The sequence below is a fragment of the Ascaphus truei genome, chromosome 4, assembly GCF_040206685.1.
Source record: "Ascaphus truei isolate aAscTru1 chromosome 4, aAscTru1.hap1, whole genome shotgun sequence".
Lineage (NCBI taxonomy): Eukaryota > Metazoa > Chordata > Amphibia > Anura > Ascaphidae > Ascaphus > Ascaphus truei.
The window spans coordinates 383,743,601-383,815,689 of record NC_134486.1 but is presented as its reverse complement, the minus strand read 5'-3'; the positions used below and the strand labels follow the sequence as shown (position 1 = coordinate 383,815,689).

Here is a 72,089-nt window from a genome sequence, read left to right as displayed (position 1 = left end):
TGATTGAGTGAGGGAGGAGGGGGGGGGGGAGAATTGAGTGTTAGGGGGGAAGAAAAATCATGAAAAAACAAATTAAAGAGGCATTTTATTCCCGAAGGTATCCCCCCCCCCTAATTCTGATTGAAATAAGTTTGTTGTGTGTTAATGCTTATATATATATATGTTAGTGTGTGTATATACCGTATCTGTGTGTATCGTGTATGTGTTTGTGGGGGTGTATTCATACTCATGCATGTGTTCTGGTTCTCAAAATATTTTGGTCAAAGAAAAAGACAAAAAAAGGGTCTAGTATGAAAATAGCCGGAGCAAAGTGTAATTTTTCACAAAACTCCCTTGTTACTAAAGTGAATTAAACTACATACAGTATGGTACAGATATTTACAAAATGCTTAGAAAATGTTGAAATATTATATTTTCAAGTTTTTAAATGTGTCAAAAATTATATTATAATAAGCCTGTGGCCTTTTTATTCCTAAATGTTTTCTGATAACCCCTCGTTGGAGAACTGGCTGAAGAGCCCTGCGGTACAGCACGCCTGCTTGGTCAAGCATGCTTCCTGCCAAAGCCTTCTCTGGTGTGCTTTTTCTATACCTGCCTCTCTAGCATTGTCAGCACTGATCCTCTCAAACAGGGATCCTAATGCCATTCGCTGGTGAGATGTTACCCAACACCCAATGTTTCAGTCATGCAATTGCTGATCAAGGTACAGAGTTTTTGGGCATCCTACATTTCTATCTCCTAGTGTTCCCAGCAATTAAATGTCATGTTTTTTTTTACAATGACCTCCTTTAGTATGAGGGCAGTGCAGTTGATCTGGTTCCTCTGAGCTTTCCCCACAAATGCCATCTTGTACTCTCCATAAGTTGTAGGTTGTAAGAGGTAATGACCATACGGGCCTTCATACACGCAGCCCACATACACAATGATGGGTAAGATACATTACAACGCTTTCTAATCAATCAACTGTGGGGAAAAAAGGAGGTATGATTTATTTTATTGGACCGACACTAGTTTACAAGCTTACGAACCATGGTTTTTCTTCAGTCGTCACAGTGAAACAATCCACCGTCGCACAGCTCTGGTCGTTACCTACAATCCAACCTTAAAACCCCTTAAAGTACGTCAACTAAAAGTCTGAGGATGACATATTAAAGGCATTATTCCGTATACAACCGGTCATTTAAACAACCCACCACCATATCTAGTTTGATCATTACAAATCCACTCCCCTCTATTCCTATAAGGAGCAAAACCTTGCAATAAAACAAGATGCCAAGATAACCACAGAAAATACTATTTGTACATCTCAGAGCAAGCCATTCAAAATCCAAAGGACATTTATATGCCAGTGTCAAATTGTGCTGTACTACATTAGATGCAAAACACATGCTATACAATGCTTTACTATCGCTTAGGCAAACATGGGGATAAACAAGAACACCCCCACCCCTCCCCAGGGGTGTATCTCTCCTTCCCGGGGCAACAACCCACAAACAAACCTGACCTCTCATTCTAGAGTAATGGAGAATAGCCCTATTAGGCAAATGTGGCTAATATGGCTTTCGAAAAATAAAGAATCAGGACTTATGTTTAAATCAGACTGGTCACTTCATTGTAATGGTCAGTCCGGTCACCACTTAGAAAATGAGCAATTGTCCATGACTTACTTAGTACTTCATACGGGCTCCTGGTGTACCAGGATCCATGTCATAGCAGGGTTTTTGTTGACCCTCTAAGGACACCGTAGCTGGAGAAGAAGAGTCCTGTCCCTTGCGAGCCACGTACCTGCAGCACGCACAGATGCGGAAGTGCGGACGATGGCGCCATTGACCACGAGGATCGGAGGATCCAAGGCAGAGGTGCAGGGCAATTTTGCCAAGAAGGAGTCTCTATTCCGGTAGATTTCTGGTGTACCCAGAGAGGCGTGAGTGTGCCCTAATAGCACTCAATGCGTTTTAAAGATTGGGAGAATGTGAGTGTGCCCTTATAGCACTCAATGCGTTTTAAAGATTGGGAGAATGTGAGTGTGCCCTTTTCCCATCTTATTTGTATGTATGTTCATTAAACTGTATCACGCTATGTTCTCTCTATGTATTCTTTAAGAGAAGTTAAGCGTGACCAGACACTCTCCTGCTGAAAGTAATGTGAGTGATTTGTTCACCTATCACTTGAGCACAATCACCAGCTCTATTGGGTATTACTGGTTTATTTGTTGTGTTGGTTGCACTCTATTGCGCTTTCATTTTTCACCACCAATTCTTGTATACAGTTTCTAGAGACTGTTATTTTGAGCATTATTTTCACCATTTGTTGCTTTTTTTAACCCATTGCGTGCCTCGTGGCTTGAGATCTGGCACTGCAGGGGCCACCATTCTTTATCCTCTCCCTACTTACATTATATAATCTCTGACTGGCCAAACTACTCCCACACCCGAAGAAGAGCCCTGTATCCTGTAAACTATTGTTGGTCCAATTTAAATATAAATAAGGGACCAACACAGCAAAACTTATTGTAGATATAGATATGTAATCTAACATGTTGATATATTCAGGCTGACAATTACCTATACATTAACACATGTCCTAAACGAAGTCCCTCTCTTCCATCGGCACTCTGTTCACCTTAGTACGAGCTTCCATACAGTATACACAACCCTACAGAACCTATAGTGAGTAGGAAAGAGCGAGAAAGCTATGTAATCAATACACTATTCGCAAACACAGCTGCACTGTACTTGTGCAACAATTTAGTAGACTAGAACCCGAACAGAGAATTGTTCCAGAGGTTGGACAGCAGGTTACTACCACCTACAAGTAACACTGGCTATTATTAACCGATACATTCAACGCTGGTATACTGTAGAAAAGGGGAATGCATCCATCAGAAATGCACGTTTTGCAATATGGTTCAATGAGGATTTGTGTCCGAGTTCCTCTGGATCAATATAAATATAGCACAAGTATCTCAGTCGTCTATAAATTTAACATGGGTTGAACTTGATTGCCTTTTTTTCAACCTCAGTATGTACTATTTATTAATATGAGGACCTTAAAATATTTACCTTAATCCTGAAACTGACATTTGGTGGCTTTGCATTTTACATTTATTAAACAATCTCTGTGCGGTTAAAAGGCTCAGCCAGAGGAGGCAGCCGTGCGGGAGCCCTGGGACAAACACAAAGCACTTCGCAGTCGTTCACTAGATTATGGAAAGGTTATAATACTTTTTACTGGAGAATAAATTCACTATAGAAAGACAATCCCTTTGGAATCTTGTTACCGGTATGTTAGCCTTTATTTGCCATTTACATAAAAAAACATATTTATGTAATAACCACAAAGAAAATTCTGATCTTAAAACTCCAGGATAAAAAACAATGATTGACTTAGATCTTTCATTTTTGTAATATGCTTAGTTTTTTTTTGTTTATGTAGCTCTGTGTGGTTTGGGTTATAGGTCTGCCCTCCTCCTGGCAGTAATACCTGGGTAGGGGCAGGGTTGCCAGGAGTAATTATGGGTTTTCCCCACTTCATGAAGTGCAGTGAGTCAGTGAAGGTAGTGTCATCAGGCCTTGTGTCCAATTAGAGACACATGGGTGGTGCCTGCTGGAGCTTGCTCAATGTACTGCAACTTCCTATTTAGTCAGTTGGTCTCTACCTTGATAGAGACACGGTACCCGTGCCAAGCTGCCAGGGCTCTGGTAGGCTTGAGGCCCTCCCTTTGGGGAGTTTGGGGTAGACCCATACCTCCTATCCCACCAGGGGATGGGGAAGAGATAGAACCTCTCCCGGTGCCCTTGGCTGGGAGTTGTGTTCAGGGACATCCTGAAGGTGAATACCTTTGAGTGCTGTGATTGAGACTGCTGCTAAAGAAGAAGACCAATAAAGACGGCTGCATTTTACCTATACCTCCTGCCTGAGACTGAAGTATATTGGGAGGAGGGGAACAAGTTCTTTTGCAGATACTTCCTCCCACCCCACTGGGGGCTGCACAAGATGGAGGCGCTGCACCTGTAAGTAGAATTTGGGCACAACCCCAGAAGCCTGTCCTGGTATTCCCCTACAACATCATGCAGGAGACCCAGGGCCCCCTGTTACCAGAAGGTATGCAATAACCAGACCGATGTAACAAGAGCAGTATTTCCCTAGAGAGGCTCAAAATGAGATTGGGTGGGGGAAACAGGGTTACATTTAGAAGCACCATTACACTGTAGTGTGACCAAATATCATTAAATCGTATATCCCAACTATTGTTGCTCTTCCTAATTTTGTACTATTTTTCTCATGGTATGTGACCAACTGCACATATGACTGCTTTAGTAAATCCAGTGAGCTACGAGACAAGTTCAATGTTGACAATTGCTCTTGTTTTTACATGTGTCCCTGAAATATGCTTGTAAATGTAATTCTATCCAAGCAATCAGAGTCAGCTTTCCATCCTAGTCAGTCACACCTTGCAAAGACGTGACTAGCCATGTTTACTAAACAATGCTAAACAGCAAGGCACCTTACTGCCCCCTGGGAAGAACAGCTTTATGTCACTGATCTGTGATGTCTGAATAGATTTAGGCATCAGCATGAAAACGTGTAGGGGATAAGTATCAGGAGAACATTAAAAAAACAATGGAACAACATTTTTGATCTGCATCAATTTGTGAAGCTTATTAATCTTGCTTCTTACAGGTCCCTTTGGAGCAGAGGTGAAAGCCAATTCATACCTGTATGTAAAGTATGTATGTATGTATGTATGTATGTATATATTGTGACAAACGGCTTACTCCGGGGCTCCGCCGTCTGTCCGGGACTGTTAGAACACGGTCTTTTAGGGTAGGTTAAATGATGAGACGTCACGTACTGTTCCTTTAAACAGGCTATGCCTGGTTTATTCAGTCCCAGGCACTGAGACTGCCACAGTTTAAACAGAAAACAAAGCCAAACAAAAAGCTGCTCGTCTGAGCGATAACTTAAACTTAGATGTCCCTGACTCAGAGTTGGAAGTGGCTTGTCCACTTCCACCAACAAAATAAGTACCTTTGCAGTCTTTAGACAAACTAACAGAATGAATGAAGCGATTTGGGAAAGAGGCTTTCTCACCCCTCTGCAGTTCAGCAGCCTTCCAGGCTCTTGGGCGGGCCTCAGAGGAAACAGGAAACAGGTCTTATATACCTGAACTCTAATCAGCATGACAGGTGACAGAAAACAGGCAGCAGACAAACTGTGGAATGGAGTGCCTGTACCACGAGGCTGCCCTGTTCAGCTTAGACAGGACAGAAACTGTTCAGTATCCTGGGAGCCCTGTATATGGAGTTTATTACCAACCCCTGGTTTCTGTCACATATCCTCCCCCCCAGCTCAGACCTCGAGGTGTGAGCGACCATGGATATTAGGGAGTGCATCCTTGACAACCCGTCGGCATTGCCATGTTTGTGCCCCGACCTGTGTTCCACAGAAAATTTAAAGGGCTGTAGGCTTAGGAACCACCTGGTCACCCTAGCGTTCTTCTCCCTATTTTGACACATCCAGGTAAGGGGTGCATGATCTGTGACCAATCGGAACTTTCTCCCCAACAGATAATACTTGAGTGTCTCTACAGCCCACTTTATTGCGAGACACTCTTTCTCGACTATGGAGTAATTTTTCTCCTGGGGATTTAGTTTCCTACTTAAATAAAGGATGGGGTGCTCCTCCCCTTGAGACTCCTGGGAGAGTACCGCCCCCAGCCCTACCTCAGATGCGTCGGTTTGGACTACGAATTCTTTGGAGAAGTCAGGTGTGACCAACACTGGTTGGGCACAGAGAGCTTCTTTCAGGCTTCTAAAGGCCTGTTCGGCTTCGGGGGACCACTTTACCATTAGCGGTCCTCTTGCTTTTGTGAGGTCGGTTAGTGGGGTTGCCTTAGTTGCAAAATTGGGAATAAACCTCCTATAGTAGCCAATTAACCCCAAAAAGGTCCTTACTTGTTTTTTTGTGACTGGCCTTGGCCAATTTTGTATCGCCTCTACTTTGAGTGTTTGTGGTTTGAGTAACCCTCTACCAATAGAATACCCCAGATACTTGGCCTCCTCCAGACCAATAGTGCATTTAGCGGGGTTAGCAGTTAGTCCAGCAGACCGAACTGCGTCGAGCACAGCTTGGACCTTTGGAAGGTGGGACTGCCAATCTTCACTATGGATTACCACATCATCCAGGTAGGCGGCAGCGTACCGAACATGTGGTTTTAAAATTTTATCCATCATTCTTTGGAATGTGGCGGGAGCTCCATGTAAGCCAAAAGGCAGCACCTTATATTGAAAGAGGCCGTCTGGGGTTGAGAAGGCTGTTTTTTCTTTTGCCCTTTCTGTGAGGGGAACCTGCCAGTACCCTTTTGTTAGGTCTAGGGTTGTGAGATATCGGGCTTTGCCCAGTCTCTCTACAAGTTCATCCACCCTGGGCATAGGATAAGTATCAAATTTTGACACCGCGTTTAGTTTCCGGTAGTCATTACAAAACCTTGTTGTACCGTCTGGCTTTGGGACTAAAACTATAGGGCTGTTCCACCCACTTTGGGATTCCTCAATTACGCCTAGTTTTAGCATTTTTTTAACCTCTAAACTTATAGCCTCTCTCTTGGCCTCTGGGATTCGGTACGGTTTAAGGTTAACTCGGACCCCCGGTTCAGAGACTATGTCATGTTTAATTACGTTAGTTTTACCTGGCTGTGTAGAGAAGATTTCTTTGTTCCTTCTCACTAAACTCTGGACCTCTCGTTTCTGATGCACGGACAGTGTTTCAGCTATGCTAACCTCTGGGTCAGTTTCTTGATTCTCTGACGGACCTGGGGGTACTAGGGTTAACAAGACCTCTCTATCTTTCCAGGGCTTGAGTAGGTTTATATGGTAAATTTGCTCAGGTTTCCTCCTACCTGGCTGCCTTACCCTATAATTTACTTCTCCCACTCTTTCCAAGACCTCATATGGCCCATGCCATTTAGCAAGGAATTTACTCTCCACGGTGGGAACCAGAACTAGTACCCTATCACCTGGAAAAAAAATTCTGACCCTAGCACCCTTATTATACGTATTCCTTTGTGCTTCTTGAGCTTTCTCCATGTGTTCCCTCACTATGGGTAGGACTGCAGCAATGCGGTCCTGCATTTGGGCAACATGCTCTATTACACTTCTGTAAGGGGTAACCTCGTGTTCCCAAGTTTCTTTGGCTATATCCAGTAAGCCCCTTGGATGTCGGCCATACAATAGTTCAAACGGGGAGAAGCCTGTGGATGACTGGGGAACTTCCCTAATGGCAAATAACAGGTATGGTAACAAACAGTCCCAGTTTTTCCCATCCTTATCGACCGCCCGGCGTAACATGCTCTTTAAGGTTTTATTGAACCTTTCCACTAAACCATCTGTTTGTGGATGATAGACTGAGGTTCTGAGATGCTTGATTTTTAGGAGTTTACATAGCTCTTTTGTTACTTGGGACATAAATGGTGTTCCCTGGTCAGATAAGATCTCTTTAGGAATTCCGACCCGGGAAAACAGAAGTACTAACTCTTTTGCTATGTTTTTAGCAGAGGTGCTACGTAGGGGAACTGCCTCCGGATATCGGGTAGCATAATCTAATATTACCAATATATGCTGATGTCCCCTAGCAGACTTTATTAGGGGTCCTACTAGATCCATAGCAATCCGGTCAAATGGTACCTCTATTATGGGAAGGGGTACCAATGGGCTGCGGTATGCTTTGAACGGGGCGGTGATCTGACATTCTGGGCATGAGGAACAATAGTTTGTAATTTCTGCCAGAACCCCAGGCCAATAAAAGCTTCGGAGAACCTTTTCTTTTGTCTTTTCCACCCCTAGGTGTCCCCCCAATTGATGACTATGTGCGAGGTGTAATACTACGTTACGGAATGTCCGTGGTACCAACAATTGTTTAGTTGTAACTGATTTTCTTTTATCAACCCGATATACTAGGTCGTTCTCTACCTCGAAGTAGGGGTAAGCAAGTGACCTATCTGGTTGGCCATGAGTACTATTCTGGTCCCGTATATTTCCCCTTGCTACCGCTAATGTGGGGTCCTCCCACTGGGCCTTCTTAAAACTCCCAGGACTGACCTCTAGGTCAGCGAGGGTCTTATCCTGTACTGGGGTGGTAAGTGCCTGATCAACATCTTGATTTGGGGTATTCCCTACCAAAGTAGTGATGGGGAAGGGAATTTCACAGCACTCCTCCTTTTCCCCCTTCTTATTTGGGCCCTCGTCAACCTCCATTTCTGAAAAAGGGAAAGGATTTGTTTCTTCTAACACTTCGTTATGGTCTGCTATTGAACTCTGGGCGCTATTCTGAGCTGGGGACCACATTTTTAGAAAATGGGGAAAGTCGGTCCCTATTAACACATCATGTGCCAGTTTGGGTACAACACCCACCTTGAAATCTAAAGAACCAAATTCTGTTTCAAAAAAAACATCAACAGTGGAATATTCATGATTATCCCCATGTATACAACAAATTGCCACTCTTTGTGAACTGTTTACCTGTTTCTTCTTAATGGGCAATAGGTATTCGGACACTAGTGTGACCATACTCCCAGAGTCAAGAAGTGCCCGAACCCTCTTACCATTAACCTTTACAAATGCCCACAGATGGTTATTCAAGGGGTCCTCTGGGCTAGGGCCCATACATTGGGACAACAGCGAATAAGGTTCCACGCTGTTGCATTGCATGGGCTCATCATTTAGTGGGCAGATTTTTGCTGTGTGGCCCCTCTCATGACAATTTACACATTTAGGTACATAGTCTGTGTCCCACTTAGAGCCTTTTCCCGGCTCCCCATGTTGGCTATTGCCCTTAGTGTGCGAACCACTGTTGCTGGAGCGGCGTGAAGGTGGTCGCCGCTCTTCAGCGCCCCTTAACCCCGGTACCCTTTTACCGTCTCTGGAAGAGTCCTGGAACCTCGGATAGTGGGGTTGCTCCACGACTGTGGGTTGCGGGTGCTCTTCTGCTGCACTGTACCTTTCTACAAGGGCCACAAGCTCATCCGCATTGTGGGGGTCACTCCGACTGACCCAACGGCGTAAGGCAGAGGGAAGTTTCCTCAAGAACTGGTCCATGACCAACCGTTCCACGATGTGGCTTGCTGAGTTGATCTCGGGTTGTAGCCACTTCCGGGCGAGGTGGATGAGGTCATACATCTGGCTTCGGGTGGCTTTATCCATCGTGAAGGACCATGCGTGAAACCTTTGGGCACGAACAGCCGTGGTTACGCCGAGGCGGGCGAGGATCTCGAACTTCAATTTTGCATAGACGTTAGCTTCGGCGGGCTCTAGATCAAAGTAAGCCTTCTGGGGTTCGCCGCTTAGGAAGGGTGCGATTAGACCAGCCCACTCAGCTTCTGGCCATCCCTCTCTCTGTGCCGTGCGTTCAAACGTGAGAAGATAGGCTTCCACATCATCCGAGGGTCCCATCTTCTGAAGGTAGTGGCTTGCCCTGGTCATTTTCGGAACTGGGGCTGCCTCTGCCAGTGGAAGGTTACTGATAGTCCCCCTCAGGATCTCGAGTTCCTGCTGTAAGCCCTGAGCGAACCGCTTTTGCTCCTCTCTCAGCAGGCGGTTTGTCTCTTGCTGGTTTGCATTAGTCTCTTGCTGGGCTATTAACAGCTGTCGCTGGGTTTCACTCGCCTGTTGCTGGGCTTCATTCGCGTCTTTCTGGACAGCGACATTGCGTACCAGCGCACTCACCACGTCTTCCATCTTGTTTGGAGAGAGAGAAAAAAAAACCTTCTTTTTTTTTTTTTTTTTTAAAGTTCTTTAACCCCCAGACCTTTCAGTGTTCTGCCCGCATTCTCCACCATATGTGACAAACGGCTTACTCCGGGGCTCCGCCGTCTGTCCGGGACTGTTAGAACACGGTCTTTTAGGGTAGGTTAAATGATGAGACGTCACGTACTGTTCCTTTAAACAGGCTATGCCTGGTTTATTCAGTCCCAGGCACTGAGACTGCCACAGTTTAAACAGAAAACAAAGCCAAACAAAAAGCTGCTCGTCTGAGCGATAACTTAAACTTAGATGTCCCTGACTCAGAGTTGGAAGTGGCTTGTCCACTTCCACCAACAAAATAAGTACCTTTGCAGTCTTTAGACAAACTAACAGAATGAATGAAGCGATTTGGGAAAGAGGCTTTCTCACCCCTCTGCAGTTCAGCAGCCTTCCAGGCTCTTGGGCGGGCCTCAGAGGAAACAGGAAACAGGTCTTATATACCTGAACTCTAATCAGCATGACAGGTGACAGAAAACAGGCAGCAGACAAACTGTGGAATGGAGTGCCTGTACCACGAGGCTGCCCTGTTCAGCTTAGACAGGACAGAAACTGTTCAGTATCCTGGGAGCCCTGTATATGGAGTTTATTACCAACCCCTGGTTTCTGTCACAATATGTATATCTTTATTTATATAGCGCCATCTATGTACATAGCGTTTCACAGCAGTAATACACGTGAAATAATAATATAACACATAAAGGGAATAATTACTTTAGACATAAACGTAACATTAGAAAAAGGAGAGTTCCTGCCCCGAAGAGCTTACAATCTAATTGGTAAGTATGAAGAACGTACTGAGATAGTAGGAAGGTGTTCTGGTAAGTGCGTATGAGGTGTATAGTGTCAGCCACGGAGCTACTCTTATGCTTCGTTAAAGAGGTGTGTTTTTTTTTTTGTAACTTAAATTTTATTGCATTTTTCCAAACAAGTGATACAGAATACAGTATACATTACATTCATTTTTAGTGTTAATCTCCGCTATAGACAGTACCGTATGTCAGCTTGTGAGACATATCCCGGTTTTTCGGGCCCTACTCGACCGGATTGTTTTGGGTAGACTAGCAATAAAGATAATAACATAATTCACATAGTACGATTGATTCAAATTGACAAACACAAAATCAATAAAGAAAAAAAAAAAAAATAATAATAAAAAAAAAAAAGGAGGTGGGTAGGAAGGGGGTAAAGGGGTGGCGCGGCCGGAAGAGGAGCATCGACTCGTGCTAGGTCTCTTCACCGCTCCTAGTAAGGTTCTTTGTGGGTTGCGTCCTCTCCCGTTTAACACCTCTGTAGGCGTTCTGTCTATTTGTCTGTGTAGTCGTCGTGAGCTGAGTTTCCGCTCCTAAAGGAGAACGCACCTTCATCTATCACAGCCAGATTGTGTTCCTCTCAACCCCGGGGATATCCGTCTGCGCCAGCCAAGGCGTCCATACTTTGAGATAATTGGTGCCAGTGTCGTTAACTAGACTCGTCAACTTTTCCATCTGGCAGATAAACCACAATCGATTTCGAATCTTTGGGATACTTGGAATTTCGGGGCGTTTCCATAGTGCTGCTATCTCGCTCCGTGTGGCTATTGCAAAATGTGCTATTAGTTTATTGTTTGCTTTGGACAGGCCCGTTAGTGGTCTATTCAAGAGGAATAGCCATGGGTCTGGGGGAATAGTGAGGTCGAAGACTCTCTGTATCCAATGTCTAATTTCTTCCCATAGTGGGGAGATCCGCGGGCAAGACCACAGCATATGTAACAGATCGGCCGATCCTCCGCACTGCCGGGGGCATAGTGAGGAGGATCCAGGCACGAACTTGGCTAATTTCATTGGGGTGAGGTACCACCGCATTAGGACCTTATATGCGTTCTCCTTTAGTGTGGTACATATGGAGCTTTTTGCCGTGGCCATATATATAGCGTTCCACTCGTCATCTTCTAATGTCTCTCCCAGGTCTCTTTCCCATTGGGTTCTAAATGACGGTGGCTGCTGTCTAAAGCTCGCAGAATCAACTACTTCCTTGTACAATTGTGATGTGAGTCCCTTTGTGTCGGTCTCTGCCAGACAGAGCTTTTCGAATGACGTCAGGGGGGGGTATGGGGCAAATTTGTTATAAAATGCTCGAAGCTGGAGGTACCTAAAAAATTCTGAGTGGGGTATATCTTTTTCTTCTCTGACGTGATCAAACGTTTTAATCTTGCTATTGTAACCCTCCAGATCTTTAATTCGTATATAACCTTTATGTTTCCAAATTGATGCATCTCCCTCCAGAAGGCCAGGAGCGAACTTGGGATTGTTCCAAATTGGGGACATCGAAGAATTACTCGTTGTGAGAGAGTATTTAGTCTTATTAGCCTCCCAGATAGACAACGAGTTGGTCATTGAGGAAAGCGGCATGTTAGCAGATCGTCGTGCTGTTTTAGGTAGCCAAATCAAGTTGCGTATTTTTAAAGGAGCGCAGGCAGCACTCTCTAATTCCACCCACCGTTTTAAATGTGGACTGGATTGCCATTGAACAATTTGGCTTAATTGAGCCGCTTTGTAATATGAGAGCAGGCAGGGTACCGCTAGGCCCCCTGCTAGGACAGATCTTTTCATATTTAATTTGTTGACTCTCGGTTTTTTCCCTCCCCAGATAAATTTAGAGATTGCAGACTGAAGTGAGAGCAAATCCTTCAGTCTGAGTGGCACTGGTAACGTCTGGAAAAGGTATAGGATACGGGGGAGTAGGTTCATTTTGACGCTATGTATCCTACCTATCCAGGATATTCGTATAGAGGACCATTTATGGAGGTCAGCTATCAACGTCCGAATTAGGTTGGGGTAATTTGCATTGTAGATGTCTTTGGTGTTCTTGGCTATGTGGACTCCTAGATTTTTTATGAATTTCTGTTGCCAGTGGAAGTTAAAATTCAGTTGCAATAACTTCTCTACGTGTCTAGGGAGATTGATGTTGAGGGCTTCAGATTTAGCTTGATTTATTTTAAATCCCGAAATGCTCGAGAATCTGTCCAATAAATCCAATAGGTTTGGCAAGGAGGTGAGGGGCTTTGAAATAATTAGTAGGATATCATCTGCGTACAGGGCCGCTTTATGTGTTTGAGAATATACGTTTAACCCTGAGATGTCCGGGTTGCCTCTTATTTGCGCCGCCAGTGGTTCTATACATAGAGCGAACAGGAGAGGGGATAATGGGCATCCCTGTCTCGTGCCACTCTTAATTTGAAAGGGGAGAGATGGAAAGCCCTGGTGTATTACCCTGGCGGTAGGTCCTGAGTACAGCGAGAGAATCGCTCTACTCACCTGATCCCCAAAGCCAAATGCCGCAAGCGTCTCCTTCAGGTAAGGCCAGTCTATCCTATCAAAAGCTTTTTCTGCATCCAGACTTAACAGCATACTTTGTGTGTTATTTTTAGTGGCCAATTCTACCAGATCAATAAATCGCCGGGTATTGTCCGCTGCCTGTCTGCCTTTAATGAATCCGACCTGATCTGGGTGTATAAGTCTGGGTAGGATTAGACATAATCTATTGGCCAATAGTTTAGCGTATATTTTAATATCAGTATTGATTAGGGATATGGGCCTATAACTTTTGCAGTCCAGCGGATCTTTACCTGGTTTATGGATTAATGATATAGACGCCTGTAACATCTCTCTGGGGATGGGGGCTCCTGCTAATATTGCATTGAACACGTGGAGCAACCAAGGGGCTAGTACTTTGGCAAATTTCTTATAGTATAGCCCCGAGAAGCCATCTGGCCCTGGGGCTTTTGAGGGTTTGAGTTCCTTAATGGCTTGTGACACCTCCTCTATAGTGAAATCAGCGCCCATGGCCTCTCTCTCTGCCTCTGTCAATCTCCCTAGTTTTGAGCTGGCTAAGAAATCTCTCAGCTTCTCGCTCGTTTTAGCGTTATGTGCCACTTTCTCTCCATTATATAGTGTTTCATAGAACGAACCAAATTCTTCTACTATTTTCTTAGGGTTGGCCGTGGGGGTACCTGATTTTAAGCGTATAGCTTGGATATTAAACTTCACTTGTCTGTCTCTTAACGCTCGAGCCAGCATAGTATCCGGCCTGTTCGCTTTTTCGTAAAATTTCCTCTTAGACCAACTCAGCGCGTTATCTGCCCTGGAGGTCAACAACATGTTTAGTTCAATTTTGGTATCTTTCAATTCTTGTAGGGTTTGCGGGTCTGGGTTACTCTTATGGAGTGATGTAAGGGAATGTAATCTCGATTGAAGCTTCATAATTTTTGAGTCCCTTTCCCGTTTTCTCCTAGCTGTGGTGCTAATTAGTATGCCCCTCAGCGTCGCTTTGTGAGCCTCCCATAATACAAACTGGGAATCTACAGAGCCTGTGTTTGTGTGGAAGAATTGAACTATTTCTTCCTTTATTGTCTCATAAATCTCAGGAATTTTTAGGATTGATTCGTTGAGCTTCCAGTTCGCTCCTGGTCTGCCTGTTCGGATGTGCTCGCACCTTAGCTCTATCGGTGCATGGTCAGACCATGAAATATCATGGATCCCAGCTCGGGAGACCATAGGAACCAGTTGGCAAGAGACGAAAAAATAATCAATTCTGCTGTAGGAGCCGTGTGGGTGGGAATAGAACGTATAGTCCCTATCAGTCGGGTGTAGTTCTCTCCATATGTCAGTCAGTTGGTTGTCTTTGAGGCCCTTGCGTAAAGAGGTCCCCACTTTTTTATGTACTGTGCCCGTATTCCCTGATCTGTCTAGATTTGGTTGCATGACCATGTTGATATCCCCTGCGAGTATTACGCCGCCCCTTGCGACGGTGCGTAGAGTCCGAAAAAAGTCTTCAAAGAAGACTGCGTCCTGCTCGCAGGGGGCATAGATTGTGGCTATTGTGATGCATTGCTCCCGTATCGTGCCCACTAGTATAACAAAGCGTCCCTCTGTGTCTCTTTTAATAGTTTGGGCTACAAATGGGATTTTATTATGGAACAAGATTGCCACTCCACGTTTTTTAACCGGTGCGGAGGAAAGGTAGAACTGGGCATAGTCTTTGTCTAGGAATTTAGGCGCGTTGGTCTTGCTAAAATGAGTCTCCTGTAACATTAGGACATCTGCGTGTTTTCGTTTATAGTCAGTGAAAGCTATTTTTCTCTTGGTTGGGCTATTAAAGCCCTTAACGTTATGTGATATAAGGGTTAACGCCATCACTTAATGTGTGAGAAGTGTAACAAACTAACGTTTGATGACTCACCCTGTCCACTTTGTCCCTTGTTCAACTGGCGGACGTTTTTGGTGTTACCATCCGGCAAAGTTCTTGTGTTCCGTCTAGGTCGGCATCCTCCCCGGCCGGGTGGGGAAAGGATTGGGAGGGGGAGGGAGGGAGGAGACAGTACAAGGGAAAACACATAAGGGGTAAAGCAAAATTGGAAACATAAGTTAAATCGCTTTGTAATAATGAAAAAAAATAAAAGAAAAACCAGAGCTCCCCTCGGGGTCCCCCGAGTGGGAGTCTGACGCCCAATGGGCAGGTCGGTATGCCTGACCTTCCAAAATGGCCGGCTTTCCCTTCCCGGGACCGACCCCCCTGGGACTTGTTTGAGGTCCTGATTCGTCAGGGACCTATATGAGGAACACATGTACGACATCGTGGGTGAATCCCACCGGCGCAAAACTGATAACTAACTTAACCTTAAACTGTAGCGTGATTTTTAACTTTATAACGACTTACAGCAGTACCTAAGTTATAGTGAGTGCATATCCATATATATACATGCATATACCCAGCATTTGAATGAACCCAATTATTTAATGATTTAATTAACATATTTAACATATTTAACCCCATTAACCCTATATAACATATGAACCATAAATAACATATATAACCTACAACATATACAACAGAAGCAACAGATATTCTATACCATCTAACATACATATAACATAACATACAGAGCCTCATTGAAACTTTATTGGGAAGGGCTCCGCGTCAGATGGTGACAAGTGAATTGAATCTTTCTTTACCCTCTTTCGTTATCCCCAAAGAGGTGAGTTTTAAAACATAAGGTCAGAAAGCACAAATAGGGAAGGAGTTCATGTGAACTGACAAGTGGAGAAGGAAGGAGAGATGGAGATATATGAATAGAGTTAGAGGGATAATGAGGCTGGTAGAAAGAAACGTGTAGTTTGAAAAGAAGTGAGGTCAGAGCAAATATAAATAGCAGAGGAGGCAGTGCAGTGGTAGCAGTGATAGTTTAGTGCTGAGAGGTGAGTGAGGACTGGGCATATGATATGATAAGGATAGGCTGGAAGTTGAGAGAAATGCAATATATGAGTGGAGATGCTGTAAAGTGAAGAGAGTGGCGTCTTCTTGCGTCCCTGATAGAAACTCTCCTCTTTTCCAGCACAGTTCAAATTCAGAATCCAGAGTCAAAGTGATGCAAATAGCACATTTTTTTGAGCTATCCTGAAGTTGCAACAGTTAATATTCGGTAATTCACTACATATCCCCCAGTGAGGCCAAATCTGCAACAGCTTCTACTGCCTTCATCACAAGTCAGTAATTAAAGTGAAAGGCTGAGGCAGAGTAAGTGGGCGGTACGCCCACATGTTCTCCTGCTAATTCTGTTTCTTTACATGAAAGGATGTCCTATCCATATCTTGTGCATCATTAAAGATAAAAGAGGCCGCCCGTGTGCAGATTTGGCTTCAGCTGTGAACTGTTTCCCCTTTTCTGTACCATTCTCACATCATGTCAGCAAGAACACGTTAGAAGAGGAGAAAGCCAGTCTTAAGCTGTAGCCTCTATAAGGTGCCCAGGGGCCACACTTGAATCATATGTCAGCACACCTGTCATGCTGTAACACTTGTGTGGAGTAAACGCTGTGGGTCGGGTACCATTGGGTTGTGACTCGTTGCACTCGGTGACTTCTCTGAAGCCCTGCCTCCTTCACATGTAATGTCCTAGAGGAGGCAAAGACTTTGCAAAAGCTCAGCTTGTGTTCATGGAATCTTCGGAGGAGCTGCCAGTGCAGGGTTCTATGGAGGGGACCTGGAATTTGCTGGGGGGTGTCAGTTTAGAAAATGCAGTTGGTGCTTTGGGAGCAGCGCTGAAAAGACCCCTCTGAAGAGGGAAAAGAAGAGCTAAAGAAGGAGAAAGTTCTGCATTTATACAGGGCCCGGGAGCAACGACAGTGATATTACTGGGGAATAGAGAGACAGCCTAAGGGACCTATTCAGGTAGCTTCGATAAGTGACTTAACGCTTGTAAAGTGCACTTTACAAGCGATTTTGCATATGTAGCTATTCAGAAACTGGGCACATCTCCTACAACAAGAAGGAGCCGGCACTCCAGAGGTCTTCATATAAAAAAAAAGAAATTTTAATCCACACAGATCAACGTTTCGGTCAAACACACTGACCTTTGCACGACAAATGTCAGTGTGTTTGACCGAAATGTTGAGTTGTTAAACTGTGGGGATTTAAATGTCTTTTTTTTATAAGCCACTGATTAATGTATCTTGCAAGAAGCTGGCATATACAACAAATGAGACGTTGGATATTCTTGACAAATGTTCTTGTTAACCTGTGTTTCATGTAGTAGGACATTAAAATAACATTTTTCTACACATAAGTACATTGTAACATGTAGCTTAATATCTGTTCCCACTCTGTTACAGGTGATGCAAGATATGGGAACCGGCTGTGGCTCCTTACCCCACTGAGTAACACTCAAACCCCTGCAGAGAAACGTTATAATGCAGCACACATATCCACACCATAAGTTATTGAGAGGACGTTTGGACTGTTGAAAAGTCCGTTCAGATGTCTGGATACATCTGGTGGTGTCCTACAGTACTCTCCTGCGAAGGTTGCTGACATAGTAATTAGTTGCTGCATTCTGCACAACTACTGTATGCACTACGTCACAATCCTCCAGGCTATATATGTGAGGATCTGGAACAGGATCCTCGGGTGCCTGCTGCATGGGCTAGGCAGCAGAACCCAGTGGGGAGGAGACCCATCAGAACGTCTTATTTCTCATGTAAGAATGTTTCTTTATTCTATCTAAATGTATTGTCTTCCTCAGGATATTTGTCAAATATATATCTTTTTTTGTAACATAGAGACTGTTGTGTATGCAGCACAGGTTGCGTGGGTCACACTGTATACTATCTGTCCATCTGCCAATGGTATGTGGGGGTTGTGAGGGGTTAACCCCTTCATCCTCCCCATAACAATTACCCCTCACCCCCCTCACCCGACCCCTCTCTTTTATGTGTGCATGAGAGAAGGGTGAATGCTGTGCATTTGTAACGATGCGCGGAACACGCACTCTGCGGCGTGTTCCTTCCTTACCTGTTTACTTCTGATCGCCGCCCTCTAGCTGCGAGTCAAGATCCTGTGTCTTTAAGGATTCTAAAGCAAGCAACGCCATCTTGCTTCCTGGCAATTCCTGCCCTCTTCCTCCTGACTGGAAGTAAGCCTCTCTTTGACTTTCTCTTTGGATTTAGTCTTTTGCTGCCTGCCCTGGTGCCTGCTAGTACCCATCACATGCTGTTCCTGCCTGGACCTCCTTGGGACCTTTACTTCTCTCCTTTGGATTCTGGAAGACTGGGACAGTCACTCATATTCTACTGAGGTAAGTTTACCGTCGGGTAGTGTAGGCACCTGCTTAGTAGGGTTCACCTTGATGTGGTAGCAGGCTTAGAATTCCTTGGCCAATGGATTAGAGTAAGAACCCTTATGTTATGTTTAGTTTCGCTGCATCGTGCTGTTTCTGGCACTATGCCTTTAAGGAGGCTGGACGTCCTCCAAGAAGCAATTCTATTGTTACCTTTTGCTCTGGACTCTACCTTCCCTGGACTCCATGCCCATGTTCCTGTTCTATGTTCCTGGTTTCCGTTTCCAGACTCCTGTGCTGAAGCCTTGCCTTTTCCCCGCGTTGGTGTCTGAGAGCACACGCGTCCCCGCTCGGCTGCCGGGGCATGCGCACGCATGCAGCTGGGCTAGTCGTGTTTCTGAGCTTGGCTCCGCACCTCCGGACGCGTCGCACATTCTCATGCGCGCACGGCGCGCTCACGTGACTACGTGCGCCGATCCCCAGCTGCGCGGCAACTCACTCCCATTCGTCTCTCCTGCGGATTCCCCACCTCGCTACCGGGTCCCTTCCCTTTCCCTGCGCTTGTGTGGGGAGCACAAGCGTGACAGCATTTAGATAAGGGGCATTACTGTGCTTTTCTTCTTCATTAGTCAAATTGGTGTTATATTAGTTATAATAAATTAGTTCAATAGTGTCAATATAATACAAACCGTTTGCTCATGTACAGTTTCAAATTGTACACTATTTTTAATGATAATATCTTGGACTACAATTACTAATGTTAACTTGTGATTCAAGCTTTGGATATGTAGGTATATTGTTAGTGTGACAAAAAGAAAAGAGGTTGGGGCGCTCCCTATTTGTATAGGCTTGTGATGTTGCCTGTGTGGTAGTGTGTAACCAAAGAAAGGGTAGTGTATACTTGCCCTTGTTGTTTTCTGCAGCTGGACCAGTAGAGAAGATAAAGCCCGGAATCTTCTTGTTGTTGCAGTGGAGGTGGAGGGTTGGTCAGCGCACGGGATTTTGCTCAAACGTAGAGATAAGAGGATAAGAAGATATGGAACATGGTATTAGTGATTTTGTAACCGAACGGTACAATACAGCCAAAAGAACTTTGGAATAAAAATGTATGAAAAAATATATTCTAAAATAGCTTTGGAATTAAAAATTAAAAAAACCTTGGTAATTAAAAATGAAAATAAAAATAAAATTGTATGAAAAAATATATTTTAAACTAGCTTAAAAATAGCTTAAAAAATCCTTAAATAAAATTTAAATGAAATTGTGTGATATTTTCTATATGTGGATGACTAACAGGGTGTGTTTATAAAGCCTGTTGTTGGTCAGAGGTAAAAAGGGGGATAGTGGGGCTGGTTAGCAGAGTCTAATGTGCAGTCTTTCCTTTACGGAATGCTGCTGAAAACAATAACTTTCTCACCCTCCTGGTGGAGGCAGTACGTGAGTTGCTTCTCTCCCGGGGGCCCAAATAAGAATAAAAGGGCCGAACTCGGTGAGTAAGCAAAATAGAATTTATTAGGTACAGAAACAAAGTCAAAATAACACTCACGATACAGCTTTAAAACAGCCCAGCATCAGCCTGATCGTCCGGTGATCTTCCTCTCACCAGTACAGCTCCCGTGGTCGCGTCCGACGGCGGGACCGGAAGAGGAGGTCTTACCGGATGTCAGCAGGCTGGCTGGGTCCTTCAGTCAATGGGCTCCGGCAGGGAACAACTAGTTTCGCAATAATGCTTCGTCAGGTTCATATTGTTAGTGTAAAAGAGTCAATGTGCTAATGTTCATTTCCTTTACAAAACGCAGGTCTTGTTGGTGACCCTGCTGGTGCAGCAGCAGCTGGTGGCCTGCCATGTACTGATGAACAGGGGCCCAGGCACCAAGTCACAGGTATGTTTTTTGGACACCTACTTTGTACTGTTGTATACTTGTACAGGTTATGTGGGTGCTTAATAAAATATTACCAAAATCTATTAAAATGAATATATAGAGGGTGCGGGAGGTTGGAGGGGATGAGTTCTAGAAGGGTTGGGATGTGGGAGAGAGGAGTAAGAGAGAGAGGGGCAAAGAGGGAGTAACAAAAGATGTATAATATTTGCGTGTTTGATATGATAAATTGACTTGTGATGGCAGGGTGTTAATAATTGTAACAAATGTTGACTGTCGTTTGCTAACACATTTTGGCTCTTGATTTAGTATTATCCATTTGTTTGTGTAGCCATGTATCCTTTTGGCTACTAATTTGCCCTACCTAAAACATAAGCCCTGGTACCAGAGCAGGCAGTGTTAGGGTTAAATCTATGCCCTTGCTTCTGCAGCAGTAACCAACTCCCTGGAGTGGCAGGGGGGGGAGGGGGTGTGCTGCCCTATCAGGAGCTCAGACCTAGGACCCTCCCTCTGGCTACATAAGGGGCTGCAATGCAAACGTTGATATAGTTGGTGTTGGAAGTGTGGAGCTAGGGCTCTGGCCACCTTCCTTCCCCTCCCGCAAGGGAGTAAGATACTACCCCTTATTCCACCAGGGAGTAGGGGAGCAAGAGATAGACCTTTGGGGCCTCAAGCCCTGGGGGTTGAGTCCAGGGACCAGAGAGAGAAACGTGTAGAGTACATGTTGTACGCTGTGAAGAATAAAGACCTGTTGCTGCTTTTATACTCCTGCCTGTGACTGCAGTTTATAAGGGGGAGTAAAAGAGAGTTTTCCTGCAGGAACTGCACCCAGCACTGTTAGGGCCTATGGAGAATGGAGGCACTGCACCCATGTAAGAGATGAGAGCTCTATTTCCTGAAGGCCTGTCCTGTCTTCCCCACTACCATCGGCGGACACTGAGCAATCCTGTAAGCCTCACAGGTACAGCACAGCAACAGTACAGGTAACAGTGAAATCTCCCAGAGGGTGGGGAACACCTGTTACATTTGTATAGATATATTTGCTAATGAACTGTTTTCTGGTTTATGTACTGTACTCCTTTGTTTCTTTGTTAACTTGTGTTCATCGTGATGTATATATATATATATATATAATCAAAAATAAATAGACGATACCGTTCTGTGGCTAACGAAATGCTTTTATTTGTGCGAGCTTTCGAGATACACTGATCTCTTCTTCCGGCGATGTTACAATGAATGAAGCAAGCAAAGGGTTTACTTAAAAACAGTGTCTCTTGGAATGTTATCTGTGCTTGTCCCTCCCCCGTGAGTGGATGTGATTTATGACTAGAGATGTTAAATGGTTCCTGAATGTTAGTGATGTAAGAGTGTGTGTGTGTGTGTATCTATGTGAATATAAATGAATGAAGAGCCCACAGTGTATACAGTGCTATACAAAAGGTGTGTGTGTGGAGTGGGAGTGTATATTAATGGTGTGGGTAGGTGTGGAAATGTGAGAGATTGTAGCATTACTAAAAGTGTGTGTAGATACTATGTGGTCCCTATTGGTGTATAGGGAGGGAAAAACATGGAGTATTTGTATGTGTAAGAGACAGCTGTGTGTGCATACATATAACACAGTTCGTACAGACATGGCCTTTAGCACTCATGGGAAGAGAGTTCACTTGTGTCAGTAATGACTCATAAAATTTCGGTCTCTGTTTAGGCTACCGCTAAGTGTCCCGAACAGTTGCATAAATTTGTATTCATGCAACCGTCTCTCTTTCGGTGTTTTAAGATTTATTATTTATTTATTTATTTATTTTTGATTATTGAAGCTCGGCTAACATGGTACTGATACCTCTACATGAATATATATATATATATATATATATATATATATATATATATATATATATATATATATATATTCTGTGACAGCTGAGTATTATTCCCCTGCTGCCTGGTGTCATTGGTCCTCGTGGGATTTGTACTCATGTGTGTTTGAACTATTTTCTAGCATTGGCATTTTACACTTTTTGTAAAACCATTTTTTGCTTATAAACCAAAAGATAGTACCAGCACTCTCTGTCTCACAGCTATAGATATAGGCGAATACCAGTGTAGGGAATATGAATAATTTAATGACACTAATAATAAACTGAAAATATAGCAACAATAGCCAATACGCCAATGCAAGAATAAATATCACCGTAGAAAAAATTAAAAGGGGGTAGAGGGGAAAGAAGGAGAAGGGGGAAAAAACACATGAAAGAGAAGGAAAAAATCACAAAAATGGAAAAAGGAAAGCAAACTAGGGGGGCGACGTTTCGAGGGGTGACCTCTTCATCTGGCCCATTCCCCCTGGTCCCAAAGGGTCCCAGAGGTACTTCCCTAAGCCTTCCCTCCCCACTGTCAAATAATCCCGTGCACCCTGCAACCTTGCTGAGTCATTGTGTCAGAGTGCTGTCTATCAACCCCCCCCCTTTCTACCATTTTTTGCTTATGTGCTATGACCATAGACACTTTGTGCATTCATGCTGTCTGATTATTAATCATTTTTTGTATTTGCTAACCAGGGTATGAGTTTGGTTATTTCCCTTTTTTTCTCCCCTGTGTTTTTCCCTTGGTTGAAGTTATATTTTTGTCTTATATACATTTTTATATATATAGGGTTATTAATGTCATACTTTTCCATATGCCTCTAGTTACACTTCTTATTTTGTAGCGGGGTTTTTTTCTTTAAGGATTTTTTCTTTGTCCCATTTAGCTTTTTTGTGTCAGTTTATATTGTATTTATCATTTAGACACATTCTAGTTATTGGTTCATTTATCAGCATTTATTTGATGTATTTTTTTAGAGAGTCACTGCCTGTATATTCTTAGCTGCCATTAGTGTGTTTATGTTTTTAAGTTAGTGTTTCTTGCTGCTCCATTAATAAAATCTTGTTCGGTTTCTGCTTTGACAGAGCATCCGAATCTTTTTGCTAGATTCTATTTGATTATTTTTGTGGTATATTTTAGAGTGCTAATTTAGGGGATTGTCTTAGTCTTTTCTTGTGTGTTTTATATATATATATATATATATATATATATATCTACTATATATTTGTGAAAGCACTGTATGTTTGTCTGCATGGCCTGTGTCCCTAGCGGCAATGTCATTGGTCCCTTGGACCGCCCGCCCCCGCACACCTCTCATTGGCCTCACACGCTCACACCACCCCTTGGCCCGCCCCCCACACCTCTCATTGGCCTGAGGCGGAGTGACGGGCCAAAGGTCCAAAAAACACACACACACCCACACACCACACACACCACACACACCACACACCGCTCATCGTGACCTCGCGCACCTCCTCCTCTCCCCGCGTCTCCCGGTTTCCCGTGCTTTTTCCTCCCCTCCCCCTCCCCACGGCTCTCAGCACCCATAGGCCACTCCCTCACCCGGCGCTCTCACTCACCCGGCGCTCTCCCTCACCCTGCGCTCTCCCTCACCCCCCCCCCCACACACACACAGAGCACGCGGCTCTCCCTCACCCGGTGCTCTCCCTCACCCCCCCACACACAGAGCACGTGGCTCTCCCTCACCCGGCGCTCTCCCTCACCCCCCCCCACACACAGAGCACGCGGCTCTCCCCTCACACAGGCCGCTACCCGTCCCCGCGGGCACACCTCCGGCTGTCTCTGCCTCTCCTCCGGCTGTCTCCGCCTCTCCTCCGGCTGTCTCCGCCTCTCCCCGCGAGAGGCCCAGCACCTCCTCACCGGAGCGTCTCAGCCTCGCCGCGGAGGAGCCCAAGGTGGAGGAGGAGGAGGGCGGCCGGGACCCATTGGAAGAGGAGCGCGGCCGTGTGCAAGGTGAGTACATGCAGGGGAATGAGTTATTTAATGCGTCCCTGACTCACCCTGCCCATTGCCCCCCCTACCCCCCTGCCCTTTGCCCCCCTGCCCTTTGCCCCCCCTGCCTTCCCTCCCCTGCCCTTTGCCCCCCCTGCCCTCCTTCCCCCTGCCCTTTGCCTCCCCCTGCCCTCCCTCCCATGCCCTTTGCCCCCTGCCCTCCCTCCCAATGCCCTTTGCCCCCTGCCCTCCCTCCCAATGCCCTTTGCCCCCTGCCCTCCCTCCCAATGCCCTTTGCCCCCTGCCCCCCCTCCCCCTGGCCTTGCCCCCTGCCCTCCCTCCCCCTGGCCTTGCCCCCTGCCCTCCCTCCCCCTGCCCTTTTCCCCCCTTCCCCCTGCCCTTTGCCCCTCCTCCCCCTGCCCTTTGCCCCCCCTCCCCCTGACCTTTGCCCCCCTCCCCCTGCCCTTTGCCCCCCCTCCCCCTGCCCTTTGCCCCCCCTGCCCTTTGCCCCCTGCCCTCCCTCCCCCTGCCCTTTGCCCCCTGCCCTCCCTCCCCCAGCCCTTTGCTCCCTGCCCTCCCTCCCTCCCCCCCTGCCCTCCCTCCCCCCCTGCCTTCCCTCCCCCCCTGCCCCTGCCCTCCATCCCCCTGCCCTCCCTCCCCCTGCCCCCTGCCCTATCTCCCCCTGCCCTCCCTCACCCTACCCTTTGCCCCCCCACCCGCCCCTCCCTGCCCTTTCCCCCCCCCACCTGCCCCTCCATGCCCTTTGCCCCCCTACCCACCCCTCCCTGCCCTTTGTCCCCCCCACCCCTCCCTGCCCTTTGTCCCCCCCCACCCCTCCCTGCCCTTTCTCCCCCCTACACCCCTCCTTGCCCTTTGTCCCCCCCCCACCCCTCCCTGCCCTTTGTCCCCCCCACACCTCCCTGCCCTTTGTCCCCCCCACCCCTCCCTGCCCTTTGTCCCCCCCCACCCCTCCCTGCCCTTTGCCCCCCCCACCCCTCCCTGCCCTTTGCCCCCACCCCTCCCTGCCCTTTGCCCCCCCCGCCCCTCCCTGCCCTTTGCCCCCCTGCCCCTCCCTGCCCTTTGCCCCCCCCGCCCCTCCCTGCCCTTTGCCCCCCCCACCCCTCCCTGCCCTTTGCCCCCCCCACCCCTCCCTGCCCTTTGCCCCCCCGCCCCTCCCTGCCCTTTGCCCCCCCCACGCCCCTCCCTGCCCTTTGGCCCCCCCCCCCGCCCCTCCCAGCGTTTTGCCCCCCCCGCCCCTCCCAGCCTTTTGCCCCCCCCGCCCCTCCCTGCCCTTTGCCCCCTGCCCCTCCCTGCCCTTTGCCCCCCTGCCCTTTGCCCTCCCCGCCCTTCCACGCCCCTCCCCCTCCCTCCTTCCACACCCCTCCCCCCCTCCGCTCCTCCACGCCCCTCCCCCCTCCGCCCTTCCACGCCCCTACCCCCCTTACCTTCCACTCCATACCCCCTGCCCTTCCACGCCCAGGCAACGCCGGGTATACCAGCTAGCATATATACACGCGGCGCGCTAAGGCCCAGTCGATTACTTCTTGCTTTGATGGCACAGGCATGATGGAGTTCAAATGGACAATTTGATAAGGAATAGGGCACGCAAAGGGACCTGGCTACATCTATATATATATATATATTTATATCCCCATTCCTTATCAAATTGTCCATTTGAACTCCATCATGCCTGTGCCATCAAAGCAAGAAGTAATCGACTGGGCCTTAGCGCGCCGCATGACCCCAAGGCGCGTGGTTGCAGTGGCGGGAGTATCCAATGATACGGACTTCTACACAGTACGCACACAAGTAAGAAATTGTCCGGGACTGACCACTGCCCGGATGGTAGACTTTAAACTTGATGTTGACGGCCGGGGGACCACCTACCTCATGGCCACTGAATGTGACATATGCTCAGAGACTGTTCCCCATGTTTTAAACCTACCAGAACCCTCCGCATAGGACTGTCTCATGATATATCCTGACCCGCAGGCCCCCGAAGAACCGTCCACCAGTGCTGCGCCAACCACGACCTCCCGAATGACCAGTACGCCTCACTTAGTAGGTCCCTCCAAGGTCTCCTTAACCCCGAGCGGCTTCGGGGGAGTCAGCAGCTGGGCGGGGAGCCCACCCACCTCGCCTACTCCTGATAGACGGTCAGGCAGTCTCTCAACCATGCCTAGCGTAGGAATTGGAAATGGTAGTCAGCCCCTTAGTGGAGGCCTTTCCTTGAATATGACAGCCTCCCAACTAGTAGAAGCTATAACCATCTCGTCCCAAGCACAGAGCTACCGGAAACTAAAGGCCTTTTCTGGGATTCTACCGATGCCTTCAGGAGAAGAAGGGATCGAGACATGGAGGGACCATACTCTCCATGTAGAATAATAGCGGAGGGGTCGTGCTCCGAAGCCAGCAAAAGACAGAGGTTGGTTGAGTGCCTCAGAGCCCCAGCCTCCCAACTGGTACAGACGCATCGTGTAGTGGAAGGAGAAGTTACGGCACAGGAACTGGTGGAAATGCTCACTCAGTCCTATACCTGAGAAGACGACGAGGATGAGCTGATGGCCCAGTTCAAAGCTCTTCGCCAAAAAGAAGGAGAGGATTTGTCTGCCTTCATCCGCAAACTACAGCTGTCGCTGGGGACCCTCCTATCCAAAAACATAATTTCAGTTGCCGAAGTGGACCGGTACCGACTAAAACAGCTACTAAAGGGGTCGTTGCCTAATCACAACATAGCTATAATGATGCGGCCCGCCCCGATCGCTGCTGTACCACCAAGCTACATGGAATTGTTGCGTCACATCAGAGGACATGCGGTGCAGCTACATTTTTATGAATCCAAAAAGACCAAGGAAACCATAAAGGGTGACACCTCTGTACCCTCTGCCCCAAAGGGTAAGAAATCTTCCAACCAGGAGGAGGAGGTGGCTCACAAATCGCCTGCCGGGAAGGGCCGTACCTCCGAGAGATCATCTTCCATGTACAAGGGTAGTCCTGAACGCCGCAAAGTGGTTTGCTATAACTGCGGGAAGAAAGGACACTTCTCCAGCGATTGCCCGGAGAGGGAGGATCCTCCGGAGGAAAAACCTCCCGATAGAGGAAATTGAGCCCGGTCAATGGTCTGCCGCATACAAATGGCGGAGTCTGACCCAGAAACCCCTACTGAAACCGAAGATGCTCCTTCTGACTCCGGTCCCAGTGATGACGCCTTACCAAGAGAAGCTTACAGTCAAGTAGGCCCCTCGGCCATCGTGCCTGTTGTACTGGAAGGGATCTATGCATCTACCCTACTGGACACTGGATCACAAGTGACCATTATATACCGCAAGTTCTATGACCAGCACCTTAGACACTGCCCCCTGAGGTCGGCCAAACATATGAAGGTTAGGGGGTTAGTAATGAAGACTACCCCATCGATGGGATTGTGAGGGTTCAACTGGAGATACTCCAACTGAACACTGACAAGAAACACCCCATGCAGGTAGCAGCAATGGTATGCCCGGAACCCCAAGACCAGTGCAAGTATCCGATCATCTTTGAAACTAATACTGATATAGTACAAGCGGTAATCAGAACATACCTGAAAGAGACCAACGAGTTGCCGCTGGCCAATTTGCTCCTAGATCCCGTCCTACGAGAGAAGTGCAACCGGGTATATGCCTTGGAGCATCACGGGGATCTCTACAATCGTCAAAGCGGACTGACGACCATATTACCAGGGGGAGTGCAACGAATGGCCGTCTGGTGCTGTCATCCCGAGCGAGATGAGAACAATCAGCTTTTCTCTCTGGAGAGTACCCCCGAGGACGAAGTTCAGAGCGGGTATAGGGTACTACCCGAGGTGAGGGAGTGGACGACTAAAATTCCTCTACGAACCTATGTATATGTGCAGAACATCTCCCCATTCCCGATGGAACTTGATGCCGGACAGAGTCTGGGTTACATATATCTGGTCAGCCCTGTGGAAACAACTCCCCAGGTGAATGCGGCGGCAGCGAATGAGCGGTTAGTCGATCTGGACTTCAACTTCAGCGAGTCGACAGTGCCCACTGAGTGGAAGGAGCGGCTGACAACCCAGTTGAATAAACGACGGACGGTGTTCTCCACGAGTGAGATGGATGTGGGGTGCAGTCACAGCACTCAACACGCCATTAGACTGAGTGATGCCACTCCGTTCCAGGAACGCTCTCGTCGCATCGCCCCTAGGGATGTGGACGATGTGAGGAATGTCTTGCAAGAAATGGAGACCGCTGGGATTTTGACGGAGTCTCGGAGCCATTACGCCTCTCCCATAGTGGTGGTGAGGAAAAAGATCGGATCCGTACGACTGTGTGTCGACTATCGAACCCTGAACAATCGTACGATACCGGATCAGTACAACCTTCCTCGCATTGAAGAGATCCTGAATGCTCTGAACGGAAGCCAATGGTTCAGCGTGCTCGATCTACGATCCGGGTACTACCAGGTACCCATGAATGCAGAGGATCAGGAGAAAACAGCCTTCGTCTGCCCCCTGGGGTTCTACCAATTTACACGTATGTCCCAAGGTATATGTGGGGCCCCTGCTACCTTCCAACGACTGATGGAGAAGACTATCGGGGACATGAACCCTCGGGAGTGTCTCGTCTACCTGGACGACATCATTGTCTTCGGAAGGACTCTGGAAGAGCACGAAGAGAGGCTGCTTAAAGTGATAGACCGTCTTGGGAAGGAAGGGTTGAAATTGTCCCTAGACAAGTGCCGGTTTTGTCACACCTCGGTGACCTACGTGGGGCACATCATGTCTGCTCAAGGAATCGCCACCGACCCAGCCAAAGTAGAAGCGGTCGTGAACTGGCCGCGTCCCGAGAATGTCACGGAACTACGATCCTTCCTGGGGTTCTGTGGGTATTACCGTCGCTTCGTGGAAGGGTACTCTAGTAGAGCTAAACCCCTGAACAATCTGTTGAAGATATACACCTAAGATACAGGAAGGAAGGCCGTATCGGCCCGCCAACCGTTTGGTGATAAATGGATGTCTGTTTTTTTCAGGTCTTCCTGAAATTGAAGAAGTGCCTGACCGAAGCGCCGGGGCTTGCGTATGCTGATCCCGAACAACCATACGTTCTGCATGTGGATGCCAGTCTCAATGGACTGGGTGCCATCCTGCACCAGAAGCACCCCGAGGGCCTTCGGCCTGTAGCCTACATCAGCCGCAGTCTGACACCCAGTGAACAGAAATACTCCGTCCACAATTTGCAGTTCCTGGCTCTCAAGTGGGCGATCACCGAGAAGCTCCACGATTACCTTTACGGTGTTACGTTTGAGGTAAGGACGGATAACAATCTCCTCACGTACATCAATACCTCGGCCAAACTGGATGCAGCAGGACACCAATGGCTGGCAGCCCTGAACAATTACTGATTCTCCCTGAAGTATAAGCCGGGACCCTTGAATGTCGGGGCTGACGCCATCTCCCGATGGCCAGGGTTAAGTGCTACTCAAGATGATGAGGAATGGGATGAACTCCCAGGACCAGGGGTGCGAGCTATGTGTAGCACTGCGGCCATCGTCAATGATCAAGTGGCCTTCTCAGAATTACGGGTTGCGGATTCCTTGGGATGCCAGTCGCAGGCTTTCCTAGCCGCCTACTGCGATCCAAAAGGGATGAACATAACTCATGACAAAGTGCTACGGTGGAAATATCTGGTAGACTACCAAATACGAGATCCTGTCATTAGTATCATTAGACAAGCCGTTGAAAAGAACAATCCAGCCCTTATGAAGCGTGCTCCCAACGACTTGGTGGCCTCGCTCATGCAGAAGTGGACAAATTCGAAATCGATAACTGCTTACTCTATCGGGTGGTGCAATACCACAACCACCCGGATAGACGACAACTAGTCCTCCCTAAGAACTTGCAATACATGGTGTTGAAGTCCCTACAGGATGAGCATGGACATCTCGGTGTAAAGAAGACCTTTGGGTTGATCAGAGACCGCTTTTTCTGGCCCAGAATGTGAGAGGCCGTATAACGCCACTGTCACCGTTGTACTCGGTGTATACAACGCAAGACCCTGCCTACCAGAGCAGCACCCATGGGCCATCTGAAGAGTTCTGGCCCAATGGACGTTGTGTGTATGGACATTGAGCCTGATAGCCGGGGAATATGCAACGTGCTGGTCATCACGGACTATTGAACCCGGTATGCCCAGGCCTTCCCCACGAAAGAACAGAAAGCTATCACGGTGGCAAAAATATTATGGGAGAAGTACTTCGTGCACTACGGTCTTCCAAACCGCCTTCACTCAGACCAAGGTCGGGATTTTGAGAGCACTCTGATCCGAGAACTGCTCAAAATGCTGAACATTGCTAAATCACGAACAACACCGTAGTATCCCGAGGGAGATGCGTTGCCCGAACGATTTAATCAAACCTTACTGGACATGCTCGGAACTCTACAGAGTGCTCAGAAGACTGAATGGAGTCGACATGTAGAGGCCTTGGTTCACGCGTACAACTGTACCCGACATGACTCAACTGTATTCTCTCCCTACTTTCTTATGTTCGGACGAGAAGCGAGACTGCCAGTAGATGTACGCCTTCGCGTATCGACAGAGGGGATACATAACGCTACTCATTTCAAATACGTGCAAAGACTCAAAGACAGCTTGCAACAGGCTTACCAACAGGCTGAGAAGTCTACAGCTAAGCTGAATGCTGACAATAAAAGGCGATATGACCATAAGGTCAAATATCGGGAAGTTAGTCCTGGAGGCGCTGTGTTGCTTCGCAATCTGGGAGTTCAGGGAAAACATAAGTTGGCTGACCGATGGAGAGACGGTGTATATGAAATAGAATCTCAAATGCCTGGCCTCCCGGTCTACCGCATCAAAGACACCGACGGCCGGGTAAAGGTATGGCACCGTAATCATCTTCTCCCCATTCCACAAGTGGGAGATGAGGACGCAGAAATACTGGCCACACCACTGAACGGTGAGGCCGATTCCTCAGAGATTGGCCAAGAGACTGTACCTGATCATACCAATCTTGAAACTCTGGAAGATCCCATTGAAGGGCCCTCTCAAAGGGATTCTCCCAATGGAGGGGCATCTCCCGGAGGAGCTACGGGTAAAGGGCCCTGTAGGCCAATGCCTACTAAGGTGGCTCCAGCGGGCCAGCCTTTGGATCCACAGAGCCCGTGCTTTGTGCCGAACAGAGACTGTTCAGAGACATTTGTCCCCTCAAGGTAAGAGGCTGAGCCTCAGGACTGTATTTATAACTCCCCGAGGGAGTTGCTGAAGAACAGCTCCGCAGGAGCCAAAGAGTAAGGTATCCTCCAAACCGGGTAACCTATGATCAAATTGGGGCACCCCATTATGAGGCTCAGCAGTGGGCTCGCAGCAGAGTGCAGTCCGTTATTGTGATGTTCAATGAACTGTACAATCTAATGTAGAGCTGATAAGTTAAGATCGCATTTGGTTGTTGCATTTTTATTATATAACGATGTTGTGCCATTTTCATTATATTACTTCTGTACATAGTTATATTCAGTTGTGTCCCAAGCGAGGACGTTGGTTTTTTTTTACCAGGGGGAGGATGTAGCCAGGTCCCCTTTGCGTGCCTGCTGCCCCGCGACCCCCCCCCCTCGTTTCCTCCACTGCCACGGGTCACTCGATGGACCCGCCGGCACTTCTGGAGGGTTGGGGCCAGGGCAGGGAGCGTTCGGGCGTCCCGGCGGTTCTCGGTGGGTCCCGAGCAGGGCGTCGCCATCTTGCGCTATGTCGCACATGCGCAGAAGCCCCCGGCGGCCCGGCAGAGTTGCGCATGCGCAGAAAGGAGCGCGCAAACTCTAGCCTACCAGGGAAGGCTCTTAAACGGGACTACAAATCCCATGAGCCTCGTGATCGGCCCCATGACGCCAGGGAGCCAATAGGGCTGCAGGAGCTCCCTGCTTGCCAGGAAAGGATACATTTCGTACTCGCGGGAGAGTACCAGTCAGGACCAGGAAGAGCTAGGGGAAGGTGAGTGCAGGGGTCAGTGACCCACTGCATTAGGCCAGTAACCCCCTAGGCCCCAGATAGGTCCTGAACTCCTCAGCTTGTGGTGCTACAGGGACAGGCCCTAGGCTATGGACCCTGTCACAGTAGTACTAGTGTTAGATAGGGACACAGCGGACACTGCGCTCCTCGAGAAGAGACTTGGGCTCAAGTCTCTGCTACAGGGACAGAGACTATCTCCAGGGTGGGATCGCCCCTGGCGGATCCTCGTGCGAGGAAGCATTGGATGACAGACGGGATCACCAAGCGGCAGATCCTTTTTGATGTTGATTGCTGGTCCGAGTGCAGGAGCGCTCGGCAGGTACCTTCCTAAGTGCACCAACGTATCATATATACTGTATATTATAATTACACATAGTGGCAGAGCTGACCACGGGACAAAGGGGTTAGGCTGTGGACACGTGTGGGGATACACGGTGGTGGGTAGGTACACTCCTAGTGGAGTGAAAACACTTTGGACTGAGTTATATTTGTGGCGTTACCCTCTAGGGGAAGTATTACTATTATCAAGGTGTGTGATTATTCTGCATTACAGTAAAGTGGTATATACATTCCTGTGTATGTGTTTATTGTATATGTGGGTCCTGTGTAGGCAACCTTCTACATTCCTAGAACCCTACACAGGTGGAGGCACTGTGAACCAGATCGAACTGAAGGTCTCACCCCAGGTTCCCAACAAGTGGAGGCTTAGGTCTCTTGTGAACCTACAGGTATATGCACCACACCTGGTAACACATAGGTTCCCACACACTCACACTATATCTGTGATTGGGGTAGAGGGAATACCCGTTACATACATATATATATATATATATATATATATATATATATATATATATATTTATTTAACAAATGTTATATTGGTAGAAATCAGAAGTATAGCTCCTCTATGTTATCGTCTCCAGTATTATTTTGAGTTAATAAATTGCTTCACCATCCAAAAATGTGTGAATTATTGACTCCTGTCTCTCTTCAGATTGTGGGTGGGATGTACTCCTTACTCCAGCAGTAAGTAAGGGGGGACAGCTGGGTCATTCAGCCACCATCCAGGTCACGTCATTGAGTTTACTACTATTGTACACGTCACTGAGTCTAGCCTCTCCCATTCTGGACTAAGTCTCGGAGCCTCACTAAACCTGCCTATCATGATCCCCATCAGCAACAGAACACATCCTCTTCTCAGATTAGCTCCCACACACTGTCTGTTCTGTAGGGCAATATGTACCTGAAGACTTTTATAGACTGCTTCTTCTGCAGAATACTGGTATGAAGCTAGGGGCATTTACAGATGTAGTGAACTTGATTGCTCCCACTGATAACAATATATTGCATTATAACGTAGAATGTCCAAGTTTTCATAGGCGCTAATTGCAGTTATTGTGCAGAATATCTCAGAATATCGCAGAATATCCTTCCGTAATGCACCAGCTAGAGCAATAACCTTTGCTACATCTGTATATACCCTCAGGTAAGTTCCAGGACAGGGGGTTTGGTTTTGGTCTGTGAGAAGTGGCCGGCTTCCAGTGTGAGGTCGTCCCGGAAGGAGGAGGCCTGTGCGCTGCAGTCAGGGCAGTTCCTGATCTCAGTCTCTCAGGAGTTGCACGTACTCAGTCCATGCATCAAAACATACTGCTCAAGCTACACAGGGTGGTGCAGGCTCAACTCTGGGATATCCAAAAGAGATGGGGCTTTAGGAAAGCTCACGAGAGCAAGAATTACACGGTGAGAGAGAGAGAGAGCAGCAGCAGCAGCAGTTAAGACGAGCTCCTAACTCTTATCAACGTTATGCCTTCCAAATGAGCTAATTTGCAACAAAAAAACAGTCTTTCGATAAAAACTGAACAATAAAAACAAGCAAGCAAGAAACCTGCAAGAAACAAAGATTAATAAAGAAGAAATAGCAGAAAACAACAAGGAAATCAAAAACAATCCCTGATACACCAGGAGAAACCTAAAGAAAAGACCCAACGGTAAGAATCTTTCTATATTACTGCACATACAATATCACCAATACAGGAAAACACCGATTAATATAGAAACTACAGACACACAAATAGGGATTTTGCACCAAAAGAACAGAAATGGAAAATATATCTTTAAAAGATCAAACAGGCAACAAAGCTGTAAGTGAACAGACACTGTTGATAACCCCCATCCTTTACGACTCTAACACCTCTGAAATCACATATCCTGAGGAATGCCTGAGCAGACCGGCCAGGAAAGACTTCAAACACAAGATGCTAAGAGAACAGCCACAAACCCTGTTTGCTGATTTTGCATACACAGAGGGGAAAAAAAATAAAAACAGACTTACTTTTCTTTGCTGAATCCCCTACAGCTTGGCATGTTACAATATGCAAACACTACACATACATCAAAAAGGGAGGACTTAGCAAGGGAAGACAAATAAAAATCCATGATGGGGAAGAGTCACAGAACACTATATTAACTGTAAATGTGTATCACAATGGCACCATTATGATTCAAGGCAGTGAGAGCAGTTTGCATGAATTTGAGAGGATTTTCCAGGTACCAGGCAATAATTGAAGAAAAAGAGCTTCCCCCAATTAAAGAAAACTGTGAGTCAGAGAACATAGAAACACAGATAACAAATCAAGTCAGAAACACAGCCAGCAAAGACATCACACCAAGTTATCCATCCCCCAGCACAGCATATCCACCCCCCAACACGATTGCAGACAGCCTGTCCCAGCTGGAGAGAGATTTCACACTATTCAAAGAACACATGTTAAGTAAACAATCTCAAGAGATGAGTACTGACCAACTAAAAGAAGAAATTATTAAAATAAAAAACGAAAACGTGGCTAATATACAAGATCTGCTAAGGGAAGAAATTAATACAATAAAAATGACTACACGACAAAGATGCAAGACCAACTAAGAGAAGAAATTAGTATCATAAAAAATGAAGCCATGGCAATTATGCAAGAACAAAAAACTACTATTATTACCCTGCAACAAGACAATAAGCAGATCAGAGACAAACTGAGGAAACTCGAAGAGAAACATAAAATGATAGTATCAACCAATAAGACAGAAAACCCAGAGACTCGTATTGTAACACAACAAAAAACCTCATTAACAAAAGCTCCCCAAGATAATGACAACCAGCCCATAATCACTGAAAACCAGCAAAGACAGGAATCAGTAACACACAGCACAGAGCAAACCCCCAGCTCAGACATAGAAACAGCAAGAACAAAGACAGGAGACAGTAACACACAGCACAGAGCAAACCCCCAGCTCAGACATAGAAACAGCAAGAACAAAGACAGGAGTCAGTAACACACAGCACAGAGCAAACCCCCAGCTCAGACAGACACAGCAAGAACAAAGACAGGAGACAGTAACACACAGCACAGAGCAAACCCCCAGCTTAAATAGAAACAGCAAGAACAAAGACAGACTCAACGCCAACCACTGGCTCAACAATAAAACCTAATGTCCCCAAAACAACCCACAACAATGCACACCTGGAAAGCAACAGGGAGTACAGCACAACAACTGGAACAGACACCAGGCACAACAACACTGACATAATAATACTCATCGACTCAAATGGAAGATACCTAAACAGTGAGCGACTCTTCCCAGGCAAACACGTAACCACGATCCACTGCCCCACAACACAGAAAGCTCTGGATATCCTAAACAAACCAGACTTCAGAAACCCTGGATACATCATCATCCACACTGGTACCAACGATCTCCCGACCCAGCAGGGGAATCTTGCTGAGAATCTGACACAAGTAGCGCAGAGAGCAGCACAAAGATTCCCCACCACAAAGATAAGTATGTCTACCCTACTACCAAGAAGAGATATCCCAACTGATACCATCCAGAACATCAACACAGAGTTGGCAAAAACATGCACATCTCTCCCCCATGTACACCTGGCTAAACATGACTCCATCATACCACAACACCTGTATGACCACGTGCACCTCAACCAGCAAGGGATGCGCTACTTTGCAAAGACCCTGAAAGATGTCACCTTGGAGAGAACAGCCAAATACCCACTGCAGGACAGGACACTGCATCAGGGACCTAGACTACACAGATCTCACGAGACACAGGGATACCCATATAGACAGCAGCATCGGGACAACCACACAGCATCACAGAAAAGCATCACAACAACAACCTCCAGAACCAGACTAATGGCTAGCAACGAACTAAAGGAAATCCGGGAACTGCTCACTACCATCTGCACCAGACTGATCTAAAAATGCATAATCCTACCAAAATCACTACCACAAACAAGCATACACCACTACATGCAGAGAAAGAGAAGTACAGAAATGACAAGAATGAACGTACCCACATTTATTGTATCAACAAAGACTAGTTAAAAAAAAACCACTTGCAAATTAGCTCACTGGAAGTCATAAGACAAGATATATAACCTATACAATATCCAAGATGGGATCTTTTAAAATTAGCAGCTGGAACATTCAGGGCCTGAATGCGTTAGCATTTGGTTCTAAACCACAAGATCCAGACTTTATTAACAAGTTGACGAGCGTAGACATTTTTATTCTCTACGAAACATGGATTCAATCGAAGGAGATGTCTCTCATACCTATGGGTTATACTGTAGGCAGCTCCTAGTCCCAGCCCAAAAACACAAAGGTGTGAAATGAGGCCGTTATTCGGGAGGAATCATAATATGGTACAAATAGGAGCTTAACAGCCAAATAAACCCAATGAAGAGAGGAGATACCAACTTGTGGCTACAAATAAAAGGCTCCATCTTCACCCATCTATATGACACAGCATATGTGCAGCATATGTGCAGCATATGTGCAGCATACATCCCCCCCTCCACTCCCCATACTACAATCCAGACATCTTCGAGACCCTGCAGACATAGGCAATCCACTTTCAGACCCTGGGTAAAGTGCTGATATGTGGAGACCTGAACGCCAGATCAGGCAGAGAACAGGACTACATATCTTCAGATGGAAATAACTACATCTTTGGAAATGACACTTGTCATAGCTCTGTGACACGTCAAAGAACCAGCTACGACAGTGCAACAAACAAAAATGGTAAAGAGCTCCTAAACCTGTGTCGTGGTCTGGGACTGTACATTATCAATGGACGGACAAGAGGAGACTCATTGGGTAGATACACATATAGCTCTGTGCTGGGCAGCAGCGTAGTGGACTACGCAATAACCGACATAGACCCACAAGCCATCAGTGCTTTCATAGTTAGACCACCATCACCCCTATCAGACCATAATCAAACCCTGCTCTTTATTAAGAGACCAGACCAACCAAGCACACCACAAAAACCCCTCTCCAACCTTCATAGTCTGAAAGCCACCTACAAATGGACAAAACAGAGCCTCGCGACATACACAGAAATAATCTCAGCTCAGAAGTTGGAAACCTACTCCAAAGCTTCCAGGACACAAACTACAAGCAGAACAAACACAGTGTAAACCTGGCAGTAAGAAATCTCAGCAAAATATTCCATCTAATAGCAAGGAAATCAAACCTGAAAAAAACTAGCCCTAACAGCCCCACAACAAATGACAAAATCAAAGAAAAATGGTTTGATATGAATGCAACACCCTTAGAAAAAGCCTGCGAACAATATCAAACCAAAAACACAGAGACCCAAACAATACAGAACTACGAATGAGGTACCACCAACACCTAAAGCACTACAGGCACACCCTAAGGAAGAAAAAACAAAACCACATTGCCAAAAAATTTGAAAGAATTGAAGAAGCATTAGATGAAAATACTTTCTGGCAAACCTGGAAACATCTGGATACAAAGCAGAATAACAGACACCTGGCCATTCAGAATGGCAACATCTGGAAAAACTACTTCGAGGACCTTTACCAAGAAATCCCAGAAGAAAACCTGACGCAAGAACAAAAAACAATCCTCACCACACAAACATCACTGGAGAACACTATAAAAGATAACCAAAACCCCCTGGACATACCAATCACAATCCAGGAAATAAAAGAAAAAATAAAACTAATAAAAACCAAGAAAGCCAGCGACCAGATGGCATTCTACAAGAGATGCTGAAGTATAGCAATCCATCTATACAAGAAGCAATACTGAAAATGTTCAACCTGGTCCTCACTACTGGCTACTTCCCTGAACTGTGGAACGAAGGACTGATAACCCTTATCCACAAGAAAGGAGACAGGCTGGGCCCATCCAATTACAGAGGAATCTGTGTCAGCAGCACCCTGGGGAAACTGTTCAACAGCATCTTGAACAGCAGAATCCTCACCTTCCTGACAGAGCGGAGTGTACTGAGTAAGAGCCAGACAGGCTTCCTGCCAAACCAGCGCACCACGGATCACATCTATACCTTACACAGCCTGATTAATAAGCACGTCCACAACACCAACAAGGGCAAAATCTTTGCTTGCTTTGTGGACTTCAAAAAAGCCTTTGACTCCATCTGGCATCCAGGCCTATTGCTGAAAATACTAGAGAGCGGAATCGGGGGGAGAACATACGACACGATCAAAAGTATGTACTCTGAAAACAAATGGTGTGTGAAAGTTAATAACAAAAGGACAGACTTCTTCCATCAAGGCCGTGGAGTTAGACAGAGCTGCAGCCTGAGTCCCACACTTTTTAACATCTACATCAATGAGCTCGCAGCAGCCCTAGAATCCTCCTCAGCACCTGGGCTCAACTTGGCTGGAACTGAGATTAAGTCTCTACTATACGCAGACGACCTGCTCCTGCTGTCTCCAACAGAACAAGGCCTCCAACAGAAACTGGCAATACTAGAAAAATTCAGCCAGACCTGAGCACTCTCTGTGAACCTAGAAAAAAACCATAATAATGGTATTCCAGAAAAAATCTAAAAAACATCCAACCATATCTCAATTCACACTGGACGACAATGCACTGGAACAGACAACAAGCTACACATACCTTGGTCTAACAACCAGCTCATCAGGGAAATTCAACCTGGCCATAAATACACTGAAGGAGAAGGCCCGCAGAGCATTTTATGCAATAAAGAAACAGATGTACCACCTCAAACCACCAATAAGAATCTGGATGAAAATATTCAACAGCATCATCACACCCATCCTTCTGTATGGCAGCGAGGTGTGGGGCCCTGTAACATACCCAGACTCCACAAAATGGGATACCAGCCCAACAGAAATACTGCATCTGGAATTCTGCAAACACCTTCTCCAAGTACACAGAAGTACATCAAACAATGCATGCCGGGCTGAGCTGGGCCGCTTTCCTCTACTACTCACGGTACAGAAGAGAGCACTGACATTCTGGGCCCACCTAAACAACAGCCACCCACAGTCTTACTGCTACAGAGCAATGCGATCCAGGACCTCCTCACTAAACCCTGTGCCATCAAACAACTTGTCCTCTCACTCCAAGGACAAAACCCCACACAGATTAACAACCTGCCGCAAAAAGAAATCAACTTAATCTCCAACGAAATGAAGAAGCAGTATGTGACAAGGTGGGAAAATGATATCCAACGCTCAAAGAAGCTGGAGACCTACCACAGCCTACAGAGAGAATACACTCTGGCACCCTACCTACTGAAGGTAAAAGACCCAAAACAGAGACAGACCCTGGGCCAGTACAGAATTAGTGCCCAGAGCCTAGAAATAGAAACAGGCAGACACAGACAGAACTGGAAGCCCCGGGAGATGAGACTGTGCCAAAGATGTGAGCTAGGAGAGGTACAAGATGAAACACACTTCCTGTTGCGATGCACAAAATACTCTGAAGTGAAGAGTACCCACCTAGAGAAACTATATGCTGTTATCCAGAACTTTAATAATATAGAGGAGAACCAAAAAATAGCGATCCTCCTGGGAGAAGATGAAACCCCAGCAGAACTGGCTGCACACTATATCAGCACCTGCCACAGGCTGAGGGACGTCCACTAACCCCCACACCTCTGCGCGAATCTGTTACCCATATACCCTGCAACCATTATACCCTACCCCCTAGTATTCGTGTAATTATTGTCCCCTACCCCTTACTATTCACGCTTTGGCAATACTGAAATATTCTTTCGTCATGCCAATAAAACTGATTTGATTTGATTTTGAATTCACCACCGGATGGTACTTGATCTACAGCATGAACTCACACAAGCCAGCGGGCCACATGCAGCCTAAGCAACCCACTCATGCGACCCGGAGATGGTTTGGCCGGGCGGGAGAGTGAGTGTGGGTGGGGCCTTGACTGTTCATTCAGGAGGGAGGCAGGTTCTTTGGGTAAGAGAGAGGGGCGATAGGGATTGGGAGAGAAGAGAGAGAAGGGATGGTGAAGATAAAAAAGAGAGGAAGGATGGGGGGGGAGAAAGAGCAAGAGGATGGGGTAGAAAGAAAGGGGTAGAAACGAAGGGGTTGGGGGAGACAGAGTGGGGATGGGGAGTAATAGAGAGGGGATGAAGGAGAAAGAAAGGTGGCAGGGGGAGAGAGGGTATGGGTGAGAGTGAGCAGGGACAGAGGAGGAGAAAGAGAGGGGAGGGATTAGGTATGGGGGAGACAGCAAAGGGGGAATGGGGAAAGAGAGGGGGGATGGAGAGAGAGAGAGAGGGAGGATGGGGGGAATGAGAGGGGATGGGGAGAGAGAAAGAGAGGGGGAATGGGGGGAGAAAGAGCAGATTGAGTGAGAGAGGGGGGGAGAGACAGGATGGGGAAGAGATAGAAATATGTTTACATATTTATAATAAGTATATCTCAAGAACAAATGCATAGGTCATATTTACTATTTATTTTATTTTTTCCTTCCGAGGGATCTCTGATGATACGACCTGTGTCTCACAATCGAATGTCAGAATTGGCCCCCAAGATATTCTGAGTTTGACGGGGCCTGTGCTACCTCTTGGCAGAGATAAATTGGACTACAGTAGGTTAGCTTCTATACCTTAGTCTTTGGTGAGTGCATTGGCACGTAATATTTTATCTGAATATTTAATACTCTACACCAGGCCTGCACAACATACGGCCCACGGGCCGCATGCGGCCCGCCTGGCCTCTCTGTGCGGCCCGCGATGACTCCGGCCGGGCACCAGTTAATTAAATAAATGTAAAAAAAAAAAGTTTAAAAAAATGGCGGCGATTCATCCCCCCCCCCTCCTTCCCTCCCCGCCCGATTTGCGGTGCGCGGGGGCAGCAGCAGCATGAGGAGGATGCGGCAGCCGTGAGTATTTTTTTTTTCAATAGCAGGATGCCGGGGAGGTCAGAACATTCCGGGTTGGGGCTTAGTACCGGGGAGAGGATGTGCTGAGCTACTAAGAGGTGTGTGTGTGTGTGTGTATGTGTAAAACGGGCTGGTGGGGGGGGGGGTGAAAAACGGGCTGGTGGGGGGGGGGCTGCTGACATGTGAGGGGGGGTGGCCTGCTGACATGTGAGGGGTGGGTGGGCTGCTGACATGTGAGGGGGGGTGGGCTGCTGACATGAGGGGGGGGGTGGGCTGCTGACATGTGAGGGGGTGGGTGGACTGCTGACATGTGAGGGGGGGGTGGGCTGCTGACATGTGAGGGGAGGGTGGGCTGCTGACATGTGAGAGGGTGGGCTGCTGACATGTGAGGGGCAGGGGGGGAAGTGATGTGAGGTGCAGGGGGAGGAGAGTTATGTGAGTTTCAGGGGGAGGGTGTGATGTGAGTTGCAGGGGGGGACAGAGTGTCATATTGGGGGGAGAGGGAAAGAGTGTCATATTGAGGGGAGGGGGAGAGCATGTCATTTAGGGGAGGGGGAGAATGTCGTATTGAGTGGAGGGAGAGAGAGTGTCATATTGAGGGGAGGGAGAGAGTGTCATACTGAGGGGAGGGGGAGAGAGTGTCATATTGAGGGGAGGGGGAGAGTGTGTCATATTGAGCGGAGGGGAAGTGTGTCATATTGAGGGCAGGGGGAGAGAGTCATATTGAGAGGAGGGGGAGAGAGTGTCATATTGAGGGAAGAGAGACATGGGGGGATGCTGACATGGAATGGGCTGGGGGGATGTGGAGGGGGTATTGTGTGTTTGATGTGGAGGGGGGTATTGTGTGTTTGATGTGGAGGGGGGTATTGTGTGTTTGATGTGGAGGGGGGTATTGTGTGTTTGATGTGGAGGGGGGTATTGTGTGTTTGATGTGGAGGGGGGTATTGTGTGTTTGATGTGGAGGGGGGTATTGTGTGGGTGAGGGGGAGAGAAGGGGGTATGAGAGATAGATGGGGAGTATTGTAAAGGTTCATAGTGAGGGGTTCTGGGGGAGATATGAGGATGATGATAATTTAACGCGTGCAGCCCAAATTTTTTTCCTTGGAGCAGTTCGGCCCTTCTCACTTTACGAGTTGGGCAGGCCTGATCTACACTATATCTACCATTTCCTTTCTCAGTGTCTGTGCCCATTGTCCCTCCACATTTCTCTATTTCTCAAATAATAGTTAAAATGTCTAAGATCATTCGTTCGGGGAACAGAAAATTAACCCTGTCACAATAAACAAAATACTAGGGACTTTAAACTATTCACTGCAACTACTGTATTGAAGGCTTAACAAGAAAATAAAAAGTGGGATACTTAAATTCCTGTGATAAATAAGCATTCGATAATTAAGCATTAAAAGGAAGTACAGTACACACAAATTTACTTTGTAATCCTCATTCTTTTTTTAGAAAACCTGAAAAAGACAGGGATCATGATGTTATGTCATGACATTCATTAATCTCTTATCTTGTAAATACTCTTCCAGCAAAGGGTGAAAGTATTAGTATGTTATATTTAGGCACAGGGTACTGTCAGCACTTAATCTCTCCGGACAGATTTTCTAGGTAATGTCAACAAAAAGCAATTAGCTAAACCTTGCTCAGAGTCCTGAGGGGATTTTAACTCCTCCAAAGACATATATAAGCATAGGAAAATTAGCTTTTAAATGGATTTAAGTTAGTTGTAGCAGCTCATTACATTGTGAAGCAGTGAATAGTTATCCAGTCTACAGTATAGAGAATAGAGAAGCATAACTCTGTTGGAGCTGCTATGAATATTTCTGTAGCTTAATCTCACAATGAGGATTCTGCCTTCAGGGAGAAGCTGTGGATAATCATTTAAACAGCAGGTCCATTTTCTTTTTGTGATCTTGCAGAATCCAAAAACAATGGAGTTGGGAAAGGCAAAACTTCTGAGAACAGGTCTGAACGCCTTGTACCAAGCAATGCATCCTGTGCATGGCTTAGCCTGGACAGACGGCAGACAAGTTGTGCTAACAGCCTTACACCTTGATAATGAAGAACCGAAGTTTGGCAACTCTGTTGTTATCGGACAGTTTGATCATGTTCAAGGTCTTTACTGGGGACCAGTTTTTGCAAACGACATCCCAGCTCTGCTGGCTGTTCAGCATAAGAAGCACATAACTATTTGGCAGCTGTACTACAACCCTCTGGAAAAGAACAAGCTTGTTGTTTCTCAGACTTGTGAGGTTGGAGAGCCCTTCCCTGTGCTCCCCCAGGGCTGTGTATGGCATCCAAGCAAAGAAATCTTGGTCATATTAACTAAGCGGGACGCCTCTGTCTTGTATTCTGTCCGTTCTGACAACGCCAATGTAAAAGCGGATATTAAAAGCAGTGGTATTATTCACTGTGCCTGTTGGACTAAGGATGGCAGTCGTATGGTACTAGCTATTGGCAGTGCCCTTCATTCATACATTTGGGATGATGATCAGAAAACCCTAAGTGCTTGTTCCTTCTGTCCAGTATTTGACATTGATGCTATTATCTACACAGTTGAACCAATTGTGGATTACCAAGTTGCTGTTACTACTAAGATTCCACCAGAGAAAATTTATGGCCATAACATGGACACTGATTTATATCTGCAGTCCTCTCTCATGATATTTGATGCAGAGCTACCCAAAAACAACAGGAGAAAGTCTACAGATTCAGAAAAATCAGAGCCAGTTGATGTAGTTAAGTCTTCATCTTTAGTTCCTGCGAATCTCACTCATCTCCTTGCAAAACACCGTAAGTCTGATCCCAGCCCTCTGCTACACTTAAGACACAGGGACTTTGCATCTGAAATGAAGCTAAATTCATCAAACCTCATAATTGTATCTTTTGAGAGGTATTCAACAACCACCAGGAAAGTAACCATACCAGGGATTTCAGTGCCGGATATATTAGCTCTCGATCCTCATGCTCAAAAGGTTGCAGTAGCCTCCAATACTTGCAAACTTATTTTGGTTTATCCAATAACTCTGTCTAGTATACCCAACATTCAACAAATCAAACTTGAGGATAATGAGAGACCTAAAGGAATATGCTTTCTGACAGATAAGTTATTACTAATCTTGGTTGGAAAGCAGAAATCAAGTGACTTGGTGTTTCTGCCGCTATGTGGCTCTGACAAGTATATGATCCATTTAATCACCAAAGAATTAATGCCCATAGAGAATTCTTTACCTACTTGTAATGGCAGACAGCACTTTTCACCTGGGAAAAAAACTTTCTGTGAGGATCATACTGTAAGCAGAGAGCTTCTGCTGCCAGGCAATATTGGCATTCAGTCACCATGTGTAAGGAACAGATTTGCAGAAGTGGTTAGAAGGACAAGCTGGGGCCAAAGTCCAACATCAAGTCTAAGGGACTTTGATGAAAATAAGATAGTGACTTGTGTCCCTGTAGAAAACTTTGATGCTGAATCAACAAATCGAGGAGCAGCGTTAATGAACCAATGGACACTTGCAAGAAAATTGTACAGCTCATCTTCAAGGAAATTATGCCTGAATGATACTCAGGAAATATGCCATTCATTGGGAAATAATACTGCAGCGCCTGACAAAGAAGAGGTTTGTACAGATAAAAACCTTAGAAATCATAGATGTATCTTGGCAGATTCACAGTGTCGTCTGTCTGAAGTGAACGAGTTCTTGAAGAATTGTATGAAAACGCTGCCCTACCCATCTTTTGATGACCTCCAGTATGTGACCATTTCTTGCCAGGTACATTTAGCCACACTTGGGGCTTACTTTTTATATTCTTGCTGTAAAAATATAAGAGTAGAATGATCTGCTTTGAGCCTACAACTCTGCAATGCATTGTAGACTTATTTAGAACTTATCCATTAAATGTTGGCTATTATAAAGTTTATAATATTTAATATTGTAGTAACAAAGGAGCGAGAAGAAGTAGGTGGTATTATATTTGTTATTAGACAAACAAATAGTTGATATGTTGCAAGGTTTTCTTGAGATCCTTTATTGTGTCTCTCATACCAGATGAAGGACCTTGAGAGGTTTGAAAGCTTGTAACATTCTGTATCAACTACTTGTTGGTCCAATAAAAAGTATTATACCACCTGCTCCCTCTCGCTCTTTTGTTACTACAGGGAAGAAAGGACCAACACAGCCACCCACCCTTCTTTGCAATATATGACATTGAAAAGACAAAAAAAAACATACTTTTCATGAAAGCGAATGCAGAAAGTTCACTGTGTATGTAGTTTTTTTCAGAAAGGGGGGTGATAGACAGCACTCCGATTCAATAACTCAGCAAGGATGCAGGGTGCACAGAACAGGAAGGTACCCTAATTCCCTTCAAAAGTACTAACAAACCAAAAGATAGTACCAGCACTCTCTGTCTCACAGCTACAGATATAAATGAATACCAGTGTAAGGAATATGCATAATTTAATGACACTAATAATAAACTGAAATTGTAGCAACAATAGCCAATACGCCAAAGCAAGAATAAATATCACCATGGAAAAAGTCAAATGAGGGGAAAGAAGGAGAAGGGGGAAAAAACACATGAAACAAAAAGAAAAAAACACAAAATGGAACAAGGAAAGCAAACTAGGGGGGCGACGTTTCGAGGGGTAACCTCTTCATCTTGCCCATTCCCCCTGGTCCCAAAAGGGTCCCAGAGGTACTTCCCTAAGCCTTCCCTCCCCACTGTCAAACAATCCCACACTCAACTAAAGATCTAAAACAAGAATCATGGAGAGGGCAAATTACATGTACAGACACCAGATATCAGACAATGAATGTATGTTCATTAATAGTGTAAGAGACAAAGTACATATGTAGATATCAGACGTCAAACAGTTATTGAGTATAAGCAAACCCTCTGTTAACAGCTCCTCGTGCCTTGTGGAGTGCTGGGGCATGGTCTGATATCTGGTGTCTGTACATGTAATTTGCCCTCTCCATGATTCTTGTTTTAGATCTTTAGTTGAGTGTGGGATTGTTTGACAGTGGGGAGGGAAGGCTTAGGGAAGTACCTCTGGGACCCTTTTGGGACCAGGGGGAATGGGCCAGATGAAGTGGTTACCCCTCGAAACGTCGCCCCCCCTAGTTTGCTTTCCTTGTTCCATTTTGTGTTTTTTTCCTTTTGTTTCATGTGTTTTTTCCCCCTTCTCCTTTCCCCTCCACCCACCCCTTATTTTGACTTTTTCCATGGTGATATTTATTCTTGCTTTGGCGTATTGGCTATTGTTGCTACAATTTCAGTTTATTATTAGTGTCATTAAATTATGCATATTCCCTACACTGGTATTCTGGTATCTGTAACTGTGAGACAGAGAGTGCTGGTACTATCTTTTGGTTTGTTAGTAATTTTTTGCAAGTGAAATTCATCCATCATAGGAAATTCAGCCGTGGTTGTTCCCTACCAATGACGTAAATTCAATTTTGCAGTTAATGTGGATGAATACAAGGAAGAAAAATCAGATACAAAAATAAGACTGGTCAAGATAACAATACAGCTTTAATTTAACCCTTATAAGTATTAACACTACAGATTTTAAGATTCTGTCCAAAGATTGGAGAAGGAGTGTGCTGGAAGAGTGTCACGTTTTGCTTCTCTTCACAAGGATTTCCCCAAAGGTTTAGCTGACTGCATTAAGCGTCTGATGCCGCCACACTTAGGATAACACTGTACTGTCCTTCCTTATCCCATGTGAGAAAGGTGGATGTACTGCACTGTTGCCATTTTCAACTGTACTCTGAAGGGTGGAGATTTTGGTCAATGTTATCTTATTCAGTGACGGAATCCAGTCCTCAAGGCCACCAACAGGTCAGGTTTTAAGGATATCCCTGCTTCAGCATAGGTGGCTTAATCAGGTATATCCATAAAACCTGACCTGTTGGTAGCCCTTGAGGACCGGAGTTAGTCACCCCTGTCTTATTGCATCTAGTAATATTGACAGTCAAAGTTAATTGCGTTGAACTTGCCGTAGGATATTTTGATATGAATATTCCACGTTTTTTTGTCAAACATTTTTATTGGGTTTACTACATAATACAAATAATACTGTTACTCTAGAAAAGTTATAATAATAGTGGTGAAAAGTAATACTAGAGTATACAGACAAATATTGACCAGATTCTACATACGTACAGTAGATCTAAATAAAATAGTTTGATAGGGCTGACTTTGGAATGACAATTTCTTGTATTTCACCTGGATGCGTTAAGGCAAAGTAAAAATAGTAGCAGGGGGGAGAGGGGAAGAGGGGGAGGGGGAGGAGGGGCTGATACCAAATACACACACCCAGTCCACGAATGGTCACATGGTCACACTTTGATACAATGTTGACTGATTCCCCGTGAAGTATTGGACAGGCCATGGGCTTCCAGCTTGTTTTCTAGAGTGAGATTGCATTGTGCGCACCTGTGAAGCACTGAACGCGATCTAGCAGGCAGAGAAACAGGCTCCTCCCCTTCCGTTCCTACTGTATTATCAGTGATGCTGCAATCATCGTTCTGAGGTGGAGAGATCATGGGATCTGGCTAGGTCTCTCCAGCACACAAAGGGTGGTTTGATAATTACACTTTTGCGAAATGTCCGAAACTTTATTCATTAAACCACCAGCGTGCTAGCCCTTGTGACATCCGGTGGACATCGTAATGATGCTCAGGGGTTTAATAACTAGTCCCATGCAGGAACTCCATTTAGGAGAAGCAGGGGGAGAACCAGGACAGGTTGGGAATTTTGCAGGGCTCGGTGTGTGGGGCTTTTGCGTGACCTCTTTCCTTGACCGTTGCTGCATCTCCTCTTCCAACGACGCAGTGTCATGATGTCGTGGCATCACGGGACGTCGTGGCACCATGTGATGTCACATGTCCATGACAACGCGACGCCATGTGATGCCGCGGCACCATAACAACGAGACGCCACAGGAGGAGATGCTGCCGGACAAGGTAAGAGACAATTACAGAGGCCTTGCGCTCTCCCTCGGGAATCAGTTTAATTGTTGTGGGGAAGAGCGTGGGGCCTCTGTAACTGTGGGGCTCAGTGCAGGACCACCAATGGAAGCGCCACCAAGCTGGTCCTGACAGACAACATTGACCCTCCTGATGTTTACCCTAAATACACATTTTGATGCAGATATATCCTCAATTTGTACGTGCCTGACATTTATACAAACATTTTCAGTACCTTTGGTGTAGCTACCCGACAAATGATCTACCTTGAATAATTGATTAGTGTCAACACTTTCATGCACACAGAGGCGTTCTTAGAAGCAGCACATAATAAACTTATTACTCCTTTCATCTATTTTTGCTAAAGCAAGGTGCTGCTTCTTGTGGAAAAGCTTCACATGGTTAAGGTATCATGACAAAAACTGAAATTCTGGGGACAAAAATGGCAGGAAATGTATTAAATATAGCAAATGTATTAAAATATTACGATTTATCATAATTAATGGCACAATACTTGTGTTAACACTTAAAAGAAAGAGTGTGCAGGACTTGCGACAAGAATCCACAGCCTCACAACACCTCTGACATTCTGTGACTACTGTTTTTAGGCTCAGCAGTTCAATGCTCTATAGCAGGGGTGTGCAAACTGGGGGGCATGAGATTCTCTGTGTGGGGCACGGGGTTTACAGAGGTCCCACGTGCTTCCCGGAGTCATTTACATTAAATGCCGGGGGAGCGGCGAATGCCTCTGTAATTTCACTTACCTTGGCTCAGATTTATTTATAAAAATGTGTTACCAGGAAGTAATACATTGAGAGTTACCTCTCGTTTTCAGGTATATCCTGGGCACAGAGTTAAAAAAAATACATGGTTACATTTAAAGAACAGAGGTTATACAGTCAATTCACAGACATTTCATGGACAGATAGAGTTGGAAACTTGGGATAAACAAGGGATAAAAGTTAATGGTGGAAAGTTAAGCGCATTAGAGTGCAACCAACACAACAAATAACACAATAATCCCAACAAATTGATGGTTGTGCTCAGGTGATAAGTAAACAAATCAGTCACATAAGTATCAGCAGAAGAGTGTCTTGTCATGTTCAACGTCTCTTAAAGAATGCATATAAGGGGGAACATATCGTGATACAGTTTAATGAACATACATCAAAATACAGTGGGAAAAGGTCACACTCACATTTTCCCAAACTTTACAGGCATGAGTGCTATAAGGGCACATTCACAGCACTCTGGATTGCCTGAAGTTCCCCGGAACAGAGTGTCCTCGTTAGCAAGAAGCCCCCGCTTGTAACTTGGATCCTCTGATCCTCGTGGCTGTTGGCGGCGTCTTCGACACTTCCACATCTGCGCGCGCTGCAGATACAGTGGATCACCGGGGACAGGACTCTTTGTTGCCGGCTACGGGATCCTCGGAGGGTCAAAAACCCTACACATTTCGCCTTTTGTTTCTTTCAGCTTCCTCAGGGGAATTCCTCAAAGATTCAGGGGAGCACCAATATTCACGTGGTTATGTGCAAAAGAAAAATAAAGGCAACATAGTGTAATACAGTCTCAAATCTTTCTTCCAAGTGAAAAGGTAATCCACTCACAATTTTCCTCTCATAGGTAAGGCATTACAGAGACACTCCTCTCTCTGATTAGAGCAATGAAACTGGATATCCACAGGTGTAGACCCCTTTCAATTCCTCTCCACCACTGCACGAATACCCAGGAATAATGAGAAACACCAAATAGCGCAATAACGTCTTAAAATGTATTGGAGATCATCACAAATAAAACATATAGATATGCACTCACATAAGGTATAATAGGTACAGTCACTGTACGAAATCCCGATAGGTAAGAGCACTTCACCAGTACACAATGTATTTTTCCCTCTGCTTCTCTGCTCCCTTCAACGTCACGTCCGGTTGACACAGGGCTAAGGGCGGAAGTGCTGTAAGGGGGATCTCCGGCTGCCAGGACTTCGCATCTGGGACTTGCACTGGCTGGATGCTGAACAAAAGATTCTACGCGTTTCGTCGGTACGACTTCTTCAGGAGTCTAGTTGCCCTATCACTGCCTAACATATTTATAGGCACAGAACTTGTGATTCAATTAATCACTTAATTGCAATCCATATGGTAAAAATTGATAACGTTGGTAATTGTTACGCATCTTCTCATTACATAGTAGTGCTCCAAAAATGTAACACACAATGATATAAAAATGACAATCTATTTAATAAACATAAACATTATATATAAAAAATTATTAAAAGTAAAAAAGTTTTTAATAGAAAATACTCATTAATAATGATAATGGTAAAATATTGTAATATTGACATACATTGCTGCACTGATCTAATGATTCAATCCTAGGGGGGAGACAGGAAAAAGCAGAATGAGTGACTTATAATAATAATGCAAACCAGCACTACAACGGAGGAAAGAGATGCTTATCACAAAAAAGCTCCTATGTCAATGCTGACATTTAACCCCTCTGGAACCAGCGTTTGGAGTCTATGGATCCAGTATGTTTCACGCTGGGCCAGAAGTGTTAATCTGTCACCACCTCTCCAGTGGACAGGAACATGATCAATTCCTTTATATGTTACCAGTGTGGGGTCTGAATGGTGGTAAATACCGAAATGTTTAGAAACACAGGAACATTAAGAATAATCTATTAACCCATTGTGCTCCTCTCTCTCTCTCTCTCTGGCAGCTACTGCCAGTCACATGATCCTTTTTCTACCTTGCTGGCTCTCAGGTGTCAGCTAACGAGTTCTGATTTCCTATCTTCCACCTGAGTTAACCCTTATGAGTGCTGGATGAAGCACTCAGACATATGTCTCCCAGGCGTAACTGATAGGAGTTGACTTCACTCTGTCACAGCGCTATTTGGTGTTTCTCATTATTCCTGGGTATTCGTGCGGTGGTGGAGAGGAATTGAAAGGGGTCTACACCTGTGGATATCCAGTTTCATTGCTCTAATCAGAGAGAGGAGTGTCTCTGTAATGCCTTACCTATGAGAGGAAAATTGTGAGTGGATTACCTTTTCACTTGGAAGAAAGATTTGAGACTGTATTACACTATGTTGCCTTTATTTTTCTTTTGCATATAACCACGTGAATATTGGCGCTCCCCTGAATCTTTGAGGAACTCTGCAATCAAAAAGACTAAGAGAACAGTCTTTACAAAGGGTTTTGAGTAGCTTTTCTATTAGCACCTCTACACTGGGTGGTGGATTTATCACATGATTAACTAATAGATCACAGTTCACGTTATATATATATTTTAAAGATATTATTTCTGTCATTTGCTTTAAGATATTGTTATATATAGTTCACTTTTTTAGGATATTGTTATAAGTACGCGCCGTTGCAATCATTTTTTTCACTACTATCCTCAGGGGAATGTAATATGATACAATGTATCTCTAAACTAGCTTTCTGTGTGTAGGAAGCGACAATTCGTCTTTTTTAGTTTCTGATCTTAGTTGGTTGGGGGCCAAACAGCCTTTGAGAGTTTGGGCTCGTTTATACACAATTTTCGGTTTGGAACTCAGTGCAGATCCCAATATTGGGTCTAATGCAAGAATCCTCTAGTGCTTATTTAAAGCCCTTTGAATTACTTTATGAGATTCATTATGTTGTGTAATAAACACAGGCAATTTACTTTTATTTTTAGAAATTGTGGATTGCGTTGGAATAGTACAGTACAGTAACTACTCCACTTGGAGCTGCCTCAGCTTGTGCAGGGACATCCATAGTGGTTAACATCTTGTTTTTCCTCAATGTACTTTTGTATCTTAATAGATTTTCACGTTTTTTCTTATTAACTCTACCTATTGATTCATCGATGAGTTCCTCTTTGTATTCCTCCTGAAGGAAGCGGTTTTTGAGGAATATTGCTTGGTTTTGGAAATGTTCATCATGGGTGCACATCTCTCTTTAACCTGCGAAATTGATTGAATGGTACAGAATATTGTTGACCCAAGTTTTATGATGACAAATTGAGGGATGGATGTAAGAATTTACGTTGGTTTCCATAAAGAATGTTCCAGTACAAATGAGTTCATTCTCAATCAATATTTCCAGTTCAAGATAATGTATGATCTGCTCGCTGTTCTCGCCACTAAACTTATAATTATATATATATTATCATTAAGTTTAGATACATAATCTAGGAGAGATGCTTCATCACCAACATATGATGAGAATATCATCTATATACTCCTACACATAATAAGCTGCATATGAGGTATATGTCTCCCACTGAGACTCCCACCATTCCATATATACATTTGCAAATGATGGGGCAAATTTGGTGCCCATGGCTTTTGACAAAGGCCAACTAGGCAGAAACGCGTCAAGAGGATCTGCTTGCACTATGTGCAATAAAGTTTTTCTATAATCCAATCATCAGTCTCCAGCAAGTCCTTCATTTCAGCCATGCAGCGCTAACACCCCCTTCGGGAGGATTCTCTATGTGCCTAATATCTGTAAATAATCATTTGAATCAAACAAAAAATAATTTGTCAGAATGAATTCAATAGCAGCCAATAAGAACTCAACCTGTCGAGATGGTACACAAATGGCTTGATTCAAGGAAATGACTAATGGTAAGACAGCCTTCTGTGTGGGGAATGCACATATATAGTGCTCGTATGTCTAAAGTCGCCAGTCTATAGCCACTCTTCCATGTTACCCCCTTGTAAAATTGTTTATGTCCATTTTTATTGTATCATGTAGCTCAATTGAGGGCTTTTTATTATAAATGTCTACTGCTTCTCAGTGCGCCTTTCCGTTTTTCTTTTTCCCCACAATAAACACTATGCCATATTTGTGCATATCAATTAACAAACAAGACTTTACACGGCCCCTTGAAAATATTATATAAAAAATGTGTGAGAATGCAAAAATAGAGCGTCTGAAGATTAGATTATTATATGCAGCAGATAGCTCCTGCATTCTTGGTCGTTCTGAGAGACGCTGTAATTGGAAGCGAAAGAGGCGTGGCCAGACTTTGGAGACGTATTGTACATGTGGAGACACCGTGGGACGTCCATTCCCTGCTATCCTCTGCTGTCCTCACCAAGAGAGCTGCTATTTGTGGTGCTTACGGCCATCCCTTTTCCTACGAGTGAGAATTGCAGCTAGATTTGTGAGTGCATCCTGTCTATTTTTTATCTCATTTTATAAGATTGTGTTACACTATGGAACATGGGCTTCTTTTGTTTGTTTTCTAAAGATTGGTCTATTAATGTGGTCTATACAAAGAAGCTGCCCAAGTCTCCATATAGCATCAAATCAACCATTGGAATGAATCCTACTCACCTCATACTGACTTTTCTTTTTGTCCAATGAAAGTGCTATTGGACTAACAATTGGACTAAATAACTAATTTATTATAACTCACGTTATATAAGATTTTTGAGGTGTGTTTCATATTTTATATATTTTCTGCCACTTTAAATATTTGTTTGTGTTGATACACATTCTTAGTATTTTAATGATATATTTTTTCGTTAATTCACTTATAAGAGACAAACACACTTTTAATCACTTACCTTTTTCACTACTAAATATTCCCCATTTGGAAAGATACGCAAAATGTAGTAGAGAATAATTAAAGTTAGCCCTGACATTCATATAATAAAAAATAGTCTGTTCACAAAAGAGCAGCCAAAATCAGAACTGAACATAAATAAAATCAGCACTAAAAGTAAATTAAAAAAAGCACTAAACATAAATAAGCAATAAAATGTTAATTTACTGAACACACGTCAAATTCCTGTGTCTGACCCCCAGAAGAAGGTCCCTCTGGGGACTGAAACATCGGCGATGTGACATATGGATATGTGTGATCAACACATTAACATTTTATTGCTTATTTATGTCTGCTTTCTCGAGAGCCGGCTTGTTCTTTACTAATATTGCTTTTCTTAGCGTGCATGGACTGGTCTATAGGACATTTACATCAAGGGAGTACTGTCATCTCTATATGTACCATATATACAGGAAAAAGGGGATAAAGGGTACTCCAAAAAATGCTACTGAAATCTGCTTGTGTCAAAAGCCACCAACACCTCTGATCACTCATCACAACAACATATCCAAAAGCTTGGCACCAAATCGAATATATACTTTAAAAATCTCCCAGCATTGATCTGATGATGGTTTTATCATCATATAGAAAACCTTTTTTTTTGCCACAATAAAAATTATTATTTTTTAAAGTATAGCCTTGATTTTGGTGCTGAGTTTTGTGTGTGTATATATATATATATATATATATATACAGTGAAGACAAAGGTCCCAATGGGGAGAGAAACTTCGACCACAAATTATAAATTCACATTATTAAAAATCCCATAAAAATCCACCTTTACTTACATATCTTTACTTAAGTGAAGATATGGGACCTTTGTCTTCACTTACATGCTCTACATACTGTACCCTCACACCCATGACACCTTGGCTTTGTTCATATAAAGCCTTAACCCACTGACTTTCTGATATATACAGTAGATAAGGCCCCTGGACACTTTTACGGTGCAAAGTTGGCACAGAGAAATCTCTTGTGAAATTGTGCTTTTGTGCGCCTATACTGTATACTAACCTGAAATTTCTGCTTTTGCGCTAGTAGCATAAAATAGGGGTGGGGGGTTGGAGGGGGCGTGCACAGAAATGGAATGCGCTTGGTGTGCAAATATTAATGGTATATACTGAGAAAATCAGCTTTCTGTGCATCAAAAAAAAGGAGTGTGGCAAAATCGTTGGCCAAGTTCGACTTAGGCGTAAACCCTAAAAAGATTAATAGCCTTAGTGCAGAGTTAAGTCAGGTATCAAAACACAAATGTATTTGATGCCACACAGATGTTTCATTATATAGGTTAGCAAAATGTATCATTGTAACAGTGTGGCTTTTAGGAAAAATATGACACTAATCATTTATATTTACTAATGCTAGTTATAAATAAATATACATGTAATAGTTTTAAATTAAGACTGTATCGACCAGAGGGATGCGTCAACAATTATTTCACACAACACATTCTGAATCAAATCTATGGCGTTGGATAATGTTCTTCATACACACAATGCATATTTTATGGAGGTCTGTACTACCTGTACTTGAACTAAAATTGTGACGCACAAATATATTTCAAATATGATCTTAGAAAATAGGCCCCTCTGAGGCTTTTGTTTTTTTCCGGGAGGTTATGAGTCACACTTACACTAACAGGGTTTCTTAAGGAATAATTTTAATTCATGAGTGTTTGCTGTATGTTTACACTATTTCTGATTCAGTATTACGTTTGTAATCATTGAATTTCTTGTTCAAAGAATCCCTCAGACAATGGAGTGACTGATAAGAGATCCATCCTCCTGTGTCAAGATAAACTTCAATTGAGAAGAGTGCAGGAGATCTTCAACCTAACCAATATTGAAATGAAATTTGGTAACTTTTACTAACCTTGAATATTAAGGAAGATATCCCCTTCTTCTTAGTATGTCCTCTCCTTGAGCCATACTCATCTTTCATTCTTCTGTAATTTCTTCTTATGTTCCTACTCTTTTCCTTATCCCCTAATTTCCTTTGTGTATTAGTTACTGTTGAAATTGGGTTTGTACCTCAAGCTCTTACCAATTATATGTTACTACTCATCTGTCTCATGTCAATAGGTTCTTTGTGGATCATCCTCACAGAAGATGGAGAAGGTTTTGTCCCGCTTACATTCAGAGCCAGCCAGGAGGTTGTCATTAGAGATGCAAATGACAAGGTTCCTGTTGGCTTTTCTCAATACTGTGCCGATCCTATTGGTTCTACACAACCCTCAAACATTGTGCCATGATGTGGGCGGAAAGAAATGCAACATGTTGTAGGACAGCACTCTCTGCCTTGAAAGAGAAAAGGAATGGATCCAGCATGTTACAATAATACAACCAGAGGCATTATATGTTTATGGTACAGCTGCCTTTATGGTACAGTATATATATATAAATGTTACATTGTGCACGATTCTGTATGAATAGGTACAGATAAAACAGATAGGGAAACACAATACAAGGTAAGGCAGGCAATTAGTTCACATTAAAGTTGATGGGCTTTCATGTGTGAGAAATACAATTATTGAGATGTCCTATCTCTTATAGACAATAATTTAGCCACAGGGACAGGCCTGTTCAAAAAACAAGTAGAGAGGTAGTCGGATGAGGCGAGGCTCTGCAATGATGATAGGGCTGGAGGCAGCATGGTAAAATTGAAAATGTAATGGATGCACATGGCACAAACGCACAGAAATGGAACAAGAATCCTTTGACATGTTTCTTGCCATGCAGCACTTTGTCAAAGCTCTGCATGGCAAGAAACATATCAGATCTAGTGCAGATCATTCTTCCTGTAATTATACAGGTAAATAAGAATTTTAGGTTAAACTAAATGACCATTTTTGTGTATATATATATATATATATATATATATATATACACAAAAATGTATATAAATAAATATATATATATGTTTATATATATATATATATATATATATATACAAAAATATATATACAGAAACAGGCATCTCACAACCCTGACCGAATCGTTCAGACAGAAGGGATACAAACCAAAGACCATTGCCAAAACTATTACATCTGAACTAAAAGCCCCACGAGAACACCTGCTACAATACAGACGGAAAGAACCTACCACACGCATACCACTAGTGGCCATACAACCCTACCCTAGAGGGTATACAAAAAATAATCAAATATCTGCAACCCATGCTGGCAGAGGGTGCGACATTAAAAGAAATCTTTCCCAAACCTCCCATTCTTGCATTCCGGCAACCACCAAACCTCAAACAGAAATTAGTCAGCAGAAAACTTCACAACGAACTTAAAGACACTGATAATGGCACAAAACCGTGCAACAACAAACGCTGCAAGCTCTGCAAACATATATTCCAAGATCCCACAGCCAGTCACAACCATGGAACACTCAATGTTAAAGGATCATAAAGTTGCACATCAAGGAATATAGTGTATATGATTCAGTGCACCAAATGTGACCAAGGTTGCTACATTGGGTAAACCAGCCAAAAAATACAAGGCAGAATGAATATGCACAGACACTCCATACTCCATTACGAAGAAGGAAGATACTGATCACCTGTGGGACATCCTTTCTCACAGCCAGATCATTCCATAAATGATTTAAAAATCAAAATCCTCAAAGGAATGTTTAAATGCACCCAAGAACGGAAAACATTTGAACTCAGAATGATAAGACTCTTTGACACCAAAACCAAAGGACTTAATGCGGACATGGGTTTTCTCACAACCAATCAAATTTGTTTGTAATTATCCTGCTTGCCTCTATTCTTATCCACACTTTCTCTTTCTGCTCCCCCCACCCCCCACAGCATCCCCCCTCCTCCTCCACACCTTTCCTTGTCACCCTCCCCTGGCTTCAAACACTTTTAACACCCTACCTTATCTACAGTACATATCTGGTTTTTTTTCTCTCTCTCTACACTGTTTTAGCCATAGATTTCTGTGTATATCAGTATTGCTTGACCAGAAGAAGAGAGGAGCACTCTCGAAAGCTTGTCCTATGACATACATTTTTAGTCCAATAAAAAAGGTATCACCTAATACTGAAGAACTCATTTATTCTGCACTATCGCAACTGGACTAACACGGCTATTTTCTGCTTTATATATATATATCCAATGCACAGCCGGCACACCATTTGCAAGTAAATACGTTTAGGTGCTTATCCCATAAAGCAATAACAGACCATACGATACTGGTTGCAACACGACATCAAGGGACAGCATGCAGATAAGTAAATCATAAATTTTCTGTATTTGATAGACACAAAAAGGTTTTTGTGTCTATCAAATATAGAAAATGTATGATTTACTTACCGGCGTGCTGTCCCTTGATGTCGTGTTGCAACCGGTATCGTATAGTATATATATATATATATATATATATATATGTATGTGTGTGTATTTCACTGTGTATTTTGTCATATTGGAAGTAGCTCTGGGCTCCCTTTGTGTGATTTTTATTATTATTAATAGCTGTTATGAATATGGCAGAAATTGTTAATTGTTTTTATGGCCTGTTCAACCCCTTACCAGGCTCTGTTGTGTGTGCTGATAAAGGATAAACAGGATACTTTCAAATGTACCTTGAAAGGCATTCTTTGGGGCATTCAGCAGAGTATCAGGGGGCATGGCTAAAAAGTTATTCCAAAAAAGAGTAAATGTATTCAATATTAAAATATCATGGGGCTGACACCTATTCACAAGAATAACAAAGAGATATTTGTAACCGTTGCAATTACACAAATTAAATGAAAAATATTGCAAAGGATTTATCAGAGTTTAATAGTTTTGAATATGAGGATTAAAAGTGACCATAATACTTGAGAAACCTGTTGAACTATCATTAAATAAAGAAGTGATTTTCCATTGTAAATACTTAAAAAAATGTTTTGTACCAGGAATTAAGAGGAGTGGGAGACTAGGTGAACTGAAACAGAGGCTCCCATTCAGTATGCCGTGATGCCAGCATCCCCTCACTCTGGAAGATTAAAACTTCAACCAAATGAATTCCTTAAATATTACAGTGCAAGGGACTTCACAGTATGCTAAACAGGAATCAAAAAGCCATAGAAATGAAGGCAGAACTGAGATTTCAACAGGATAAGAGGTGAAGCTAAAGCAAACCTAGTCCTTGATGCAGCTCTCCAGGTTCCTGGTGCTGGTAGTGATATAGAAGGATGTGATGCCGACCACTGAGAGGACGATGATTAAAACCCCAGGGCTCTGTCCTGGGACCCTTTCTCTTTTCTCTGTACACACTCTCTCTAGGTGACCTAATAACATCTTTTGGGTTTAATTATCACCTCTATGCTGACGACACACAAATATACTTTTCAACAACCGACCTTACACCTGCTGTACAAACCAAAGTTTCTGAATGTCTCTCTGCTATATCATCATGGATGGCCCTCCCCCGCCTTAAACTCAACATGGCTAAAACAGAGCTCCTCATACTTCCTCCCAAACCTGGCCCTACTACCTCCTTCCACATTACTGTTGGAATTACGATCATTCACCCAGTAGCTCAAGCACGCTGCCTACGGGTCACACTCGACTCCTCTCTCACATTCGCCCCTCACATTCATAACATTTCTAAAACCTGTTGCTTTTTCCTCCGCAATATAACAAAGATACGCCTTTTCCTCTGTTGTTCGACTGCTAAAACTCTGACTCAGGCCCTCATTCTCTCCCGTCTTGATTACTGTAACCTCCTGCTGTCCGGCCTTCCTGCCTCTCACCTGTCTCCCCTACAATCTATCCTAAACGCTGCTGCCAGAATCACTCTACTCTTTCCTAGATCTGTCTCCGCATCTCCCCTCATGAAATCCCTCTCCTGGCTTCCGATCAAATCCCGCATCTCACACTCCATTCTTCTCCTCACTTTTAAAGCTTTACACTCTTCTGCCCCTCCTTACATCTCAGCCCTAATTTCTCATTATGCACCATCCTGACTCTTGCGTTCTTCTCAAGGATGTCTTCTTTCTACCCCCTTTGTATCTAAAGCCCTCTCCCGCCTTAAACCCTTTTCACTGACTGCCCCACACCTCTGGAATGCCCTTCCCGTCAGTGCCCGACTAGCACCCTCTCTATCCACCTTTAAGACCCACCTTAAGACTCACTTGCTTAAAGAAGCATATGAATAGCACTGTGGATATTCTGAACACATGATACATAAAGCTTGGCCCCCTGCAGACGCACTTACCAGAACTCCCTCCTATTGTCTCTGTACGTTCTCCCTACCTACCAATTAGACTGTAAGCTCCTCGGGGCAGGGACTCCTCTTCCTTAATGTTACTTTTATGTCTAAAGCACTTATTCCCATGCTCTGTTATTTATTTTATTACCACATGTATTACTACTGTGAAGCGCTATGTACATTAATGGCGCTATATAAATAAAGACATACAATACAACACAACTATAGTAAAGTTTTTTTTAAAAAAGCAATGAGGAGTTGGCATTAGAAGCAAACGTCAACTAGACTGTAAGGCTATGGCCCGCTGTCTGCGCTGCACGCGCGCCTGCGAGGCTGGTGGTGTGTGCAGCCGAATTCCCTGGTCTGCAGAGAGCTGCAGGGGGAAAGACAGGGGAGGGCGTGACGGGGAACTGATGGGGGCACGGCACCTCACCCGGCAGGTTCGCTCTCATTGGCTGAACCACCGGGGGGCGTGGCCTAGCACTCCGTCGCGAGTCCTGATCTCAATTCTCTTGAGTGCAGGAGAAACTGTCGGTGCAGCACGGCGGCCACCCCTTAACAGGGAGCTGTCCAGGGTGCTGTATAGCTTAAACAGGGAGCTGTCCAGGGTGCTGAAAACCTTAAACAGGGAGCTGTCTATGGTGCTGAAAACCTTAAACAGGGAGCTGTCCAGGGTGCTGTAAACCTTAAACAGGGAGCTGGCCAGAGCAAGAACTCCAAAATCCTCCTGCTTTTCTATTTGTTTTGGTTAGACACTCCTCTGACATGCTTTCTTATGATGATAAAGCTCTTATTTAATATGGTCCAGAGTAGCTGGTCACACTGTGATGGCCCAAACACTGCCATTGACTTGAGAAGCAATTTACAGCCAATCGCAAGCTTCAAATCCTCTAATATAAGCTCTTGTTATATTCGTTAAATGGAATAAAATTAACAGTTTGTTTAGACACAGACCTGTAGTTTTTCTTGTAGGACATATGTTAACAAAACAAACACAACTCATTAAAGTATATTAAACAAATAGATAAGCATACTTTTCATTTATTTTGTTTTCCTGAGCAGAAAAATAGGCCAATTTCAAAGGGTTTAGATGGTTAACATTGTAGCACAGGATTTTATTTTATAATAAACTAAAATGCTTCAGATAAACCTCAATAATCTATACATCATTGATGTGATCCATTAGTTGTATTACTCTTTTTATTATATATGCTACACAATGATTGCATTGTGGACGCACCACTCAAATAAATTAACAGTAAGAATTAATGATGCAAAATGTGTCCTAAATGAAAATCCTGCTGGTAGTGGATTTGCGTACAGGGCTCAATCTTTCTGAGATCTGATACTATTGCAAGTGGATTGTACAAAGCAAAAAAAAAAAATCTTATTTCTCGTCACATTTGCATATATGCCTCTTCAAATGATTAAATGATCAAACAAATTAAATTGATATGTGCTTGTACTAAAAGTCTTGTACTGACCTACAGTAGGCACACATTTACATGGTGCATACGACAGAGGCTTGAAGCCTTGTAAATGGACTAACTAAATGGTCCCGACTGGCTGACTCGAAATAGTTTCTTGAGATATTCTTATATTTGGAGCCATATCTTCTGTAACTTTATGCATATGATATGAGTATCTAACTTCTAAGGTTTTAAAAATGATTGTCCTACAGGTGCGCCGACGAGTATTCTAAAACTTGCCTTAAACTTGCCTTGGAAAATCTTGGGCTATGACCAACAAGACACAGGTATATGCTGGGTACATGCTGCAACATTTCAGTGACATTTCTGCAGAGACTAATGGCCCATCGGATTAACACAGCAGGGGTCCCTGGCGGTCCCATTCAGTTTGAATGGGACTGCCAGGGACCCCCACTATTAATCCGATGGGCCATTAGTCTGTCTGCAGGAATGTCACTGAAATGTTGCAGCGTGTACCCAGCATGTACCAAGCATGTACCTGGGTCTTGTTGGTGATAGCCCCAGATTTGTTTTAGAATACTCATCGGCACTACAGTACTTCACCATTGATATTTTATTGGACCAACATTTAAGTTGGACAGAGTTGTTCTTACAGATGTTTTCAGTGGTCCTAAATGTTTTTTAGTAATTGATTTCAAGTGAAAAATCCCTTCTATATATTCTTCACATTTATCCAAAGAAGAGACATTGGTAATGGGAAAGCTCATGTATTATAACATTTATGAAGAATTTTTGAGTTCTTGTCACGTCCTTCAAAATATATTCATCCATATAACACCCAGAGCTCTGTAGTATATATTCGGATCTGCGTTCATAGTATAAAGTATCCAGACACTGGCAAGGACGTAGCCTTATGTAGAATGAGAACGTGCATGTATCTACTTAATTCTTGTGTATACACAGTCTTGGCACTAAGAGCCCATCCAAAGGAAAGTGCAAGAGAGAGAAGGAGGGGTGGGAGGTGGTGTAAGAACTGCAATGCTAACTGGGTGAGGGTGTGTAAGAGAAGTATTTACAGTATAGACAGTGAAGAGGGAGGAGCATATAATCACCTCACAATCGTAGCCAAAATTGAATCATGACCGGAGCATTACCATTAATATACTAACTACATTATATACATTATACATATATACATTATAATATATAATATACATTAATACATTAACTTTTAGCATCTGGATGAAGTGTACAAATATTTATTTTTCAAAGACATTGGTAGACAATTAACCCATTACAAACTGTGATAGTACAGGTATCATACAGTATAAGTAGTAAGAAACCTCTTCCTAAGTTTGCCTATTGTGACATGTAACCTCCTACCGCCCACAGCATTCGTTGCAAGTGAAGGACAATAACACATACTGCAGTGCCCCTGTGCGTGATTGCTGTAGCGCATATGCCAAGTATCCTTTTAAGATAATTTACCAAGTATGAGTGTTTGATCAATATCCCCCCATTTAATTATGCTTATCTCCGCACCTCCTCAAATAAACATTTGTCACACATTTTTATTCAAGTTTTAAAGCTCTTCTGTTTGCTAACACGACGAGTAGCTCAGTGGTAATGTTACTGTCTTTGAAGTGGGTGAGCGTGGTTTGAATCTCAATGTCCGCTCCTTGGGACCTTGGACAATTCCCTTAATCTTCCTGTGCTTCAGGTACCAGAATTAGACTGTAAGCTCTTCCGGGCAGGGACTAATTGTGCTTGCAAAATGTCTCTGTACAGCACTGTGTACATTGTCAATGCTACCTGATATATATGGGAAAAAAAGTTATCTTATCATAATTTAAAGACAAGCGTGCGAGAGTTTGAGCGCTGAGATTGCCGGATGCGATGCCATGTTTATTTACCGTAGTGTGAACACAGACTTCAGTGGGATTACAGAACAATTCCAACAGGCCAGAGGCGGCCAGCTCCAGTCCTCAAGAGCCTCCAACAGTCCAGGTATTAGGGATATCCCTGCCACTGATTGAGCCACCTGTGCTGAAGCAGGGATAACCTGAAAACCTGATCTGTTGGTGGCCCTGGAAGACTGGAGCTGGCCCCCCCACTGAATTATAACAATGTGTCATTTCTTTAAAAAAAACGTTTAGTTCCTAGACATCCTAATAAATACCTTCATCCAACACCGAACATGTTTCACGCTAGGGACGCAAACACATATAGAACTTTTTAGAAGAGAACCCCTGCCTATGAGGGAGAAGGAGTGGCTCAATGAGTAAAGACACTGATTGACCCTGAGATTGCTGCAGGAGAGTCTGGTTCAATTCCCGGTGTTGGCTCCTTGTGACCTTGGGCAAGTCACTTTATCTCCCTGTGCCTCAGGCACCAAAAACATAGATTGTAAGCTCTACAGGGCAGGGGCCTGTGCCTGAAAAATGTCCTGTAAAGCGCTGCGTATACAAGCGCTATACAAGAATATGCTATTATTATTTATTATTATGATTACTTTGGAAATTACCATATAGATTAATTAGATATGAGGATAAGGTCACGTAAAATGAAGTATGTGTAAGTGTTTATTTTGTTTGAAGTATTGATTTCTGAATTATGTTCATGGTTATTGCTTACTGGTAAAAGCACGGTCATGTGCTATGTTATAGTTAAAGGGACCCTGCCATTTTGCCTTGCTAGTTGTTTTTCATGTTTTAGGAAGACTTGAGTTACCATCCGGATTGTGAGCGATGCAAATGGAGAAGTAAAAGTAGCTTAACCCCTCCCTACAATAAATTAGCAAGAAAATAACCTGCCCCATATTTACTATAAAATATGCTGCATAAAACAGATCCCCTTTGGTCAGTGGCATAGCAAGGCATGTGCGGGCCCCCGGGCAGAATTTCTGTATTGTTTGGCCGCGCAAGCGCGACCGGCACTTGCCTACTGGGTATGCGCGATCGGCTCTTTCCTTCAGCGCAAGCGCAACTGGCACTTGCCTACTGCTTATGCGCGGTCGGCTCTTTCCTACTGCGCATGCGGGATTTGCTCTTTCCTACTGCGCATGTATGATCGGCTCTTTCCTACCGCGCATGCGCAAAAGGCACTTGCTGGCTGCTCGTGCTCATGCGTGATCGGCAAGCTCCGATCGCACATGAACGACCGGCAACCACTGATTGCACATGCGCAGTTGGAAAGAGCTGATCGCGCATGCACAGTAGGCAAGTGCCAGTCGCGCATGCGAAGCAGCAAAAATATGCAATGTTCACGCTAGAGAGTGGGCCCCCCAAGAGCGCGGGCTATAGCTACACCCCTGCCTTTTGTTCATTATGCATATCATTAAAATGCTTCTTGCACAGAGCACAAAATGTGGTCTAAAAAATGATGGAAAAACATGTATTAAATCCTGCTGTTAAAACGGCAGCAAAATCGCAAGCAGGTTTCTGGAGTTTTGGCATTTGCATCAGTCTTTAATATTTGTACATGACCCTCATAATGTGAACTTACCACGTCTTTGCATTATAATACTGCAGGCATAAGCTTAGAGGGGTCCATGTTAAAATAGATAAGAAGTAAAGAGTGACTCACTGTGAGCGGTCATTTGCATGTCATTACCCAGAATCCCTGGCTGGAGTGGAAGCATTGTATGCTAAGAGATAATGGGGAAGGGCAGGGTTGTGGATCTGTCTGAGACACGGGAATGTGCTCACAAGTAGTATTTTTATTGGCTGTACATTACAAAGTACATGTTTTGTCTAATAAATGCTTATAGCTGTTTCTCTTTGATGTTAGATGTACAGGTTATGCTGTGATGTGACTGACTGAATAAATAGTTTAAATATGTCCAGAGTTCTTTATTAATTTGCTTAGTTTTTAATTAAAGGGGCAGCCCTACTGAGCTCACAAATATGATTTGGTAAGGCAGGGTACTTTGCCTGTGTAAGGTCCTAACACACTCAAATATCACATAGGGAAACATCACAAAGTAAATCAAATATTTTTTTACATTTCCGCTTGCAATTTTACATATGTATTATATGTATAATTTTATATATTTGCATGCTAAAATATATTGGTATATGTGAATATACAATGTACAAGGCAAGGAGGTATGGGGTACCCACGCTACAGCCTGATATGTAATAATGCGGGAAGTGCATCAAGAGGGAAGAATACTAGTAAATTAACTAAAGAAAGAAAGGATTCCCACAAACAGAAGCACTTTGTCTGTATGGTAAATCGATGTGAATAAAAAATGTAAGTTTTTTTTTAGAGATTTACTCAAAAAGAATAAAATATATTGACTACAAGGCGACAGTAAGTGACTTATAATTATAGAGGGTGAATACCCTAAACATAAATGGTTAACAATAAACACATTATAAGAGCTTCTGCTTGTGGGAACACTTTTTCTCTTTAATTCGTTTATGTGTGTGTGTGTCTATATATATATATGTAGCGGTCATGTAAAATGCCTACAGTCATCTCTCCTGCTGGCAGCAAGGCCTGGTAAGTGTGGGCATGCCAGCAGTAATCATGGAGGTTTTCCCTCACACCCTGGTGGGGTGCCCTGTGTATGGATGGGACTGGTCACATGCTCTGACTCCATGGTTAGTGATGTCAGAGGTGTGTCAGCCTCAGAAGTTACATAAGGCACAGCACTGTGTCAAGAGTTAGTTCTGTCAGAGTTCAAGGCGAGTACAGTTGCTGGAAAGTTCTTGCAAGGTTCAGGAAGGAGTTCAAGTTCTGCAGAGTGTTAGTTATGTTCTAGTAACTCCATGGGAGACTGTGTCCAGGGACCTGGCACAGGGCAGTGATTCCTCCGGGAATAGTGAATCCCTCATCTAGGTGACATACCTATCAAAGGGGAGCACGGGCGAGATGATCGGCTAAATACACCCATTGTGGAGGGCAGCTATGCCCACCGTGACAATAAAGATGGAGCTGATCAGAGAAACCCCTGTGTGTGAGAGTCCAATGATTGCACAGGAGGTTGCACCACCGAGGAGTTCCTCGCCAGGATCATCCCCATGCGGACGCAGGGGCCCTGGTGAGGTGGAGGCGCTGCACTGGAAATAGGTGAGACTCAGCACACTACCTCAGCTGCCTGTCTGACGGGTCCTCCCCACACACCATCATGTGGGAGACTCAGGAGTCCTGTAGCCAACAGGTGCACCATCAGGCATATCTACACTGTAATGGGGTCCGGTTAGACCACAGGGGCCAATGTGAGATTGGGTGGGTCAGGCCGGGCCAGAAATACCGTTACATTTGGAGGCGCTGCTGAGATCAGATCTGTCATCAGGACAGGCTCTAGCTAGGCACACTGGGAAACAGGGAGAGAGTCTGCTGCCACTCTGTGCTGCGTAGGGACGGACCTAGGGGTGGTCAGGGGGCTGACGGGATATTGTCAGTTCGCAGGGACAACCTAGGGGCCTGAAAGGAGTGAGGGGTTTGGAGCCAGGCTATAGCTGACCGAGTCACCTTGAGGCAGTGCTAGTTGGTAGGATGCCAGAAGGGATAGCCTGTTAACATGGTCAGGAATCCTGGAGAGGGTCTGCGCTAGGCTGACCAAGACAGGTAGACGCCCCAAGTACTGCATGGCAGAGCCAGAGTACCTAGCCCATTCCAGACACTCACAGTAGGGAGCACAGACTGGGAGGAAGGAGTCACAGCAGACACTGAGAGAGTGAGCCTAGCCTGAGGTAGTGCAACACTGGGTCACACCTAGATAAGGTACACATGTGGGGTGCATCTGAAGCTAATCTTTATTGTACCGGTGTGGTGGCTGCCCCGCAGAGTGGAGCCCCATGTACGATAACTGTTACGAGAGAGTGGAGGATCCGCGTGGGGCGGAGAACATGAAATGGCGGACAGAGGCTGATGGGGAGGGCACCCGTGGCGTGCAACCCACTGAAGAGCAGACTGTCGCCGAGTTATCATTGACCAATCTGCTCTGGAGCGGAGCGAAGGCCGTGGCTGCCCCGTTTTTATCCTGTCTGGGACAGCGAGGGGCCACCCTTGAAGAGTGTGAGGAAATTGTAATAATTGGGGGAGAACCCCGCGAGGAGAGCAAACAAATGGACTTTTTGGGCGTAAAAGTCAATCAAAATGGCGGTTCCCGCTTGCTAGGGAAACCGCATGGGCCAGTCGCAGAAAAAATGGCTGATGCAGGACTTGCAAAGAGCTGGCCGGGAATGGCACGAACAGCAGAGCCCCGCCCTGATGGGGGGCATGGCGCGAAAGCTATGGCTGCGCCGGGATGGACAGTGACTAACTCAGCCCCTGTGCTGAGTCAACCGCTTAGTCTATGGGACACTCCCCTGATTTCTACCAGGGGGAGTGACTTTCAACTATGGCCTGTGGGAATGCACCCACTGGGCCCAGGGACTGATATCCAGACGGCGCCACTACAGAAAGTAGTTCCGGCCGTGGAAGAGCCGTGCAAAAAGGATGGTTATCTTGCACAGAGGGCGGCTGCCAGAAAAAGGCGGGAACTAGCCGCGGGAAAAGACCCCCATCCTTGTGGGGAAATTGGCGCGAAAACGCTAACCGCGCCCACCAGGACTGAGAGAGGTGCGGCCTTAATTAAGGGGCATGATATTCCCCTGTGGGACCCGCCCATTATTGCAACCCCTGGGGGCGGGTTCCAGCTCTGTCAGAGAAGGGAGGAGCCGAAGCAGGGAGTGGCGGATCCAGCAACTTCCACCAGCCAGTTGCGAGGAACCACTAAGCTGGAAAGACCTTTACAGAGAGTGGCTCCTGTAAAGAGAATGGCCTGCTCCTCCACTGTGGGCACAATGGTCTCTACACAGCCCTACTCAGTGCCCGGCGGGGTGCTAGTAGTGAGGGTGGCCAACACCGAGACGGTGGTCGGGCTCTGCCTACAATGCGGGCTGCCTGGAGGAACAGTCAATACGGCGGCACGTTGCCCTCATTGCGGGACTTTGTACCTGTGGCCTATGCCCACATTTATTCCTATACAGCCTGCTGACCCCCCGGTGTACGTGACAAGGCGCTCCGCCGAGTCCCCGGGCGCGCTATGGATCAACCGCGCGAGTCCCGGAGACAAGGGACTGGAGCCGGTCAAGTCGGCTGGGTCAGTAGCGATCGAGGCGGCTGAATCAACCCCCGCGTTCGGGGAAAAGAGACTGTCACCCCGCCCGGAGACCCCTAAGTCAGGAAAAGGGGATTACTCAGACGTGGACCTCCGTGAGCTGGCGGTGGTAAAAGCGGAGTTGAAAAGGCAGACCGGAAGGACGACACCCCGTGGGGTGAGTGGCAGGACGTCCCCCGCAGATCGGCGACCCGACCGACGGAGTCCCGCCATCCCAGGACCTGGCGGAGAAGGGAGAGAGACGCCTACACCCCTGCGGACGGGTAAGCCAAGCAGCCCTATTACTTACCTGGTTACAGCGGACGGCGAAGCGCTGGAGGGGCCGCGTCAGGCCCAAAGCGCACGTGGAGGGACGGCATCACTTCCGGCAACGACGGCGGAGCAATCGGATGTCGTCATAGAGGAAGAGATCCCGCATGGGGGTCCCACACAAGATGGTGACGTTTCCGGTTCCGGGGAGGACGTCACTTCCGGTGGCGACGGCGGAACCCATGAAGAAAAAGCAGCGACGCTTCGGCGATCGGGGGAAGGTCCCCGATCACTTACAAGGCCCAGAAATTGGAGAGACGATCTCAGGACTGAGGAGGGTGAGACATCATCCTTGGACCAGTCTACGGACAGCCAGGAGCGGGTCGTAACCCCGTGGGGTCCCGTTCCGTGCCCCTATGCCCAAACCCCCGCCATAGTTAACACCCCTACCCCCATCCCACGGTCACCGGGTTCACCGCCTAGCCTGGAGTACGTGGACAATTCACAAGGGAGAGAGGGAAGACGGACTGGGGAAAGGCAGCGCAGTGGCGCTACGGAGGGCGATTCAAGGGGAGGGGGAGAATTGAGAGTGGCAACTACAGCATCCCAACCCGTAGTAAAGGCCTCGGGGTCGTTTAGGTGGTCCGTACCGCGATCTGAGAGGTCATCAGGGGTATTTTCCATGGACGATGATAGGGACTCAGGAGGGTCAAACAGATTCCGGGAGAACCGGTGGTGGGCCCCATTATTTGAAGGGTACTCGGCCTGGATGGACCGCACTCGGTTCCTCATCCGGCGAGAGGATGTAGTGGACTATTGGTGGGCGGTGGGAGAGTTTACCCCAGAACAGAGGGACAGAGAGCTGCAGGAGCGATGGCTGCAGATTGAGAATAGGGAAATAGAGCCTATGGGTCCCAGTATTTTGTCAGACCCCGTGGACCCTGACGAACCCCTATCATGGGTGCTGCCTGGGAGGGGAGGTAAGGCTGACCTGACTAGGATTAGTAGGGCCGAGAGAACCATAATGGCTCGGTATAAATCTTCCCACGGGTTGGAGTACCCGTATGTCCCTGAGCCTCTCATGGATGAGATAGAGGACAACCGGGATAGGTGGCTTAGGGAGGCCATAGAAATGCACCTAGTGGGGAGAGGGAGTTCCGTGATAGGAAAGAAGGCCGAGGAACGGATAGAACATTTAATCCGCATATGGGCCATTGGGAGAAATATCTATAAACACAGAGTAACATATAGACCAGAGAGGGGATTACCCAGGCATTTCTCAGTAACAGTTCTGGATATGGGGGGTAGAGAAGTAAAGAAACCGGACCCCTATCACTATTTTTAGGTGGTACTGTGCATCACGCGGGTCTGTGGCTGCTGGTCGGGGCGGGCTTGGCGGATGACTGTATTCATGTGTACTGCATTATGAGGAAATTTGTGTGATGTTAATTATGTTTTCTGTTACAGTGCTTCCTGGAAAAAGGTATACAAATTTAGGTCCCAGCGAGGACGATGGGATTCACCAGGGGGAGAATGTAGCGGTCATGTAAAATGCCTACAGTCATCTCTCCTGCTGGCAGCAAGGCCTGGTAAGTGTGGGCATGCCAGCAGTAATCATGGAGGTTTTCCCTCACACCCTGGTGGGGTGCCCTGTGTATGGATGGGACTGGTCACATGCTCTGACTCCATGGTTAGTGATGTCAGAGGTGTGTCAGCCTCAGAAGTTACATAAGGCACAGCACTGTGTCAAGAGTTAGTTCTGTCAGAGTTCAAGGCGAGTACAGTTGCTGGAAAGTTCTTGCAAGGTTCAGGAAGGAGTTCAAGTTCTGCAGAGTGTTAGTTATGTTCTAGTAACTCCATGGGAGACTGTGTCCAGGGACCTGGCACAGGGCAGTGATTCCTCCGGGAATAGTGAATCCCTCATCTAGGTGACATACCTATCAAAAGGGAGCACGGGCGAGATGATCGGCTAAATACTCCCATTGTGGAGGGCAGCTATGCCCACCGTGACAATAAAGATGGAGCTGATCAGAGAAACCCCTGTGTGTGAGAGTCCAATGATTGCACAGGAGGTTGCACCACCGAGGAGTTCCTCGCCAGGATCATCCCCATGCGGACGCAGGGGCCCTGGTGAGGTGGAGGCGCTGCACTGGAAATAGGTGAGACTCAGCACACTACCTCAGCTGCCTGTCTGACGGGTCCTCCCCACACACCATAATGCTGGAGACTCAGGAGTCCTGTAGCCAACAGGTGCACCATCAGGCATATCTACACTGTAATGGGGTCCGGTTAGACCACAGGGGCCAATGTGAGATTGGGTGGGTCAGGCCGGGCCAGAAATACCGTTACATATATATATAGCAAATGGAAATATTGCTGTGTGCTCATTTGCATGTTGTAGACAGGTCTGCAACCCTAGAAAAAACAAATAGGTAGCGCTATATCCCACAGTGAGCTGGCAGCCGGTGATATAACCCTGACCCCTAGTCAGGCTATAGAAGTGGAAAAGAAGTTATATCAGTGGCGCTCAACACTGTAATGATCAAAGCAATTCTAATAGATATTATAAAATATATATTATAAAATATACAACCAGAGCCACGGAAATCGCCCAATCGGACGGGCGATTTCCGTGGCTCTGGTTGTATATTTTATAATATATATTTTATAATATCTATTAGAATTGCTTTGATCATTACAGTGTTGAGCGCCACTGATATAACTTCTTTTCCAGGTCTGCAACCCTGCTTTTCCCCATTATCACCCAGCATACAGTACTTCCACTGCAACAAAGGATTCTGGAAAATGAAATGCAAATGAGCACACGGTGCGACCTTTTGCTTTGAAAACCATATGACATGGTCCCCTATAAACATATGCTGACTGCCTTGCACAGCTTTTGAGAACAGCTGGGTTAATATAAACCTGTCACGGGAGACCAGGTTTATCAACACCTTTTTATACCGGGATCATTGATTGAGCAAGGCAAGGAGGTAAAATAAGTTGTAATTTATTTCAGGAAGAATTGGAGAAAAATGGTGCTCAAATATGAGTGTATGCACTGCGTATATTTATAAGCATCACTGAAGCATAAGTAAACACACTGCAACCATCCATTGAACTAAATGTCCATAAACATATGCAGAGGGGCAAATGACCTAGCGGTGTCCACTTGACT

At 45.2% G+C, this 72,089-nt stretch overlaps 1 protein-coding gene across 2 annotated transcripts; it reads left to right on the top strand.

Moving 5' to 3' along the window:
- Nucleotides 1-43,063: 43,063 nt before the first annotated feature.
- LOC142493834 (WD repeat and coiled-coil-containing protein-like) lies at nucleotides 43,064-56,742 on the top strand. Of its 2 annotated transcripts, none has more exons than XM_075598469.1 (3): nucleotides 43,064-44,947; nucleotides 55,656-55,770; nucleotides 55,995-56,742. In XM_075598469.1, the coding sequence occupies exons 1-3, from the start codon at nucleotides 43,262-43,264 to the stop codon at nucleotides 56,162-56,164; spliced, it is 1,971 nt and encodes a 656-aa protein (XP_075454584.1). In that variant the 5' UTR covers nucleotides 43,064-43,261; the 3' UTR covers nucleotides 56,165-56,742. The 2 variants fall into 2 exon arrangements, with proteins under 2 accessions (XP_075454584.1, XP_075454583.1); XM_075598468.1 differs by having other exon boundaries at nucleotides 43,064-45,100.
- The last annotated feature ends 15,347 nt before the right edge of the window (nucleotides 56,743-72,089 follow it).

Bases quoted from the DNA above. Each gene is read 5' to 3' on its own strand.
- LOC142493834 (XM_075598468.1), top strand. From the start codon at position 43,262: ATGGAGTTGGGAAAGGCAAAACTTCTGAGAACAGGTCTGAACGCCTTG. The intron at 45,101-55,655 runs GTACATTTAGCC...TCTTGTTCAAAG, and splicing joins ATGTGACCATTTCTTGCCAG to AATCCCTCAGACAATGGAGT. The intron at 55,771-55,994 runs GTAACTTTTACT...TCATGTCAATAG, and splicing joins CAATATTGAAATGAAATTTG to GTTCTTTGTGGATCATCCTC.